This window comes from Eleutherodactylus coqui, chromosome 2 (assembly GCF_035609145.1).
Source record: "Eleutherodactylus coqui strain aEleCoq1 chromosome 2, aEleCoq1.hap1, whole genome shotgun sequence".
NCBI lineage: Eukaryota > Metazoa > Chordata > Amphibia > Anura > Eleutherodactylidae > Eleutherodactylus > Eleutherodactylus coqui.
The window spans coordinates 77,831,640-77,903,728 of record NC_089838.1 but is presented as its reverse complement, the minus strand read 5'-3'; positions in this window follow the sequence as shown (position 1 = coordinate 77,903,728).

The following is a 72,089-nucleotide window of genomic DNA, read 5'->3' as shown; positions in this document are numbered from 1 at the left end:
TTTGGTGGAAAAACAAGTGAAAACAAATCTATTTGTCCAGCCTCTGTCCGTCCTTACGGGCGGTGGACATGTGTGAGCTGCGTGAAAAACATTGCTAAATCATACGCACCCAGCTACGCTTTACTGCTGGCTTCGCCATTTGCTTTCCTTAATTGGGAAAAAAAATACCTGCTCTGCCAGAGTTATAATAACTCTGCTACCCTCACGTTCTGTGACACATTAGCAGGGACACAGCACAGTTATTAAACTTCTCATGTTCACTGAATATACGCAGTGCTGCCTTTTGGTGGAAAAACAAGTGGAAACAAATCTATTTGTCCAGCCTCTGTCCGTCCTTACGGGCGGTGGACACGTGTGAGCTGCGTGAAAAACATTGCTAAATCATACGCACCCAGCTACGCTTTACTGCTGGCTTCGCCATTTGCTTTCCTTAATTGGGAAAAAAAATACCTGCTCTGCCAGAGTTATAATAACTCTGCTACCCTCACGTTCTGTGACACATTAGCAGGGACACAGCACAGTTATTAAACTTCTCATGTTCATTGAATATACACAGTGCTGCCTTTTGGTGGAAAAACAAGTGAAAACAAATCTATTTGTCCAGCCTCTGTCCGTCCTTACGGGCGGTGGACACGTGTGAGCTGCGTGAAAAACATTGCTAAATCATACGCACCCAGCTACGCTTTACTGCTGGCTTCGCCATTTGCTTTCCTTAATTGGGAAAAAAAATACCTGCTCTGCCAGAGTTATAATAACTCTGCTACCCTCACGTTCTGTGACACATTAGCAGGGACACAGCACAGTTATTAAACTTCTCATGTTCATTGAATATACGCAGTGCTGCCTTTTGGTGGAAAAACAAGTGAAAACAAATCTATTTGTCCAGCCTCTGTCCGTCCTTACGGGCGGTGGACACGTGTGAGCTGCGTGAAAAACATTGCTAAATCATACGCACCCAGCTACGCTTTACTGCTGGCTTCGCCATTTGCTTTCCTTAATTGGGAAAAAAAATACCTGCTCTGCCAGAGTTATAATAACTCTGCTACCCTCACGTTCTGTGACACATTAGCAGGGACACAGCACAGTTATTAAACTTCTCATGTTCATTGAATATACGCAGTGCTGCCTTTTGGTGGAAAAACAAGTGGAAACAAATCTATTTGTCCAGCCTCTGTCCGTCCTTACGGGCGGTGGACACGTGTGAGCTGCGTGAAAAACATTGCTAAATCATACGCACCCAGCTACGCTTTACTGCTGGCTTCGCCATTTGCTTTCCTTAATTGGGAAAAAAAATACCTGCTCTGCCAGAGTTATAATAACTCTGCTACCCTCACGTTCTGTGACACATTAGCAGGGACACAGCACAGTTATTAAACTTCTCATGTTCATTGAATATACGCAGTGCTGCCTTTTGGTGGAAAAACAAGTGGAAACAAATCTATTTGTCCAGCCTCTGTCCGTCCTTACGGGCGGTGGACACGTGTGAGCTGCGTGAAAAACATTGCTAAATCATACGCACCCAGCTACGCTTTACTGCTGGCTTCGCCATTTGCTTTCCTTAATTGGGAAAAAAAATACCTGCTCTGCCAGAGTTATAATAACTCTGCTACCCTCACGTTCTGTGACACATTAGCAGGGACACAGCACAGTTATTAAACTTAGATTATTCATTCACTAGAGGCAGTGGGGCCTTTCGTTTTCCAAAAAGGGAAAAAATTATATTTGGCCTGCAGTCTTGCGCCAATTTATTTCCTGCCTGTGAAATCAAATCACTGGTAATACAGCATGCTGAGGGGTAGGGGTAGGCCTAGAGGACGTGGACGCGGCCGAGGACGCGGAGGGCCAAGTCAGGGTGTGGGCACAGGCCGAGCTCCTGATCCCGGTGTGTCGCAGCCGACTGCTGCGCGATTAGGAGAGAGGCACGTTTCTGGCGTCCCCACATTCATCGCCCAATTAATGGGTCCACGCGGGAGACGGTTATTAGAAAATGAGCAGTGTGAGCAGGTCCTGTCCTGGATGGCAGAAAGTGCTTTGAGCAACCTATCGTCAACACGCAGTTCTGCGCCGTCCACTGCTGCAAATCCGAATCCTCTGTCTGCTGCTCCTCCTTCCTCCCAGCCTCCTCACTCCACTACAATGACACCTGCTCAGGAGCGGGAACACTCCCAGGAACTGTTCTCGGGCCCCTGCTTAGATTGGGCAGCAGCGGTTCCTCTCCCACCAGAGGAGTTTATCGTCACTGATGCCCAACCATTCGAAAGTTCCCGGGGTCCGAGGGAAGAGGCTGGGGACTTCCGCCAACTGTCTCAACAACTTTCTGTGGGTGAGGAGGACGATGACGATCAGACACAGTTGTCTTGCAGTGAGGTAGTAGTAAGGGCAGTAAGTCCAAGGGAGCAGCGCACAGAGGATTCGGAGGAAGAGCAGCAGGACGATGAGGTGACTGACCCCACCTGGTGTGCAACGCTTACTCAGGAGGACAGGTCTTCAGAGGGGGAGTCAAGGGCATCAGCAGGGCAGGTTGCAAGAGGCAGTGCGGTGGCCAGGGCCAGGGGTAGAGGCAGGGCCAGACCGAATAATCCACCAAGTGTTTCCCAAAGCGCCCCCTCGCGCCATGCCACCCTGCAGAGGCCGAGGTGCTCTAAGGTCTGGCAGTTTTTCACAGAGACGCCTGACGACCGACGAACAGTGGTGTGCAACCTTTGTTGCGCAAAGCTCAGCCGGGGAGCCAACACCAACAGCCTCACCACCATGCGCAGACATATGATGGCCAAGCACCCCACAAGGTGGGACGAAGGCCGTTCACCGCCTCCGGTTTGCACCCCTGCCTCTCCCCCTGTGCCCCAACCTGCCACTGAGATGCAACCCCCCTCTCAGGACACAGGCACTACCGCCTCATGGCCTGCACCCACACCCTCATCTCCGCTGTCCTCGGCCCCATCCAGCAGTGTAGTTCAGCGCACCGTTCAGCCGTCGCTTGCGCAAGTGTTCGAGCGCAAGCGCAAGTACGCCGCCACGCACCCGCACGCTCAAACGTTAACCGTCCGCATAGCAAAATTCATCAGCCTTGAGATGCTGCCGTATAGGGTTGTGGAAACTGAGTCCTTCAAAAGTATCATGGAGGCGGCGGCCCCGCGCTACTCAGTTCCCAGTCGCCACTACTTTTCCCGATGTGCCGTCCCAGCCCTGCACGACCACGTCTCCCGCAACATTGTGCGCGCCCTCACCAACGCGGTTACTGCCACGGTCCACTTAACTACGGACACGTGGACAAGCACAGGCGGGCAGGGCCACTACATCTCCCTGACGGCACATTGGGTGAATTTAGTGGAGGCTGGGACAGAGTCAGAGCCTGGGACCGCTCACGTCCTACCCACCCCCAGAATTGCGGGCCCCAGCTCGGTGCTGGTATCTGCGGAGGTGTATGCTTCCTCCACTAAAGCACCCTCCTCCTCCTCCTCCTCCTCTGTCTCGCAATCAAGATGTGTTAGCAGCAGCATGTCGCCAGCAGTCGGTGTCGCGCGGTGTGGCAGCACAGCGGTGGGCAAGCGTCAGCAGGCCGTGCTGAAACTACTCAGCTTAGGCGATAAGAGGCACACGGCCCACGAACTGCTGCAGGGTCTGACAGAGCAGACCGACCGCTGGCTTGCGCCGCTGAGCCTCCAACCGGGCATGGTCGTGTGTGACAACAGGCGTAACCTGGTGGCGGCTCTGCAGCTTGGCAGCCTCACGCACGTGCCATGCCTGGCCCACGTCTTTAATTTGGTGGTTCAGCGCTTTCTGAAAAGCTACCCACGCTTGTCAGACCTGCTCGTAAAGGCGCGCCGGCTCTGCGCACATTTCCGCAAGTCCCACACGGACGCTGCCACCCTGCGCACCCTGCAACATCACTTTAAGCTGCCAGTGCACCGACTGCTGTGCGACGTGCCCACACGGTGGAACTCTACGCTCCACATGTTGGCCAGGCTCTATGAACAACGTAGAGCTATAGTCGAATACCAACTCCAACATGGGCGGCGCAGTGGGAGTCAGCCTCCTCAATTCCTTTCAGAAGAGTGGGCCTGGTTGGCAGACATCTGCCATGTCCTTGGTAATTTTGAGGAGTCTACCCAGGTGGTGAGCGGCGATGCTACAATCATTAGCGTCACCATTCCTCTGCTATGCATCTTGAGAAATTCCCTGCAAACCATAAAGGCAGCTGCTTTGCGCTCGGAAACGGGGGCGGGGGAAGACAGTATGCCGCTGGATAGTCAGGGCACCCTCCTGTCTATTTCTCAGCGCGTACAGAAGGAGGAGGAGGAGCATGAGGAGGATGAGGAGGAGGGGGAAGAGACAGCTTGGGCCGCTGCTGACGGTACACCGGCTGATTGCCTGTCATCCTTTCAGCGTGTATGGCCTGAGGAGGAGGAGGAGGAGGAGGAGGATCCTGAAAGTGATCTTCCTAGTGAAGACAGCCATGTGTTGCATACAGGTACCCTGGCACACATGGCTGACTTCATGTTAGGATGCCTTTCTCGTGACCCTCGCGTTGCACGCATTCTGGCCACTACGGATTACTGGGTGTACACACTGCTCGATCCACGGTATAAGGAGAACCTGCCCACTCTGATTCCCGAAGAGGAAAGGGGTTCGAGAGTGTTGCTATACCACAGGACCCTTGCGGACAAGCTGATGGTAAAATTCCCAGCCGACAGCGCTAGTGGCAGAAGGCGCAGTACCGAGGGCAAGGTAGCAGGGGATGTGCGTAGATTGAGCAGCATGTACATCCCAGGCAGTGCAACAGTCTTTAAGGGCCTGGCCAGCTTTATGGCTCCCCACCAAGACTGTGTCACCGCTCCCCAGTCACGGCTGAGTCGGCGGGAGCACTGTAAAAGGATGGTGAGGGAGTACGTAGCGGATCGCACGACCATCCTTGGTGACGCCTCTGCCCCCTACAACTACTGGGTGTCGAAGCTGGACATGTGGCCTGAACTAGCGCTGTATGCCCTGGAGGTGCTTGCTTGTCCTGCGGCTAGCGTGTTGTCGGAGAGGGTGTTTAGTGCGGCTGGGGGAATCATCACAGATAAGCGTAGCCGCTTGTCAACCGACAGTGCCGACAGGCTAACACTCATCAAGATGAACAAAGGCTGGATTTCCCCAGACTTCTGTTCTCCACCAGCGGACAGCAGCGATACGTAAGCAATACGTAGGCTGCACCCGCGGATGGAAGCTACGTTCTCTCTCACCATCCAAAACGGGGACATTTCTGCTTCATCAATCTGTGTCTAATATTCCTCCTCCTCCTCCTCCTGCTCCTCCTCCTGAAACCTCACGTAATCACGCTGAACGGGCAATTTTTCTTAGGGCCACAAGGCTCACTCAAATAATTTTTCAGAACAATTTTTATAAGTTTCAATGCGCTTAAAAGCATTGGAACTTTAACTTGAACCAATTTTTCGTTACACTGGGCTGCCTCCAGGCCTAGTTACCACTTAAGCCACATTAACCAAAGCGATTAATGGGTTTCACCTGCCCTCTTGGCTGGCCATGGCCAATTTTTGGGATGTACATTAGTACTGTTGATACAGCAATTTTTGTGGGCCCTCGCCTACAGTGTAATCAAATTAATTTTTAGCCCACCTGCATTACAGCTGACCTTACCTCAGCTGTGTTGGGCAATGCAATGGGATATTTTTATGTACCGCCGGTGGGTTCCAGGGAGCCACCCATGCTGTAGGTGCACACTGAGTTTTTAATACATCTGTACACTTCTAAAGAACCCGTCTGACTGGGGCATGCAGTGTGGGCCGAAGCCCACCTGTATTACGCACGACATTACTACCTCAGCTGTGTTGGGCAATGCAATGGGATATTTCTATGTACCGCCGGTGGCTTCCTGGCACCCACCCAGGCAGTGGGTCCACAGGGAGTTTAACCTACATGTGTCCACTTGTAAAGAACCCCAGTCTGACTGGGGCATGCAGTGTGGGCCGAAGCCCACCTGCATTAAGCACGACATTACTACCTCAGCTGTGTTGGGCAATGCAATGGGATATTTTTGTGTACCGCCGGTGGGTTCCAGGGAGCCACCCATGCTGTAGGTGCACACTGAGTTTTTAATACATCTGTACACTTCTAAAGAACCCGTCTGACTGGGGCATGCAGTGTGGGCCGAAGCCCACCTGTATTACGCACGACATTACTACCTCAGCTGTGTTGGGCAATGCAATGGGATATTTCTATGTACCGCCGGTGGCTTCCTGGCACCCACCCAGGCAGTGGGTCCACAGGGAGTTTAACCTACATGTGTCCACTTGTAAAGAACCCCAGTCTGACTGGGGCATGCAGTGTGGGCCGAAGCCCACCTGCATTAAGCACGACATTACTACCTCAGCTGTGTTGGGCAATGCAATGGGATATTTTTGTGTACCGCCGGTGGGTTCCAGGGAGCCACCCATGCTGTAGGTGCACACTGAGTTTTTAATACATCTGTACACTTCTAAAGAACCCGTCTGACTGGGGCATGCAGTGTGGGCCGAAGCCCACCTGTATTACGCACGACATTACTACCTCAGCTGTGTTGGGCAATGCAATGGGATATTTCTATGTACCGCCGGTGGCTTCCTGGCACCCACCCAGGCAGTGGGTCCACAGGGAGTTTAACCTACATGTGTCCACTTGTAAAGAACCCCAGTCTGACTGGGGCATGCAGTGTGGGCCGAAACCCACCTGCATTAACCCTTTCCAGTCCACTGTGTGACCTGTGAAGACATTAGGGTTTAAGGCTGTACAGCTCCGTTGTTGGTAGACGTCCGTCGGGGTTCTCTTACTGTATATTGCCAGCCTCTCTGCTGTCGGAGCCTATCCTACGTGTCAGCTCATGCAGTACTGGCTTTAGCCAGCATATAGCGCCGTTGTATAACAGCAGAAAAAGAGTAAGCCCCCTAGGAAAACCATATACAAATTGGATTGGAAAGGGTTAAGCACAACATTACTACCTCAGCTGTGTTGGGCAATGCAATGGGATATTTCTATGTACCGCCGGTGGCTTCCTGGCACCCACCCATGCTGTAGGTGCACACGGAGTTTTTACTACATCTGTACACTTATAAAGAACCCCAGTCAGACTGGGGCATGCAGTGTGGGCCGAAGCCCACCTGCATTAAGCACGACATTACTACCTCAGCTGTGTTGGGCAATGCAATGGGATATTTCTGTGTACCGCCGGTGGGTTCCAGGGAGCCACCCATGCTGTGGGTCGACAGGGACTTCACAATAGGGAGTTGTACCTGCCTGTGTCTATGAATTAAAAAGCCCGGTCTGACTGGGGCATGCAGACACCTTGACAGAATGAATAGTGTGTGGCACATAGGTTCCCCATTGCTATGCCCACGTGTGCAGCTCCTGATGGCGGTGGCACAGGATTCTATTTCTCATTGCTTCTGTACAGCATTGTGGGCTATCGCTCCGCCACTTTTAAAGAGGGTCGCTGCCTAGCCGTGCCAACCTCTGCAGTGTGTGCCTGCGGTCCCTCGTCATGGCAGACGCAATTCTAAATAGACATGAGCGTGGTGTGGCATGAGGGCAGCTGAAGGCTGCCCAGGGACACTTTGGTGTGCGCTGTGGGGGGGGAGGGGGGGCGGTTGGGCAGCATGTAACCCAGGAGAAGTGTCAGTGGAGTGTCATGCAGGCAGTGATTGTGCTTTGTTGGAGGTAGTGTGGTGCTTAGCAAAGGTATGCCATGCTAATGAGGGCTTTTCAAAAGTAAAAGTTGTTGGGAGGGGGGGGGGCCCACTCTTGCCGGTATTGTGGCTTAATAGTGGGACCTGTGAACTTGAGATGCAGCCCAACACGTAGCCCCTCGCCTGCCCTATCCGTCACTGTGTCATTCCCATCACTTTCCTGAATTGCCCAGATTTTCACACATGAAAACCTTAGCGAGCATCGGCGAAATACAAAAATGTTCTGGTCGCCCATTGACTTCAATGGGGTTCGTTGTTCGAAACGAACCCTCGAGCATCACGGGAAGTTCGTTCCGAATAACGAACACCCGAACATTTTGGTGTTCGCTCATCTCTAGTCATAATGTAACATTCCATTATGATGTCATAATGCAAAATTCCATTATGATGTCATAATGTAAAATTTCATTATGATGTCATAATGTAACATTCCATTATGATGTCATAATGCAAAATTCCATTATGATGTCATAATGTAACATTCCATTATGATGTCATAATGTAACATTCCATTATGATGTCATAATGTAAAATTCCATTATGATGTCATAATGCAAAATTCCATTATTATGTCATAATGTAACATTCCATTATGATGTCATAATGTAAAATTCCATTATGATGTCATAATGTAAAACTCCATTATGATGTCATAATGTAAAATTCCATTATGATGTCATAATGCAAAATTCCATTATGATGTCATAATGCAAAATTCCATAATGATATCATAATGCAAAACTCCATTATGATGTCATAATGCAAAGTTCCATTATGATGTCATAATGCAAAATTCCATTATGATGTCATAATGCAACATTCCATTATGATGTCATAATGTAAAATTCCATTATGATGTCATAGTGTTAAATTCCATTATGATGTCATAATGCAAAATTCCATTATGATGTCATAATGTAAAACTCCATAATGATGTCATAATGCAAAATTCTATTATGATGTCATAATGTAAAACTCCATTATGATGTCATAATATAAAATTCCATTATGATGTCATAATGTAACATTCCATTATGATGTCATAATGCAAAATTGCATTATGATATCATAATGCAAAATTCCATTATGATGTCATAATGTAACATTCCATTATGATGTCATAATGCAAAATTCCATTATGATGTCATAATGTAAAATTCCATTATGATGTCATAATGTAACGTTCCATTATAATGTCATAATGCAAAATTCCATTATGATGTCATAATGTAAAATTCCATTATGATGTCATAATGTAAAATGCCATTATGATGTCATAATGTAAAATTCCATTATGATGTCATAATGTAACATTCCATTATGATGTCATAATGTAAAACTCCATTATGATGTCATAATGTAAAATTCCATTATGATGTCATAATGCAAAATTCCATTATGATGTCATAATGCAAAATTCCATTATGATGTCATAATGCAAAATTCCATAATGATATCATAATGCAAAACTCCATTATGATGTCATAATGTAAAATTCCATTATGATGTCATAATGTAAAATTCCATTATGATGTCATAATGCAACATTCCATTATGATGTCATAATGCAAAATTCCATTATGATGTCATAATGTAAAATTCCATTATGATGTCATAATGCAAAATTCCACTATGATGTCATAATGTAAAATTCCATTATGATGTCATAATGCAAAATTCCATTATGATGTCATAATGCAAAATTCCATAATGATGTCATAATGTAAAATTCCATTATGATGTCATAATGCAAAATTCCATAATGATGTCATAATGTTAAACTCCATTATGATGTCATAATGCAAAATTCCATTATGATGTCATAATGTTAAACTCCATTATGATGTCATAATGTAAAATTCCATTATGATGTCATAATTTAAAACTCCATTTTGATGTCGTAATGTACAATTCCATTATGATGTTATAATGCAAAATTCTGTTATGATGTCATAATGCAAAATTCCATTATGATGTCATAATGTAACATTCCATTATGATGTCATAATGTAAAATTCCATTATGATGTCATAATGTAAAATTCCATTATGATGTCATAATGCAAAATTCCATTATGATGTCATAATGTAAAATTCCATTATGATGTCATAATGGAAAATTCCATTATGATGTCATAATGTAAAATTCCATTATGATGTCATAATGTAAAACTCCATTATGATGTCATAATGTAAAATTCCATTATGATGTCATAATTTAAAACTCCATTATGATGTCATAATGTAAAATTCCATTATGATGTTATAATGCAAAATTCCATTATGATGTCATAATGTAACATTGCATTATGATGTCATAATGCAACATTCCATTATGATGTCATAATGCAAAATTCCATTATGATGTCATAATGTAAAATTCCATTATGATGTCATAATGTAACATTCCATTATAATGTCATAATGCAACATTCCATTATGATGTCATAATGTGAAATTCCATTATGATGTCATAATGTAAAATTCCATTATAATGTCATAATGCAACATTCCATTATGATGTCATAATGCAAAATTCCATTATGATGTCATAATGTAACATTCCATTATGATGTCATAATGTAACATTCCATTATGATGTCATAATGCAAAATTCCATTATGATGTCATAATGTAACATTCCATTATGATGTCATAATGCAAAATTCCATTATGATGTCATAATGCAAAATTCCATTATGATGTAATAATGTAACATTCCATTATGATGTCATAATGCAAAATTCCATTATGATGTCATAATGCAAAATTCCATTATGATGTCATAATGTAACATTCCATTATGATGTCATAATGCAAAATTCCATTATGATGTCATAATGTAACATTCCATTATGATGTCATAATGTAACATTCCATTATGATGTCATAATGTAACATTCCATTATGATGTCATATTGTAAAATTCCATTATGATGTCATAATGCAAAATTCCATTATGATGTCATAATGTAAAATTCCATTATGATGTCATAATGCAAAATTCCTTTATGATGTCATAATGCAAAATTCCATTATGATGTCATAATGTAAAATTCCATTATGATGTCATAATGTAAAACTCCATTATGATGTCATAATGTAAAATGCCATTATGATGTCATAATGTAACATTCCATTATGATGTCATAATGTAAAATTCCATTATGATGTCATAATGTAAAATTCCATTTTGATGTCATAATGTAACATTCCATTATGATGTCATAATGTAACATCCCATTATGATGTCATAATGCAAAATTTCATTATGATGTCATAATGTAACATTCCATTATGATGTCATAATGCAAAATTCCATTATGAAGTCATAATGTATCATTCCATTATGATGTCATAATGTAAAATTCCATTATGATGTCATAATGTAACATTCCATTATGATGTCATAATGCAAAATTCCATTATGATGTCATAATGCAAAATTCCATTATGATGTCATAATGTAAAATTCCATTATGATGTCATAATGTAAAACTCCATTATGATGTCATAATGTAAAATTCCATTATGATGTCATAATGCAAAATTCCATTATGATGTCATAATGCAAAATTCCATTATGATGTCATAATGTAAAACTCTATTATGATGTCATAATGTAAAATTCCATTATGATGTCATAATGTAAAATTCCATTATGATGTCATAATGCAAAATTCCATTATGATGTCATAATGCAAAATTCCACTATGATGTCATAATGTAACATTCCATTATGATGTCATAATGCAAAATTCCATTATGATGTCATAATGTTAAACTCCATTATGATGTCATAATGTAAAATTCCATTATGATGTCATAATGTAAAACTCCATTATGATGTCATAATGTAAAATTCCATTATGATGTCATAATTTAAAGCTCCATTATGATGTCATAATGTAACATTCCATTATGATGTTATAATGCAAAATTCTGTTATGATGTCAAAATGCAAAACTCCATTATGATGTCATAATGTAACATTCCATTATGATGTCATAATGTTAAATTCCATTATGATGTCATAATGTAAAATTCCATTATAATGTCATAATGCAACATTCCATTATGATGTCATAATGCAAAATTCCATTATGATGTCATAATGTAAAATTCCATTATGATGTCATAATGTAACATTCCATTATGATGTCATAATGCAAAATTCCATTATGATGTCATAATGTAACATTCCATTATGATGTCATAATGCAAAATTCCATTATGATGTCATAATGCAAAATTCCATTATGATGTCATAATGTAAAATTCCATTATGATGTCATAATGTAACATTCCATTATGATGTCATAATGTAAAATTCCATTATGATGTCATAATGTAACATTCCATTATGATGTCATAATGCAAAATTCCATTATGATGTCATAATGCAAAATTCCATTATGATGTCATAATGTAAAATTCCATTATGATGTCATAATGTAAAACTCCATTATGATGTCATAATGTAAAATTCCATTATGATGTCATAATGTAAAACTCTATTATGATGTCATAATGTAAAATTCCATTATGATGTCATAATGTAAAATTCCATTATGATGTCATAATGCAAAATTCCATTATGATGTCATAATGCAAAACTCCATTATGATGTCATAATGTAAAATTCCATTATGATGTCATAATGTAACATTCCATTATGATGTCATAATGCAAAATTCCATTATGATGTCATAATGTAACATTCCATTATGATTTCATAATGCAACATTCCATTATGATGTCATAATACAAAATTCCATTATGATGTCATAATGTAACATTCCATTATGATGTCATAATGCAACATTCCATTATGATGTCATAATGTAAAATTCCAGTATGATGTCATAATGTAAAATTCCATTATGATGTCATAATGCAACATTCCATTATGATGTCATAATGCAAAATTCCATTATGATGTCATAATGTTTAATTCCATTATGATGTCATAATGTAACATTCCATTATGATGTCATAATGCAAAATTCCATTATGATGTCATAATGTAACATTCCATTATGATGTCATAATGCAAAATTCCATTATGATGTCATAATGTAAAATTCCATTATGATGTCATAATGTAAAATTCCATTATGATGTCATAATGCAAAATTCCATTTTGATGTCATAATGTAAAATTTCATTATGATGTCATAATGTAACATTCCATTATGATGTCATAATGCAAAATTCCATTATGATGTCATAATGTAACATTCCATTATGATGTCATAATGTAACATTCCATTATGATGTCATAATGTAAAATTCCATTATGATGTCATAATGCAAAATTCCATTATGATGTCATAATGTAACATTCCATTATGATGTCATAATGTAAAATTCCATTATGATGTCATAATGTAAAACTCCATTATGATGTCATAATGTAAAATTCCATTATGATGTCATAATGCAAAATTCCATTATGATGTCATAATGCAAAATTCCATAATGATATCATAATGCAAAACTCCATTATGATGTCATAATGTAAAATTCCATTATGATGTCATAATGTAAAATTCCATTATGATGTCATAATGCCAAATTCCATTATGATGTCATAATGCAAAATTCCATTATGATGTCATAATGTAAAATTCCATTATGATGTCATAATGCAAAATTCCACTATGATGTCATAATGTAAAATTCCATTATGATGTCATAATGCAAAATTCCATTATGATGTCATAATGCAAAATTCCATAATGATGTCATAATGTAAAACTCCATTATGATGTCATAATGCAAAATTCCATTATGATGTCATAATGTTAAACTCCATTATGATGTCATAATGCAAAATTCCATTATGATGTCATAATGTAAAATTCCATTATGATGTCATAATGTAAAATTCCATTATGATGTCATAATTTAAAACTCCATTTTGATGTCGTAATGTAAAATTCCATTATGATGTTATAATGCAAAATTCTGTTATGATGTCATAATGCAAAATTCCATTATGATGTCATAATGTAAAATTCCATTATGATGTCATAATGCAAAATTCCATTATGATGTCATAATGGAAAATTCCATTATGATGTCATAATGGAAAATTCCATTATGATGTCATAATGTAAAATTCCATTATGATGTCATAATGTAAAACTCCATTATGATGTCATAATGTAAAATTCCATTATGATGTCATAATTTAAAACTCCATTATGATGTCATAATGTAAAATTCCATTATGATGTTATAATGCAAAATTCCATTATGATGTCATAATGTAACATTGCATTATGATGTCATAATGCAACATTCCATTATGATGTCATAATGCAAAATTCCATTATGATGTCATAATGTAAAATTCCATTATGATGTCATAATGTAACATTCCATTATGATGTCATAATGCAAAATTCCATTATGATGTCATAATGCAAAATTCCATTATGATGTCATAATGTAACATTCCATTATGATGTCATAATGTAAAATTCCATTATGATGTCATAATGCAAAATTCCATTATGATGTCATAATGTAACATTGCATTATGATGTCATAATGCAACATTCCATTATGATGTCATAATGCAAAATTCCATTATGATGTCATAATGTAACATTCCATTATGATGTCATAATGCAAAATTCCATTATGATGTCATAATGCAAAATTCCATTATGATGTCATAATGTAAAATTCCATTATGATGTCATAATGTAACATTCCATTATGATGTCATAATGTAAAATTCCATTATGATGTCATAATGTAACATTCCATTATGATGTCATAATGCAAAATTCCATTATGATGTCATAATGCAAAATTCCATTATGATGTCATAATGTAAAATTCCATTATGATGTCATAATGTAAAACTCCATTATGATGTCATAATGTAAAATTCCATTATGATGTCATAATGTAAAACTCTATTATGATGTCATAATGTAAAATTCCTATATGATGTCATAATGTAAAATTCCATTATGATGTCATAATGCAAAATTCCATTATGATGTCATAATGCAAAACTCCATTATGATGTCATAATGTAAAATTCCATTATGATGTCATAATGCAAAATTCCATTATGATGTCATAATGCAAAATTCCATTAGGATGTCATAATGTAAAATTCCATTATGATGTCATAATGCAAAATTCCATTATGATGTCATAATTTAAAACTCCATTATGATGTCATAATGTAAAATTCCATTATGATGTTATAATGTAAAATTCCATTATGATGTCATAATGTAACATTGCATTATGATGTCATAATGCAAAATTCCATTATGATGTCATAATGCAAAATTCCATTATGATGTCATAATGTAACATTCCATTATGATGTCATAATGCAAAATTCCATTATGATGTCATAATGTAACATTCCATTATGATTTCATAATGCAACATTCCATTATGATGTCATAATACAAAATTCCATTATGATGTCATAATGTAACATTCCATTATGATGTCATAATGCAACATTCCATTATGATGTCATAATGTAAAATTCCAGTATGATGTCATAATGTAAAATTCCATTATGATGTCATAATGCAACATTCCATTATGATGTCATAATGCAAAATTCCATTATGATGTCATAATGTTTAATTCCATTATGATGTCATAATGTAACATTCCATTATGATGTCATAATGCAAAATTCCATTATGATGTCATAATGTAACATTCCATTATGATGTCATAATGCAAAATTCCATTATGATGTCATAATGTAAAATTCCATTATGATGTCATAATGTAAAATTCCATTATGATGTCATAATGCAAAATTCCATTTTGATGTCATAATGTAAAATTTCATTATGATGTCATAATGTAACATTCCATTATGATGTCATAATGCAAAATTCCATTATGATGTCATAATGTAACATTCCATTATGATGTCATAATGTAACATTCCATTATGATGTCATAATGTAAAATTCCATTATGATGTCATAATGCAAAATTCCATTATGATGTCATAATGTAACATTCCATTATGATGTCATAATGTAAAATTCCATTATGATGTCATAATGTAAAACTCCATTATGATGTCCTAATGTAAAATTCCATTATGATGTCATAATGCAAAATTCCATTATGATGTCATAATGCAAAATTCCATAATGATATCATAATGCAAAACTCCATTATGATGTCATAATGTAAAATTCCATTATGATGTCATAATGTAAAATTCCATTATGATGTCATAATGCCAAATTCCATTATGATGTCATAATGCAAAATTCCATTATGATGTCATAATGTAAAATTCCATTATGATGTCATAATGCAAAATTCCACTATGATGTCATAATGTAAAATTCCATTATGATGTCATAATGCAAAATTCCATTATGATGTCATAATGCAAAATTCCATAATGATGTCATAATGTAAAACTCCATTATGATGTCATAATGCAAAATTCCATTATGATGTCATAATGTTAAACTCCATTATGATGTCATAATGCAAAATTCCATTATGATGTCATAATGTAAAATTCCATTATGATGTCATAATGTAAAATTCCATTATGATGTCATAATTTAAAACTCCATTTTGATGTCGTAATGTAAAATTCCATTATGATGTTATAATGCAAAATTCTGTTATGATGTCATAATGCAAAATTCCATTATGATGTCATAATGTAAAATTCCATTATGATGTCATAATGCAAAATTCCATTATGATGTCATAATGGAAAATTCCATTATGATGTCATAATGGAAAATTCCATTATGATGTCATAATGTAAAATTCCATTATGATGTCATAATGTAAAACTCCATTATGATGTCATAATGTAAAATTCCATTATGATGTCATAATTTAAAACTCCATTATGATGTCATAATGTAAAATTCCATTATGATGTTATAATGCAAAATTCCATTATGATGTCATAATGTAACATTGCATTATGATGTCATAATGCAACATTCCATTATGATGTCATAATGCAAAATTCCATTATGATGTCATAATGTAAAATTCCATTATGATGTCATAATGTAACATTCCATTATGATGTCATAATGCAACATTCCATTATGATGTCATAATGTAAAATTCCATTATGATGTCATAATGTAAAATTCCATTATAATGTCATAATGCAACATTCCATTATGATGTCATAATGCAAAATTCCATTATGATGTCATAATGTAAAATTCCATTATGATGTCATAATGTAACATTCCATTATGATGTCATAATGCAAAATTCCATTATGATGTCATAATGTAACATTCCATTATGATGTCATAATGCAAAATTCCATTATGATGTCATAATGCAAAATTCCATTATGATGTCATAATGTAACATTCCATTATGATGTCATAATGCAAAATTCCATTATGATGTCATAATGTAAAATTCCATTATGATGCCATAATGTAAAATTCCATTATGATGTCATAATGCAAAATTCCATTATGATGTCATAATGTAACATTCCATTATGATGTCATAATGTAACATTCCATTATGATGTCATAATGCAAAATTCCATTATGATGTCATAATGTAACATTCCATTATGATGTCATAATGCAAAATTCCATTATGATGTCATAATGTAACATTCCATTATGATGTCATAATGCAAAATTCCATTATTATTAACTAAACCTAACCCTAACCCCAACCCCAACCCTAAACCTAACCCTAAACACTAACCCTAAACCTAACCCTAACCCCAACCCCAACCCTAACCCTAAACACTAACCCTAAACCTAACCCTATACCTAACCCTAAACCTAACCCTAAACCCTAACCCCGTGCTGCTTAAGTGTAGTGTGTAGTGCATGTCTGTTTAACTGTAGTGTGTAGTGCACACGGCTGCTGAAGGCAATCCGCATGCACGCTGTGTAGTCACGTGGTGCCGATTCCAGCCAGCTGATTGGCTAATACGCCGCGCCGGAGAATTGCGGCTGAAAAGGGTAATATGCGAACAGGAAGCTTCTGAGTTGTTGGCTTGCTGCTGCTGTCACATGAAGGAGAAGTGGACCGGGCCCTGGGGTAACTGCATATGTGTGTGTCTGTCTGTCTCTCTCCTTTATCTATCTATCTATCTATCTCATATCTATCTATCTATCTACTATCTATCTATCTATCTGCTATCTATATACTATCTATCTATGTGCTATATATATGCTATCTATATACTATCTATCTATCCCATATCTATCTATCTATATACTATCTATCTATCCCATATCTATCTATCTATATACTATGTATCTATCTATCTATCCCATATCTATTTATCTATCTATCGATATACTATCTATCTACTATCAATCTATCTGCTATCTATATACTATCTCTCTGCTATCTATATATCTGCTATCTATATACTATCTATCGATCTGCTTTCTATCTAGCTATCTATCTATCCCATATCTAGCTATATACTATCTTTCTGCTATCTATATGCTATCTATCTCTCTGCTATCTATTTATCTATCTATCCCATATCTATCTATATACTATCTACCAATCCCATATCTATCTATATACTATCTATCTATCCCATATCTATCTATATACTATCTATCTGCTATCTATATATTATCTATCTATCTACCTATATACTATCTATCTATCCCATATCTATCTATATACCATCTATCTATCCCATATCTATCCATATACTATCTATATATTCATCCATCTATCTATATACTATCTATCTATATAATATCTATCTATATACTATCTATCTATCTCATATCTATCTGTATACTATCTATCTATCTTATATCTATCTATATACTATTTATCTATATACCATATATCTATCCCATATCTATCTATTTACTATCTATTCATCCATCTATCTATATACTATCTATTTGCTATCTATATACTATCTATCTCATATGAGATAGATAGTATATAGATAGATGAATAGATAGTGTGTATATAGATAGATAGATAGTGTATAGATAGATGGATGAATAGATAGATGGTATATAGATAAATATGAGATAGATAGATAGATAGTGTATAGATAGATATGAGATAGATAATGTATAGCTAGATAGTGTAAAGATATAGTATATAGATAGATAGTGGATAGATAGTATATAGATAGATATGAGATAGATAGTATATAGATAGATGGATGATTAGATAGATAGTCTATAGATAGCAGATAGTATATAGATAGATATGGGATACATAGATAGTATATAGATAGATATGGGATACATAGATAGTATATAGATAGCAGATAGATAGATAGTATATAGATAGCAGATAGATAGTATATAGATAGATATGGGATAGATAGATAGATAGTATATGGATAGATATGGGATACATAGATAGTAGATAGATAGATAGATAGTGTATAGATAGTTAGTGTATAGATAGATATGAGATAGATAGATAGTGTATAGATAGATATGAGATAGATAGATAGTGTATAGATAGATGGATGAATATATAGATAGTATACAAATAGCAGACAGATAGTATATAGATAGATATGGGATAGATAGATAGATAGATAGTATATAGATAGATATGGGATACATAGATAGTATATAGATAGCAGATAGATAGATAGTATATAGATAGCAGATAGCTAGTATATAGATAGATATGGGATAGGTATATAGATAGATAGATAGATAGATAGATAGATAGATAGATAGATAGTGTATAGATATATAGTGTATAGATAGATATGAGATAGATAGTGTATAGATAGATATGAGATAGATAGTGTATAGATAGATAGTATAGAGATAGATAGTATATAGATAGATAGTATAGAGATAGATAGTATATAGATAGATATAAGATAGTGTATAGATAGATAATGTATAGATAGATATGAGATAGATAGATAGTGTATAGATGGATGGATGAATAGATAGTATACAGATAGCAGATAGATAGTATATAGATAGATATGGGATAGATAGGTAGTATATAAATAGATATGGGATAGATAGATAGTATATAGATAGATATGAGATAGATAGTATATAGATAGATATGGGATAGATAGTATATAGATAGATATGGGATAGATAAATAGTATATAGATAGATATGAGATAGATAGATAGTATATAGATAGATAGATAGATAGATAGACATGTGTTCAGAAAACGCAGCTTGAAATCGTGGCATTTTTACCAGGATTTTGAGCAGCGTTTTTGAACACAGGTTACAGCGTCTGACGGTGCTTTTTAATGCACCCCATCGTTGTGAGGAGGTGTGTTAAAAACCACGACAACGCAAAAATAGAACAGACAGCTCTCGAAAATCACAGTGTTAGAAACACTGTGTTCGAGCGCAGGTTTAAGTAAGCTCATTAAAATCTCTGGGAGTGTTGTACAGCGGTTAGTACGGCGCTCGGGACACCGTGCTAATAGCAGTAAAAAGTGGTGCGTGAGAGTGGCCTGCGGGGCTGCAAACAAATCATCATGTTCAGGAAATGCGTTATGTTTGGAAAAATTACGCCAAGGGGGAGATCATGTATGCAGCACGATCTAAGTATGGGTACGGGGGAGTGTGGGGTGGAGGCCCAAGGGGGGCCCCCGAGCGGAACTTTTGCACCCGGGCCCCTGAGCCCTTGGGGATGCCCTGAGTTTAAGTACTCGGCGGTCACCTGATCCCGCCAGCCACTCACTGCTGTTGCCGGGCAGAGGGCTGGCACGTCACAGCAGGATGTGGTAATGCCTTCCCCGCATGTCTATTGGCTAGAAAATGGCGCTAAACATGCAGGGAAGGAAAATGCAATTGATTCGAGTACCGCGTGGTGTTCATCTCGAGTACTAATACTCGAACGAGCATCAAGCTCGGACGAGTGTGCTCGCTCATCTCTAGTAGCATCCCCTCCTTTTTACAACACTTTGTAAACATCTGGGAAGTGGGTAGACCAGATGCTGGAGTTTTGGGAGAGGAATTTTGTGCCACTCTTGTTTAATGTATGAATCTAGCTGCTCGACAGTCTTTGTCAGATGTTTTGTTTTTTAATGCATCAAATTTTTTCTACTGGTGAAGGGTATCTACTGTAGGTGGCTGCTTCAGCAGCCGGACTCTTCTTGCTCAAATATGCAAGGCCTTCCCTGAAAGAGACATTGTCTGGATGGGAGTATGTTGTTCTAAAACCTCGGATGCCTCAGCATTGATAGTGCCTTTCAGGATGTGTAAGCTCCCCATGCCATAGGCACTAATGCAACCTCATACCTTCAGAGATGCAGGCTTTTGAACTACGCGCTGATAACAAGCTGGATGGTCCTTCTCCTCTTGAGTCCGCATGACATGGCATACGTGGTTTCCAAAGACAATTTCACATTTTGAGTCATCTGACCAGCAAACAGTTTTCCATTTTGCCTCGGTTAATTTTAAATGAGCTTTCGCCCATAGAAAATGCTGGTGTTTCTGGATTGTGTTGATACATGACTTCTTTGCATGATATAGATTTAACTTGCATTTGTGGATTGTATGGCAATCTGTGTTCAGACAATGATTTCTGGAAGTATTCCTGAGACCATGAAGTGTTTTGCATTACAAAATCATGCCTGTTTTTAATGCAGGAACACCTGAGGGCCCATAGATCTCGAGCATCCAATATTGACTATCGACCTTGTGCCTATGAATTTCTCGAGATTCTCTGAATCTTTTGATATTATGTAGTGTAGATGGTGGGATATTTATTATCATTATACCACCCCTCCCCTTTAAAATCGGTATTACCATTATACTGCCCCTCGCTCTCTCTATTATATATTACTATCATTATGCCATTCCTTCCCTCTATTGTATAGTATTACCATTATACTGCCTCTCGCCTTCTCTATTAAATAATGTTATCATTATACCACCAGAAGGCCACAAAGTATAGCTTGGATTTTTTCTGAGCTCATCTCTGTTTGGCACAGCGTAATTAAATTCCCCCCATTCTACTGCTGGCTGTGTAAGGTCTGCAATTAATTCATAGTGGCAGGACTGGTGACTTTGAACAACATTGCAGGACAAAAACTGAAAACTGCAATATTCCCCACTGTAAAGCATAGTATGTCTGCATGCTTTGCTGTTATATACAGTGACAGCAGCAGAAATATACCCTCTCCCAATATACGTTTCATATTGGCATATAAACATGATGCAGCTTCTTTCTCTGTTCCCTCCAAAAGAAGCCATCATTAATAGAGATGAGCGAGCACCAAAATGCGCGGGTGCTCGTTATTCGGGACGAAATTATTGCGATGCTCGAGGGTTCGTTTCGAATAACGAACCCCATTGAAGTCAATGGGCGACCCGAGCATTTTTGTATTTCGCCGATGCTCGCTAAGGTTTTCATGTGTGAAAATCTGGGCAATTCAAGAAAGTGATGGGAACGACACAGCAACGGATAGGGCAGGCGAGGGGCTACGTGTTGGGCTGCATCTCAAGTTCACAGGTCCCACTATTAAGCCACAATACCGGCAAGAGTGGGCCTCCCGCCCTCCCAACAACTTTTACTTCTGAAAAGCCCTCATTAGCATGGCATACCTTAGCTAAGCACCACACTACCTACAACAAAGCACAATCACTGCCTGGATGACACTCCGCTGCCACTTCTCCTGGGTTACATGCTGCCCAACCCCCTCCCCCCCCCCCCCGCACGACGCAGTGTCCACAGCGCACAACAAACTGTCCCTGCGCAGCCTTCAGCTGCCCTCATGCCACACCACCCTCATGTCTATTTATAAGTGCGTCTGCCATGAGGAGGAACCGCAGGCACACACTGCAGAGGGGTTGGCACGGCTAGGCAGCGACCCTCTTTAAAAGTGGTGGGGCGATAGCCCACAATGCTGTACAGAAGCAATGAGAAATAGAATCCTGTGCCACTGCCATCAGGAGCTGCACACGTGGGCATAGCAATGGGGAACCTATGTGCCACACACTATTCATTCTGTAAAGGTGTCTGCATACCCCAGTCAGACTGGTAATATGTACCTTAACAGTAACCGCGTTGGTGGTAATGTGGTGGTGACTGCGGACCTAGTAGCGCGGTTTTATTTTGTTGGTTTTCGGAATGTGGCCCGGATTAAGTGGGCCGTGGTGGGGGGATGTTTTTGAGGCACTACGTGTCCTCTCCACGTGTCCGTGGTTATATGCACCTTAACAGTAACCGCGTTGGTGGTAATGTGGTGGTGACTGCGGACCTAGTAGCGCGGTTTTATTTTGTTGGTTTTCGGAATGTGTCCAGGATTAAGTGGGCCGTGGCGGGGGGATGGTGGGGGGGCTCTCTTGTAGTGTCGGTAAAGGTGAAATTCTTGGACTGCCACCAGACGAACCAATGCAAAGGCATTTGCCAAGAATGTTTTCCCTGTTGGAGGAGGAGGGGGATGTTTTTGAGGCACTACGTGTCCTCTCCACGTGTCCGTGGTTATATGCACCTTAACAGTAACCGCGTTGGTGGGAAATGGCCTCGCCGCCATCATGTCTTTGGGAAGCCTCTGTTTCCACACCCCAGAGACATACCATTAGCAGCGGTATAGGCAGAGCCCATAATTCGTAACATTTCAGCCGTAGCATTAGGACAGGCCCCACTAACATATCACTAGCAGCATTATAGGAGGAGCGCAGTCTTCGTTCCATGTCAGCAATAGTAGCACTCAAGACAGGCCCCAGTAACAATTCCGAAGCAGCAGTATAGCGGGAGCGCAGTCTTCGTTCCATGTCAGCAATAGTAGCACTCAAGACAGGCCCCAGTAACAATTCCGAAGCAGCAGTATAGCGGGAGCGCAGTCTTCGTTCCATGTCAGCAATAGTAGCACTCAAGACAGGCCCCAGTAACAATTCCAAAGCAGCAGTATAGCGGGAGCGCAGTCTTCGTTCCATGTCAGCAATAGTAGCACTCAAGACAGGCCCCAGTAACAATTCCGAAGCAGCAGTATAGCGGGAGCGCAGTCTTCGTTCCATGTCAGCAATAGTAGCACTCAAGACAGGCCCCAGTAACAATTCCGAAGCAGCAGTATAGCGGGAGCGCAGTCTTCGTTCCATGTCAGCAATAGTAGCACTCAAGACAGGCCCCAGTAACAATTCCAAAGCAGCAGTATAGCGGGAGCGCAGTCTTCGTTCCATGTCAGCAATAGTAGCACTCAAGACAGGCCCCAGTAACAATTCCGAAGCAGCAGTATAGTGGGAGCGCAGTCTTAGTTCCATTTCAGTAGCTGCAGTATAGCCAAGGCCCAAGTTACATTTATGTAGCTAAAGTGTAGGCCAACCCCACACACACTTCTGTACCATGAGTGCAGGCGAAGAACAAACAAATTGCTATGATAACACTGTAGGTGAGGGCCCCAAAAAATTGGTGTACCAACAGTACTAATGTACCTCAGTAAAAATTGGCCATGCCCAACCAAGATGGCAGGTGAAACCCATTAATCGCTTTGGTTAATGTGGCTTAAGTGGTAACTAGGCCTGGAGGCAGCCCAGTTTAACGAAAAATTGGTTCAAGTTAAAGTTTCACCGCTTTTAAGAGCATTGAAACATATAAAAATTGTTTAGAAAAATTAGATGAGTGAGCCTTGTGGCCCTAAGAAAAATTGCCCGTTCAGCGTGATTACGTGAGGTTTCAGGAGGAGGAGCAGGAGGAGGAGGAGGAATATTAGACACAGATTGATGAAGCAGAAATGTCCCCGTTTTGGATGGTGAGAGAGAACGTAGCTTCCACCCGCGGGTGCAGCCTACGTATTGCTTACGTATCGCTGCTGTCCGCTGGTGGAGAAGAGAAGTCTGGGGAAATCCAGGCTTTGTTCATCTTGATGAGTGTTAGCCTGTCGGCACTGTCGGTTGACAGGCGGGTACGCTTATCTGTGATGATTCCCCCAGCCGCACTAAACACCCTCTCCGACAAGACGCTAGCCGCAGGACAAACAAGCACCTCCAGGGCATACAGCGCTAGTTCAGGCCACGTGTCCAGCTTCGACACCCAGTAGTTGTAGGTGGCAGAGGCGTCACAGAGGACGGTCGTGCGATCCACTACGTACTCCCTCACCATCCTTTTACAGTGCTCCCGCCGACTCAGCCTTGACTGGGGAGCGGTGACACAGTCTTGGTGGGGAGCCATAAAGCTGTCCAGGCCCTTAAAGACTGTTGCACTGCCTGGGCTGTACATGCTGCTCGATCTCCGCACCTCCCCTGCTACCTGGCCCTCGGAACTGCGCCTTCTGCCACTAGCGCTGTCGGATGGGAATTTTACCATCAGCTTGTCCGCCAGGGTCCTGTGGTATAGCAACACTCTCGAACCCCTTTCCTCTTCGGGAATGAGACTGGGAAGGTTCTCCTTATAGCGTGGGTCGAGCAGTGTGTACACCCAGTAATCCGTAGGGGCCAGAATGCGTGCAACGCGAGGGTCACGAGAAAGGCATCCTAACATGAAGTCAGCCATGTGTGCCAGGGTACCCGTACGCAACACATGGCTGTCTTCACTAGGAAGATCACTTTCAGGATCCTCCTCCTCCTCCTCCTCCTCATCCTCCTCAGGCCATACACGCTGAAAGGATGACAGGCAAGTAGCAGGGGCACCGTCAGCAGTGGGCCAAGCTGTCTCTTCCCCCTCCTCCTCATCCTCCTCATGCTCCTCCTCCTCCTCCTCCTGAATGCGCTGAGATATAGACAGGAGGGTGCTCTGACTATCCAGCGACATACTGTCTTCCCCCGCCTCCGTTTCCGAGCGCAAAGCGGCTGCCTTTATGGTTTGCAGGGAACTTCTCAAGATGCATAGCAGAGGAATGGTGACGCTAATGATTGCAGCATCGCCGCTTACCACCTGGGTAGACTGCTCAAAGTTTCCAAGGACCTGGCAGATGTCTGCCAACCATGCCCACTCTTCTGAAAAGAATTGAGGAGGCTGACTCCCACTGCGCCGCCCATGTATTCCACGATAGCTCTACGCTGCTCATAGAGTCTGGCCAACATGTGGAGCGTAGAGTTCCACCGTGTGGGCACGTCGCACAGCAGTCGGTGCACTGGCAGATTAAAGCGATGTTGCAGGGTGCGCAGGGTGGCAGCGTCCGTGTGGGACTTGCGGAAATGTGTGCAGAGCCGGCGCACCTCTACGAGCAGGTCTGACAAGCGTGGGTAGCTTTTCAGAAAGCGCTGAACCACCAAATTAAAGACGTGGGCCAGGCATGGGACGTGCGTGAGGCTGCCGAGCTGCAGAGCCGCCACCAGGTTACGGCCGTTGTCACACACGACCATGCCCGGTCGGAGGTTCAGCGGCGCAAGCCAGCGGTCGGTCTGCTCTGTCAGACCCTGCAGCAGTTCGTGGGCCGTGTGCCTCCTATCTCCTAAGCTGAGTAGTTTCAGCACGGCCTGCTGACGCTTGCCCACCGCTGTGCTGCCACGCTGCGCGACACCGACTGCTGGCGACGTCCTGCTGCTGCTGACACATCTAGATTGCGAGACAGAGGTTGAGGAGGAGGAGGAGGAGGGTGCTTTAGTGGAGGAAGCATACACTGCCGAACATACCACCACCGAGCTGTGGCCCGCAATTCTGGGGGTGGGTAGGACGTGAGCGGTCCCAGGCTCTGACTCTGTCCCAGCCTCCACTAAATTCACCCAATGTGCCGTCAGGGAGATGTAGTGGCCCTGCCCGCCTGTGCTTGTCCACGTGTCCGTAGTTAAGTGGACCTTGTCACTAACTGCATTGGTGAGGGCGCGTACAATGTTGCGGGAGACGTGGTCGTGCAGGGCTGGGACGGCACATCGGGAAAAGTAGTGGCGACTGGGAACTGAGTAGCGCGGGGCCGCCGCCACCATCATAGCTTTGAAAGCCTCCGTTTCCACAACCCTATACGGCAGCATCTCAAGGCTGATAAATTTGGCTATGTGGACGGTTAACGATTGAGCGTGCGGGTGCGTGGCGGCGTACTTGCGCTTGCGCTCCAACACTTGCGCTAGCGACGGCTGGACTGTGCGGTGCGAGACATTGGTGGATGGGGCCGAGGACAGCGGAGGTGAGGGTGTGGGTGCAGGCCATGAGACGGTAGTGCCTGTGTCCTGAGAGGGGGGTTGGATCTCAGTGGCAGGTTGGGGCACAGGGGGAGAGGCAGCGGTGCAAACCGGAGGCGGTGAACGGCCTTCGTCCCACCTTGTGGGGTGCTTGGCCATCATATGTCTGCGCATGCTGGTGGTGGTGAGGCTGTTGGTGGTGGCTCCCCGGCTGATCTTGGCGCGACAAAGGTTGCACACCACTGTTCGTCGGTCGTCAGGCGTCTCTGTGAAAAACTGCCAGACCTTAGAGCACCTCGGCCTCTGCAGGGTGGCATGGCGCGAGGGTGCGCTTTGGGAAACAGTTGGTGGATTATTCGGTCTGGCCCTGCCTCTACCCCTGGCCACCGCACTGCCTCTTGCAACCTGCCCTGCTGCTGCCCGTGCCTCCCCCTCTGAAGACCTGTCCTGTGTAGGCGTTGCACACCAGGTGGGGTCAGTCACCTCATCGGCCTGCTGCTCTTCCTCCGAATCCTCTGTGCGCTCCTCCCTCGGACTTACTGCCCTTACTACTACCTCACTGCAAGACAACTGTGTCTCATCGTCATCGTCCTCCTCACCCACAGAAAGTTCTTGAGACAGTTGGCGGAAGTCCCCAGCCTCATCCCCCGGACCCCGAGAACTTTCCAATGGTTGGGCATCAGTGACGATAAACTCCTCTGGTGGGAGAGGAACCACTGCTGCCCAATCTGAGCAGGGGCCCGAGAACAGTTCCTGGGAGTCTTCCCGCTCCTGAGCATGTGTCATTGTAGTGGAGTGAGGAGGCTGGGAGGAAGGAGGAGCAGCAGACAGAGGATTCGGATTTGCAGCAGTGAACGGCGCAGAACTGTGGCTGGACGATAGGTTGCTCGAAGCACTTTCTGCCATCCAGGACAGGACCTGCTCACACTGCTCATTTTCTAATAAAGGTCTCCCGCGTGGACCCATTAATTGGGCGATGAATGTGGGGACGCCAGAAATGTGCCTCTCTCCTAATCGCGCAGCAGTCGGCTGCGACACACCTGGATCAGGAGCTCGGCCTGTGCCCACACCATCACTTGGCCCTCCGCGTCCTCGGCCGCGTCCACGTCCTCTAGGCCTACCCCTACCCCTCAGCATGCTGTATTACCAGTGATTTGATTTCACAGGCAGGAAATAAATTGGCGCAAGCCTGCAGGTCAAATATAATTGTTTCCCTTTTTTGCAAAGGGAAGGCCCCACTGCGTATATTCAATGAACAATACGTTTAATAACTGTGGTGTGGCCCTGAAAAAGTGTCACACAACTTTAGTGTAGCAGAGTTATTAACTCTGGCAGAGCAGGTATTTGCCAGTCAGGAAAGAAAATGGCGCAAGCCTGCAGTAAACCGTAGCTGGTTGCGTCTGATTTTTGTACGTTCTCCACGCAGCACACACGTACACGGAGACCTTAGGACTGACACAGGCAGGCCAAATATAATGTTTTCCCTTTTTTGCAAAGGAAAGGCCCCACTGCGTATATTCAATGAACAATAACTGTGTTGTGGCCCTGCCTACACAATTCTGTCCCTGTAGTATCAATGGAGGGTGCAATGCTCTGCACAGACGATTTTTAGAAAAAAAAAATATGCAACACTGCTAACAGCAGCCAGCACAGTACTGCACACGGTTAAATTTGGCCCTAGAAAGGACCGTTGAGGTTCTTGAAGGCTACACTCACTCCTAACACTCTCCCTGCCTAAGCACCACTTCTGTCCCTAATGCCGGGTGCAATGCTCTGCACTGCCGATTTTGAGGAAAAAAAAAAAAAACCACTGCTAGCAGCAGCCTGCACACAGGTAGATGTGGCCCTAAGAAGGACCTTTGGGGTTCTTGAAGCCTACACTAACTCCTAACGCTCTCCCTACAGCAGCTCAGGCACCAGCAGCACTGTCCCTCAGCTAACTCACAAGGCATCTGAGGCGAGCCGCGGGAGGGGCCGACTTTTATACTCGGGTGACATCTGATCTCCCTAGCCACTCATAGCAGGGGGGTGGTATAGGGCTGGAACAACACTGGAGGAAGTTGTAATGCCTTCCCTGTCTTTCAATTGGCCAGAAAAGCGCGCAAATTTCTCAGGGAAGAAAGTGAAAGTAACCGGAACACCGCGTGGTACTCGTTACGAGTAACGAGCATCCCGAACACCCTAATATTCGCCCGAGCATCGAGCTCGGACGAGTACGTTCGCTCATCTCTAATGGCGTCATAATAGTTCGACAGGTTGCCCTGCACCTCAATAAGTGAACCTCATTGGTACTGCCACCCTGGGCTCCCCCAGGCAATTAAAAGCCGCACTGCATGTGAATAATATATAATTAAGGCCACCTGCAGACGAGCAGGTCGGATCTGGCGGCGATGATTCTCGCCGCGGGACCCGACCCGAGCGCCTGCATGGACAAGCGCGTACTCACCCACTCCTGGTGGCCCTGGCTCTTTCGTGTGAGAAATAGGACATGCTGCGGTTTGTTTGCCGCGTGAGATTTTGCGTGGCCAAACCGCGGCCGTCTGCATAGGATTGCGATTGTTAACGCAATCCTATGCAAGCTTTCAGTGGCGGAAATCCCACGGGAAATCCCGCCGCGGGATTTCCGCCCGTGTGCAGGCGCCCTAATGCATGGTATTAGTTAGATTTTGGTCAAAATACATGAGCTCACACAACGCGTCAAGGCTCCTTGAGTGTTGTGAGTCCCTACACTAACATAAATATGTCACAGAAGGGAAAATATAAAAACATTGTTTGTTGGGATGCAGGGCCACCCGCCGAACTATTATGGCATCATTAATAGGTTGCTGGTCTGCATGGTGCACCACATGTATCAGAATGGTCTGACACTTTGTATCTATTCTGTGTGGGAGTATGCACCAAGCAGCCACCCCCTCTATATCTATATCTACAGGGCAGACAGTGTTGCCAGCCTGAGAGGAAGCAGAGAAGAGCACAGAAGAGCAGGGGAGAGGAGGAGGGAGGCAGCCACATGGGCCGTCAGGGACTGATGATGTCATTGTGCTGCCCCTGCCTCCTGCTAGACGGAGGCTGCTGCGTCTGTCTATTCTGCTGTTATCACATGGAGAAGTGGTCCTGGCCCTAGGATATGTATATATATATATATATATATATATATATATATATATATATATATATATATATATATGTGTGTGTGTGTGTGTGTCTGTATATGTGTATATAGTGTGTATATATAATGTTTGTGTATATCTGTATATAGTGTGTGTGTATATACTGTGTATATTATAGTGTGTGTGTATATAGTGTGTGTGTATATATATCTGAATATAGTGTGTGTATATACTCTGTATGTAGTCTGTGTATGTATATATTTATATATATATATATAGATATAGTGTTTGTCTTTATATGTTTCTCATATCTATCTATCTATCTCATATCTATCTATCTATCTCATTTCTATCTATCTATCTATCTATCTCATATCTATCTATCTCATTTCTATCTATCTATCTATCTATCTATCTATCTATCTCATATCTGTCTATCTATCTATCTATCTCATATCTCTCTCATATCTATCTATCTATCTATCTATCTATCTCACTATCTCTCTCTCTGGTATAAGGTATATACCGTATTTTTCGCTTTATAAGATGCACTTTTTCCGCCTCCAAAGCGGGGGGGGGGGGGGGGAGAGTTCCTGCGTCTTATGGAGCTAATGTGCCGAAAATGTGTTCCAAACGCCATTTTTAGCGTGATCGCGAATTTAACACGCGAACGCGATTTAGTTCGCGTGATTGCGCGTTAAACTCGCGATCGCACGAACAAATGTGCGATCAGTTAGAAGATTTCTCTCCTCCCAACTGCCGCCCATACATACCTCTGATTGGTGGTGAGCGCCGCCGGGTACTACTGCTGCTCTCCGCCTCCCCCAAACGGCTTCCTTCTTCCTCCTGCTGCACACACGCGCCGCTGTGACATGGAGCGCCGGTTTTTCAGACCTCTGCTGCTTCTTCTGCTCCGTCGCCCGGCACTAACCCTGCGCTGTCCCTGGGTGAGTTTAAATTTCTTTTCCCCTATCTTCCTGCTCTAAAACGGGGGTGCGTCCTATAGACTGGTGCGTCTTATAGAACGAAAAATACGGTATCTCTGTATTTACTGTATATATTTTCACTCCTTACACGCAATTAGAAAACGCATCAGAAACACGTGCGGTTATTATAAGTGTTTGCAGCTTCTTAATAACATTGGTGGTCTTTTAATACCGCATGCAGTGTTTTTAATGTGATTTTCTTAATTGTGGCTCTAAAGTACAACAAAAACATGAACACACCCTAAGGCCGCGGTCACACAGGACCAAAATCACGTGGAAATATCGCAGAATGATTGCAAGGGAATACTGTGAGATTTCTACGGCAGAAATACAGCTTCATAAATCGCGTCGTTTGGCATGGGTTTTGAAGCAGCTTCATCACCTGTATTCTGCTGCGGCCATCTCTCCGCATAGAGAGGAGAGAGGCCACCGCAGAAACGATGATACAATTGACATGCCATGGCTTTGATTTCCATGCTGCATGTCAATTTCAGCACAGCTCGGCCTAATGGACTGGCTGCAGTGTGTGAGCGAGATTTTTGCAAATCTTGTCCACTTTGCTGCTTTGACCCAGGATAAAAATTGCAGGTGGAATTTCCGTACAGAAAGTCTGCTCTGAAATTCTATGGCAATTCCGCCCCGTGTGAACCCAGCCTAAGGCCACTCTCACATGTGTGTTCAGAAAACGCAGCTTAAAATCGCAGCCTTTTAACCAGAATTTCGAGCAGCGTTTTTGAACACATGGTACAGCGTTTGACAGTGCTTTTTAATGCACCCCATCATTGTGATGGGTGAGAAGGTAAAAAAAACATGATACTGCAGAAAGAGAGCAGACAGCTCTCAACAATCGTTAGTAGCACCATGTTCAAGTGCAGGTTTGAGTTACCCCATTAAAATCAATGGGAGTGTTGTACGGGGGTTAGTATGGCGGTTGGGATGCTGCGCTAATAGCAGTAAAAAGCAGTGTGTGTGAGTGGCCTGAGGGGCTACAAACAAATTTTCATGTGCAGGAAATGTGTTGTGTTTGGAAAGATTAGGCTAAGGAGTTAGATCATGTATGGAAATTTGTTTTGCAGCTGTATGCAGCACAATCTAGGTATAGGTACGGGATAGGAGGGGGGCCATGAGCTGAACTTTTGCACCCGGGCCCCTGAGCCTTTAGGTACACCCCTGCTCACAGGTGTAATTAGCTCTCTCATTTGGCATTTGCTACCTGCATGCTGGGGTTGGTGCACATGTTTGCCCTCCTGGGTCATTAAGTATATGGCCGTTTTCAGTCATTGTTTAGCTCTATGCCTGCAACAAAATCTACAACTGAACACGTGAAGGAAATTATTCATGAACTGAAGAATCTAAGTTCTGCTTCCGAGGTATGTAGAATACATGTATGTTAGCGTATAGAGATGAGCGAACGTACTCGTCCGAGCTTGATACTCGGGTGAATATTAGCGTGTTCGGGATATTCGTTACTCGAAACGAATACCACGCGGTGTTCTGGTTACTTTCAGTTTCCTGTCTGAGACGTTAGCGCGCTTTTCTGGCCAATTGAAAGACAGGGAAGGCATTACAACTTCCCCCTGTGACGTTCAAGCCCTATACCACCCCCCTGCTGTGAGTGGCTGGAAAGATCAGATGTCACCCGAGTATAAAAATCGGCCCCTCCCGCGGCTCGGCTCAGATGCCTTGTGTGACTTAGCTGAGGGACAGTGCTGCTGCTGGCGCTGCTATAGGGAGAGCGTTAGGAGTTAGTGTAGGCTTCAAGAACCCCAACGGTCCTTTCTAGGGCCACTTCTATCCGTGTGCAGTACTGTCCAGGCTGCTGTTAGCAGTGTTGCATTTTTTTTTTTTCTCAAAACCGGCTGTGCAGAGCATTGCACCCGTCATTAATACTACAGGGATAGAATTGTGTAGGCAGGGCCAGAAGACATACATTATTCATTGAATACACGCAGTGTGGGTGTTCCTTGTAAAAAGCAGGGAAAAAATTCTATTTGGCCTGCCTCTGACAGTACTCAGGGCTCTGTGTACGTGTGTGCTGTGCGCTGAACGTTCAAAAAAAATCAGACGCAGTCAGCTACGTTTTACCGCAGGCGTGCGGCAATTTTTTTCCTGCATGGGAAATCCCTGATCTGCTGTAGGTAGCGAATTACTTTGCATCACTGCAGTTCTGGGACAAATTGGCAGGGCCACAACACAGTTATTAAACTTAGTATTCATTGAATACACGCAGTGTGGGTGTTCCTTGTAAAAAGCAGGGAAAAAATTCTATTTGGCCTGCCTCTGACAGTACTCAGGGCTCTGTGTACGTGTGTGCTGTGCGCTGAACGTTCAAAAAAAATCAGACGCAGTCAGCTACGTTTTACCGCAGGCGTGCGGCAATTTTTTTCCTGCATGGGAAATCCCTGATCTGCTGTAGGTAGCGAATTACTTTGCATCACTGCAGTTCTGGGACAAATTGGCAGGGCCACAACACAGTTATTAAACTTAGTATTCATTGAATACACGCAGTGTGGGTGTTCCTTGTAAAAAGCAGGGAAAAAATTCTATTTGGCCTGCCTCTGACAGTACTCAGGGCTCTGTGTACGTGTGTGCTGTGCGCTGAACGTTCAAAAAAAATCAGACGCAGTCAGCTACGTTTTACCGCAGGCGTGCGGCAATTTTTTTCCTGCATGGGAAATCCCTGATCTGCTGTAGGTAGCGAATTACTTTGCATCACTGCAGTTCTGGGACAAATTGGCAGGGCCACAACACAGTTATTAAACTTAGTATTCATTGAATACACGCAGTGTGGGTGTTCCTTGTAAAAAGCAGGGAAAAAATTCTATTTGGCCTGCCTCTGACAGTACTCAGGGCTCTGTGTACGTGTGTGCTGTGCGCTGAACGTTCAAAAAAAATCAGACGCAGTCAGCTACGTTTTACCGCAGGCGTGCGGCAATTTTTTTCCTGCATGGGAAATCCCTGATCTGCTGTAGGTAGCGAATTACTTTGCATCACTGCAGTTCTGGGACAAATTGGCAGGGCCACAACACAGTTATTAAACTTAGTATTCATTGAATACACGCAGTGTGGGTGTTCCATGTAAAAAGCAGGGAAAAAATTCTATTTGGCCTGCAGGCTTGCGCCAATTTATTTCCTGGCTGTGAAATCACTGGTAATACAGCATGCTGAGGGGTAGGGGTAGGGGTAGGGCTAGAGGACGTGGACGCGGCCGAGGACGCGTAGGCCCAAGTGAGGGTGTGGGCACAGGTCGAGCTCCTGATCCAGGTGTGTCGCAGCCGACTGCTGCGCGATTAGGAGAGAGGCACGTTTCTGGCGTCCCCACATTCATCGCACAATTAATGGGTCCACGCGGGAGACCTTTATTAGAAAATGAGCAGTGTGAGCAGGTCCTGTCGTGGATGGCAGAAAGTGCTTCGAGCAAGCTATCATCCACCCAGAGTTCTGCGCCGTCCAGTGCTGCAAATCCGAATCCTCTGTCTGCTGCTCCTCCTTCCTCCCAGCCTCCTCACTCCACTACAATGACACATGCTCAGGAGCGGGAAGACTCTCAGGAACTGTTCTCGGGCCCCTGCTCAGATTGGGCAGCAGTGGTTCCTCTCCCACCAGAGGAGTTTATCGTCACTGATGCCCAACCATTGGAAAGTTCCCGGGGTCCGGGGGATGAGGCTGGGGACTTCTGCCAACTGTCTCAAGACCTTTCAGTGGGTGAGGAGGACGATGACGATGAGACACAGTTGTCTTGCAGTGAGGTAGTAGTAAGGGCAGTAAGTGCGAGGGAGGAGCGCACAGAGGATTCGGAGGAAGAGCAGCTGGACGATGAGGTGACTGACCCCACCTGGTGTGCAACGCCTACACAGGACAGGTCTTCAGAGGGGGAGGCACGAGCAGCAGCAGGGCAGGTTGCAAGAGGCAGTGCGGTGGCCAGGGGTAGAGGCAGGGCCAGACCGAATAATCCACCAACTGTTTCCCAAAGCGCACCCTCGCGCCATGCCACCCTGCAGAGGCCGAGGTGCTCTAAGGTCTGGCAGTTTTTCACAGAGACGCCTGACGACCGACGAACAGTGGTGTGCAACCTTTGTCGCGCCAAGATCAGCCGGGGAGCCACCACCAACAGCCTCACCACCACCAGCATGCGCAGACATATGATGGCCAAGCACCCCACAAGGTGGGACGAAGGCCGTTCACCGCCTCCGGTTTGCACCGCTGCCTCTCCCCCTGTGCCCCAACCTGCCACTGAGATCCAACCCCCCTCTCAGGACACAGGCACTACCGTCTCATGGCCTGCACCCACACCCTCACCTCCGCTGTCCTCGGCCCCATCCACCAATGTCTCGCACCGCACAGTCCAGCCGTCGCTAGCGCAAGTGTTGGAGCGCAAGCGCAAGTACGCCGCCACGCACCCGCACGCTCAATCGTTAACCGTCCACATCGCCAAATTTATCAGCCTTGAGATGCTGCCGTATAGGGTTGTGGAAACGGAGGCTTTCAAAGCTATGATGGTGGCGGCGGCCCCGCGCTACTCAGTTCCCAGTCGCCACTACTTTTCCCGATGTGCCGTCCCAGCCCTGCAGGACCACATCTCCCGCAACATTGTACGCGCCCTCACCAATGCGGTTAGTGGCAAGGTTCACTTAACTATGGACACGTGGACAAGCACAGGCGGGCAGGGCCACTACATCTCCCTGACGGCACATTGGGTGAATTTAGTGGAGGCTGGGACCGAGTCAGAGCCTGGGACCGCTCACGTCCTACCCACCCCAAGAATTGCGGGCCCCAGCTCGGTGGTGGTATCTGCGGCGGTGTATGCTTCCTCCACTAAAGCACCCTCCTCCTCCTCCTCCTCCTCCTCCTCAACCTCTGTCTCGCAATCTAGATGTGTCAGCAGCAGCAGGACGTCGCCAGCAGTCGGTGTCGCGCGGCGTGGCAGCACAGCGGTGGGCAAGCGTCAGCAGGCCGTGCTGAAACTACTCAGCTTAGGAGATAGGAGGCACACGGCCCACAAACTGCTGCAGGGTCTGACACAGCAGACCGACCGTTGGCTTGCGCCGCTGAGCCTCCAACCGGGCATGGTCGTGTGTGACAACGGCCGTAACCTGGTGGCGGCTCTGCAGCTCGGCAGCCTCACGCACGTGCCATGCCTGGCCCACGTCTTTAATTTGGTGGTTCAGCGCTTTCTGAAAAGCTACCCACGCTTGTCAGACCTGCTCGTAGAGGTGCGCCGCCTCTGCGCACATTTCCGCAAGTCCCACACGGACGCTGCCACCCTGCGCACCCTGCAACATCGCTTTAATCTGCCAGTGCACCGACTGCTGTGCGACGTGCCCACACGGTGGAACTCTACGCTCCACATGTTGGCTAGGCTCTATGAGCAGCGTAGAGCTATAGTGGAATACCAACTCCAACATGGGCGGCGCAGTGGGAGTCAGCCTCCTCAATTCTTTTCAGAAGAGTGGGCCTGGTTGGCAGACATCTGCCAGGTCCTAGGAAACTTTGAGCAGTCTACCCAGGTGGTGAGCGGCGATGCTGCAATCATTAGCGTCACCATTCCTCTGCTATGCATCTTGAGAACTTCCCTGCAAACCATAAAGGCAGCCGCTTTGCGCTCGGAAACAGAGCCGGGGGAAGACAGTATATCGCTGGATAGTCAGAGCACCCTCCTGTCTATATCTCAGCGCATTGAGGAGGAGGAGGAGCATGAGGAGGATGAGGAGGAGGGGGAAGAGACAGCTTGGGCCACTGCTGACAGTACCCATGCTGTCTGTCATCATTTCAGCGTGTATGGCCTGAGGAGGAGGAGGAGGAGGAGGATCCTGAAAGTGATCTTCCTAGTGCGGACAGCCATGTGTTGCGTACAGGTACCCTGGCACACATGGCTGACTTCATGTTAGGATGCCTTTCTCGTGACCCTCGCGTTACACGCATTCTGGCCACTACGGATTACTGGGTATACACACTGCTCGACCCACGCTATAAGGAGAACCTTCCCACTCTCATTCCCGAAGAGGAAAGGGGTTCGAGAGTGTTGCTATACCACAGGACCCTGGCGGACAAGCTGATGGTAAAATTCCCATCCGACAGCGCTAGTGGCAGAAGGCGCAGTTCCGAGGGCAAGGTAGCAGGGGAGGTGCGGAGATCGAGCAGCATGTACAGCCCAGACAGTGCAACAGTCTTTAAGGGCCTGGACAGCTTTATGGCTCCCCACCAAGACTGTGTCACCGCTCCCCAGTCAAGGCTGAGTCGGCGGGAGCACTGTAAAAGGATGGTGAGGGAGTACGTAGCGGATCGCACAACCGTCCTCCGTGACGCCTCTGCCACCTACAACTACTGGGTGTCGAAGCTGGACACGTGGCCTGAACTAGCGCTGTATGCCCTGGAGGTGCTTGCTTGTCCTGCGGCTAGCGTCTTGTCGGAGAGGGTGTTTAGTGCGGCTGGGGGAATCATCACAGATAAGCGTACCCGCCTGTCAACTGACAGTGCCGACAGGCTAACACTCATCAAGATGAACAAAGCCTGGATTTCCCCAGACTTCTCTTCTCCACCAGCGGACAGCAGCGATACGTAAGCAATACGTAGGCTGCACCCGCGGATGGAAGCTACGTTCTCTCTCACCATCCAAAACGGGGACATTTCTGCTTCATCAATCTGTGTCTAATATTCCTCCTCCTCCTCCTGCTCCTCCTCCTGAAACCTCACGTAATCACGCTGAACGGGCAATTTTTCTTAGGGCCACAAGGCTCACTCATCTAATTTTTCTAAACAATTTTTATATGTTTCAATGCTCTTAAAAGCGGTGAAACTTTAATTTGAACCAATTTTTCGTTAAACTGGGCTGCCTCCAGGCCTAGTTACCACTTAAGCCACATTAACCAAAGCGATTAATGGGTTTCACCTGCCCTCTTGGTTGGCCAGGGCCAATTTTTCTGATGTACATTAGTACAGTTGATACAGCAATTTTTGTGGGCCCTCGCCTACAGTGTAATCAAATTAATTTTTAGCCCACCTGCATTACAGCTGACGTTACATCCACTGTGTTGGGCAATGCAATGGGATATTTTTGTGTTTCGCCGGTGGGTTCCAGGGAGCCACCCATGCTGTGGGTCCACAGGGAATTATAAATGCATCTGTTTCCACTTGTAAAGAACCCCAGTCTGACTGGGGCATGCAGTGTGGGCCAAAGCCCACCTGCATTAAGCACGACATTACTACCTCAGCTGTGTTGGGCAATGCAATGGGATATTTCTATGTACCGCCGGTGGGTTCCAGGGAGCCACCCATGCTGTGGGTCCACAGGGAATTATAAATGCATCTGTTTCCACTTGTAAAGAACCCCAGTCAGACAGGGGCATGCAGTGTGGGCCGAAGCCCACCTGCATTAAGCACGACATTACTACCTCAGCTGTGTTGGGCAATGCAATGGGATATTTCTATGTACCGCCAGTGGCTTCCTGGCACCCACCCATGCTGTGGGTCCACAGGGAATTATAAATGTATCTGTTTCCACTTCTAAAGAACCCCAGTCAGACTGGGGCATGCAGTGTGGGCCGAAGCCCACCTGCATTAAGCACGACATTACTACCTCAGCTGTGTTGGGCAATGCAATGGGATATTTTTGTGTATCGCCGGTGGGTTCCAGGGAGCCACCCATGCTGTCGGTCGACAGGGACTTCACAATAGGGAGTTGTACCTGCCTGTGTCTATGAATTAAAAAGCCCGGTCTGACTGGGGCATGCAGAGACACCTTGACAGAATGAATAGTGTGTGGCACATAGGTTCCCCATTGCTATGCCCACGTGTGCAGCTCCTGATGGCGGTGGCACAGGATTCTATTTCTCATTGCTTTTGTACAGCATTGTGGGCTATCGCCCCGCCCCTTTTAAAGAGGGTCGCTGCCTAGCCGTGCCAACCCTCTGCAGTGTGTGCCTGCAGTTCCTACTCATGGCAGACACACTTCTAAGTAGACATGAGGGTGATGTGGCATGAGGGCAGCTGAAGGCTGCGCAGGGACACTTTGGTGTGCGCTGTGGGGGGGAGGGGGGGCGGTTGGGCAGCATCTAACCCAGGAGAAGTGGCAGTGGAGTGTCATGCAGGCAGTGATTGTGCTTTGTTGGAGGTAGTGTGGTGCTTAGCAAAGGTATGCCATGCTAATGAGGGCTTTTCAGAAGTAAAAGTTTTTGGGAGGGGGGGGGCCCACTCTTGCCGCTATTGTGGCTTAATAGTGGGACCTGTGAACTTGAGATGCAGCCCAACATGTAGCCCCTCGCCTGCCCTATCCGTTTCTGTGTCGTTCCCATCACTTTCTTGAATTGCCTAGATTTTCACACATGAAAACCTTAGCGAGCATCGGCGAAATACAAAAATGCTCAGGTCGCCCATTGACTTCAATGGGGTTCGTTATTCGAAACGAACCCTCGAGCATCGCGATAATTTCGTCCCGAATAACGAGCACCCGAGCATTTTGGTGCTCGCTCATCTCTATTAGCGTACTCTTGCATGTGTACAAATCATTTTAGATATTTATATACTCTATATTGTGCTTTCTTACAGAGTACTGTATATATACGATCCGATGCACAAAACAAGGTAGGAAAACTTTGAAGTTGGCCAATTGAAAAACATTGTTTTTTTGAGCTTGTGAAAAATATGTGAATTTCATGCAAAATGATTTTTTTTCAAACGGTCTCATAAAGAATTCCCTATTTCACTTACAGCTAACATTTAAATGCATTATTTTTTGCTGCAAGGAAAGTGGAAAACATGCCAGCAAAAGGCCACAAAAATCTGTAAAACCAGTCTAAGTACAAGACTTTTAGAAGATTTACATTTTTTTCCTTTGGCTTTTCTCCTCTTGGTGGAAGGAGCATGTCCACAACTATACAAGTACTGTATAATGTACTACAATAGTGCATGTATAGCGGGATTCACTAGTGTAGTGCCTTATCATGTATCTTTTTTTTCTTAACCTGCATCCTCAGTGATCACCTACAAGCTCCAATGTTGTTAGGAGTATGGAAGCCCTATAATATCCATATTACTACGGAAGCATTCAGACGGCCATATGCCAGATTCGCCTGAGGTTCTCGGGCACAACTAGCATTGGATAGCACACAAACACCCACCTGTGTGCTGTCGGAGCCGCTTGGACCAGGCACATTGCATGGGCTGTTCTTGCCTATGAAAATTGGTGAGAATAAGCCATACTGCGATTTCTCTCATACAGACCATCGGTCCATGTGAAAGATTGCTAGTCTGAATAGCCTGATAAGCTATATTGGATACATGTGAACTATAACAGCACACGGACCCATTACACGCCCCGTCTGAATAAACTGATGTAATGTATGGTTATATAACATTCTTACTGTAATGTAAATGATCATAAATGTGTTATGCTTGCAGACTATGCCTGTAAAGGAGCTATCCTGCAGAGCACATGGATCCTTCCAAGCACTAGATAACCAAGACAAGCTGAAAAAACTGAAACGTTCCCTCGATGTCTTTACTGTAGGTATCAATTAATTCAATCAACATTTTAGGTATTGTATAGGGCATATTGTATAGGGCATTGCACTGTATAGTTAGTATTTTTTCACTACCATACAAACCTACCTTGTTTAGTAGTAAAGCTTTAAAGGGGTTTTCCTAGACTCCAAAAAACTTCTGGATAGGGAATAGGGTAAGATTGAAAAAAACAAGCACTACTATACCTTCTAAATGTCCAGGGGACTTACTGCTTATTTTTTTATGTTAACCCGTCGTTTAAAAGTCATTTGAGCGACTTTTGAGCAATCATCTGTCAGTGTAAATGGGGTCAGATTCATCACCAGAATATATTTTAAAAAGTCATACTTCCTTCTGATATCTCAAAGAAAAATATATAGTGCATAGACAGATCAATGTAAAAGTATAAAACTATGGTTTTATATCTTAAGTGAATGCTTTTTTTCTTTGTGTTTTTAAGGGTAATTGCACGAAGGTTACATATGGGAAACATGAAAGCGAGGAAGACATCAACTCCTTTATTGACTACTTTTATTGATTCTTTTTATTGACTACTAAACATTACTTTTTTACTCTTACTGGAAATGTAATTGACTGAAATGCATGTATTTATTTTCAGAAGCGTTACATATTCTATCGATATAACTCAAAATGATCCAACTTTTCTATTTTAATTTTTATTTTTTTTATTTATGGCTATTAATATTTAATACTTTATTATTTCTGTGTAAAAAATGTAGTTAACTAACTTAAAAATGAATAAAAATATATTTGCTGTAACCTTTGAGTTGATTTAAGCTGATTTCTTTAATCTGCATGAAATTACTCATACCTCATCCATTAACCTCTTATTAGTAATGTAGTAATTGATTTCAAAATGGAACAAAAGGCATATTTTTGTATTTAAAGAGTCTTTCTGGTGTGGAAAAGGCTGTCTTTTCTTTTGTCGTATTAGCCATAGGGATCTGCCAGTTACGATTTGTCAAATCTAGTGTCCTAATATAATGGGCCGTACCAAGTCTCTCGATAAGTTCGACTGCCCTGGGCATAGGATATGTGAGAAATTTAGATACTGCAATTTCCTAAAGTCATTATTAAACCTGATGGTACCGTCCACTTTTGGGACTAATACTATCTGGCTTGACCACTCACTGTGTGATTCCTCAATCACCCCTAATTCTAACATGGTTTATATTTCTTTGGAGACCACTTCATGCCAAGCTTCTGGAATTCTATAGTGTTTTACATTGACCTTTACACCTGGTTCTGCAATAATATATTTAATCATCATAGTTTAGCCTGGCTTCTCTGAAAGGACGCTTCTGTTCTGGACGACTGTCTTGTCTCCTTCTTTTGGATATCACTTTGATCCTTGGTATTGGCTGGACAGTCGTAGTCGGAGGAAGTTCTGCAGGCAAAGATGAATGGTCTTTCCAAGGTTGGCTCAGATTTACATGGCAAACCTGTTCAAGCTTTATATTACCTGGTTGATAGACTTTACAAATTACATCAGTAAGTTTTTCTTTGATTTCAAACAGTCCCCGCCATTTGGCTAAGAACTAAGGACCAACAATCGACCTCTAGGCTTAAAAGTACGTACTTTGGCGGCTCTATCATAACTCATCTCTTGGGCTTGTTGAGCCTGTTCCATGTGTTTAATAATTCACATAACAACTGCAATACAACCGTGTATTTCGGAGACCTGTTCCACAACAGTTTTAAAAGAAGTGGGTTTTCCCCTGCCAGACCTCTTTAGCTATATCTAAGAGACTCCAGTGCCTTCTTCCATACAGTAATTCAAAGCGTAAAAACCCCATGGATGACTGTGGCATCTCACTTATAGCAAACAGGTATGGCAAAAGGAAATACCAGTCTTTTCCATTCCTGTTAACTACCTTTTTTGGCGTTTTTTTTAAAGTTTTATTAACTTTTTCCACCAGCCCATCCATCTGAGGATGGTAAACAGATGTGCAAAACTGCGCTATTTTTAATAACTGGCAGAGTTCTTTCATCACTCTCGACAGAAAGGGGTCCCCAAGTCAGTTAGTATCTCATTAGGAATACCCACCCAATAAAACACCTGGATTAATTCCTTTGCAATCACTTTGGGAGATGCAATACGCAAAGTAATAGCCTCATGGCAGCGGATAGTATATTCTACTACCACCAAAATTTGTTGGTGCTACCAGGAGGACTTTACCAATGGGTCAACTAGATCTATACCTACGTGTTAAAAAGGTACCTCAATAATAGGCATAGGTACTAGGGGACTATGATAGTGAGGCCATGGGCCTGAAATTCGACACTCTGGGCATGACTCACATTATTTCCCGACATCCCCATGTACAGCCAGCCAAAAAAATCCCTGTAATATCCTCTTGGGGGTTTTCTGGACTCTCAAATGGCCACTTAAAATATGACCATGAGCCAGATCCAGAACAGTTTTACAATAACGGTTGCAGTATATGGTCCCATTTTTTTTACTATCTGGAACAGTAAATCATTTTTCAGCATTATATACAGGAAAGTCAAACTAACATTAGGTTCTGCAGGTACACCATTAATTACTCTTATATTTTCTCTTGCTGTTGCAAGGGTAGGGTCCCTCAGTTGCTCTGACTGGAAATCATCCTTTCTCGCGCATAGATCTCTGTTTTGGCTCCCCGGACTGCCTCCCCATGGTTCGTGATATATCCTATCTACCCAGAGGCATTTCAGATCACTCCCCGCTCCAATTAGTTCTTGACCTTGGAGTTGGGGGCAGTCGCCCTATGTGGAGACTGAGTCCGCTGTGGCTGGAACAGAGAGAAGTGCATGAGTATGTAGAACAAGAGGCTGAAATGTACTGGGAAGTCAATGAGGGGACGGCCTCGAAACTAGTGGTATGGGACGCATTTAAAGCCTTCACCAGGGGATCCTTTACCTCGGCTATTGCTGAGCATAGAAGATCCCTGGGAGCCCGCCACTTGGACCTGGAACGGCGCCTTGATTTAGCAGAGACAAGGCACATAGCAGACCCCTCCCCGGAAACTACTACAATTCTGGGTGCCCTGCGACGGGAATACAAACTACTGCTTATCGAATACACCAAGAAGAAACTCCTGTATTCCCGCCACCGGATTTTTGATCAGGGAGACAAGAACGGCCACTTACTGGCCTACCTGGCTAGAGAGGATCAGACACTGCCACCAATTACGGCGGTGCGGGACGGCACGGGTACTCTATTAAATGATCCCAAACTAATTAATCAAACGTTTGCCCAATTCTATGGAGATTTGTACACCTCCAGACTGAGCTATACTGAAGCGCAGCTCCTGGCGTACCTGGATGGCATTCCCTTCCCCACACTGAGTGGAGACAGCGCGGCCCACCTGGATGGGGATCTAAGTGTAGAAGAAATAACGGAGGCTATTAAGGCACTCCCCAATAGGAAATCACCGGGCGTGGATGGGCTCCCCGGGGAATGGTATAAAAAAAATGTGGAAATCCTGGCCCCGCGACTCCTCACACTATATAATTCTATTCTGCGGGAAGGGGCGCTACCGGACACAATGCGTAAAGCTCTCATAATAATGATCCCTAAAACCGGAAAAGATCCCACGGACTGCGGCTCTTACCGTTCCATTTCCCTTCTCAACAACGATGTAAAAATAATCACAAAAATACTGGCGACGCGTATAAACTCGGTACTAAAAGAGATCATACACGCGGACCAGTCCGGCTTCATGCCTGGCAAAAGCACGGACATGAACCTGAGGAGGCTCTTTAACCACTTGTCGTACAAGCACACTAATTGCGGGAAGCGCACCCTGGTATTTATAGATCAAGCAAAGGCCTTCGACTCAGTAGAGTGGAAGTACCTATGGGCGGTGATGCGGCGGTTCGGATTCGGGCCAACTTTTATTAAATGGATCGAGATCCTATACGACTCCCCGGTGGCCAACATTAAAACTAATACACATGTCTCTGCCCAATTCTCCCTGAGCAGAGGCACAAGACAGGGCTGCCCTCTGTCCCCCTCCTTGTTTGCCCTCGCCATAGAGCCTCTTGCGATCCAAATCCGAATGTCACCAACAGTGAAGGGATTTAAACTGAACAACTACGAAGAGCGCATAGCGCTCTATGCAGATGACACCCTACTCTTCCTCCAAGACCCAGAAGCGTCTCTAGACGCAGCCCTGATTATATTTGGCGCATTCGGCGCACACTCTGGCGTTAAGGTCAACTGGGACAAGACTCATTTACTGGCGGTGGACCCTGCGGCCGCCAAGCTCCCTTTGCCCGCCCCGCTGAGCTGGACAACACAGACCACCTACTTGGGCCTAAAGGTCTCAGCGGAACTATCCGCCTTTTACAACTCCAACCTGGTCCCCCTCCTGGCCTGGGCCGGGGAGGCGGCGACACGCTGGGCCTCTCTCCCACTCACGCTGGTGGGCAGAATAAACCTGCTAAAAATGAAACTGCTACCAAAATTCCTGTATATACTGCACAATTCTCCTATAGTAGTCCCAAAAAAATTCTTCACTAAGCTCCGTGGGATTGTACTGCGCATACTGTGGAGGGGCACTACACCCAGGATTAAATTGGAGACTCTGTGCCTTCCATCAAACAGAGGGGGACTGGCCCTACCACATTTCTATTATTACTACCTGGCCAGCCAACTGGTATACGCGGGATGGTGGATATGCTCGTCAAATTACAACCCGGCAGTGGGCCTGGAACGTAGAATGGTGGACCCTGCTCAGAACCTACGGGGGCTGCTACTGAGCGGCCCCTCATCCTCGGTCGCTCCTCTGCCTACTCCCATGCTGGTGACACTGGAGACCTGGCAACGGGTAACGAGACTGTCCACTACAGAGGAGACTGCGCGATCTCCACACACTCCCCTCTGGAATAACCCCAAACTGCCACACTTCCAGCGCTTCCCAGAGTCCGCCTTCTGGAGACGCCAGGGCGTTAATGTCCTATCTGACATAGTCAGCGAGGGCAAGTTTTGCACCTTTATGCAGCTACGGGTTGCCCACGGCCTGCCCGAAAACTCCTACTTTAGGTACTATCAATTGCGGGATGTAGCCAGGGCTCAGTTTGGAGGTTTATCTATCCCACTATCCATGACACGGCTGGAGAGCCTGGCGCAGATGTGCAATCTTGTCAAACCGCTGTCGAGTTTTTATGCCCACACAGCGCAATACTTGGCCCCGCTGGGCGAAAGGGCCGTACAGAGATGGGAGGGGGACATCCCTGACCTGACCTCAGGGGAGGATGAAGATATACTGAGTGGCTCTGGTCCCCCCCTGGTTAGCGCTAGAGACAAGCTCATTCAAGTTAAATTTCTGCACCGCATATATTATACCCCCTCCAGGTTGTGCACTATGGGCCTGCTCCCTACTGCAACGTGCCCACGATGTTTGGTGGCGGATGGGACGGTCATGCATGTGTTCTGGAAGTGCGCGGTCCTACAGGAATATTGGAGAGACGTGCTTGTCTTCATGGAAATGCATCTAGGGGCACCGAGGATCATGCATCCTGGAACGTGCCTCTTTGGGCTTGTGGGAGACCTGCCGGTGGCCGCAGCAACACGTACATTATACAAGCTGCTACTCTTCTATGCAAAAAAAGTGATCCTACTTAATTGGAAACACCCTGGGAGGCTGACTAGGAGCGCATAGATCCGGGTCGTTAATGCTGAAATCCCAATGTACAAATTGACATACATGGCCAGGGGGTGCCCTGAAAAATTCGACAAGATTTGGGATAGCTGGGTGAGCTGCCCCGCGACCGCGTCGGGAGAGCCAAGCCAGGCGGTAGGGGGGGAATTAGGGAGAGAGAAGAATAAAAAGAGAGACACCTGCTAAATCTGCTTTCTACGATAAAACCCTATGCTCAGAAAACTATTTTTTTTCTCCTCTACTCCCACAGTTCTTCTTAAGAGATTCGCGCCAAGGGGTTGGGGAGGGGGGGGGGGGCTAAGTTTAAGTTTTTGCTTTTTTTTTTCCCTGATTGATCGCAGCTGATCTATTTAAGGTTAAACTACTGTTTAGCAATAACTGATAAAGTTAAGAGTTTAAAGGGGAGGGGGGAGCGAAAGAAATAAAAACTACTAGCCAGGTATAGCATGCCAAGAAGAAATATGTATATGTACGCAGGCAAAGGTTATCTCTACCCTGTTTCTCATGCAATGTACTATCTGCTGAATCTGACACCTGCGGTGCCAGTTATCCGTGTTTACATGCTTGTTAATTTCTGGCTAAATAAAATTCCTTTAAAAAAAAAAAAAAATAGGAAAATCATCCTTTCTGACCTCCTGATCCATTACAGACATAGGCTCGATCTCCCCAGGATCAGCCCCTAGCACCGGGTCATTAGTTTAAACGGACATAACAGATAGAGGAAAAGGATCGATTTCTTCTTTGACATGTCTCTCTTACTTGTCAAAGTAGACATTTCAGTATTACTCAGAACGTCATAGCAGCCTCATACTAAGTTCCATTATTGTTCATCCACAAGTTCCAAAAATGTGAAAGTCTCTTCCAGGAATACATGGGGACTGGTAACGCTCCTATCCATCCTGAATGCGGCAGCCAGGCTCATCTTCCTGTCCAGCCGCTACTCGGACGCCTCTGCCCTGTGCCGGTCACTGCACTGGCTGCCCGTTAAATACAGAATTCAATTTAAACTCGCCACCTTCATCCACAAAGCCCTCCACAGTGCAGCGCCCCCCTATATCGCCTCCCTCATCTCAATCCATCAACCAGCCCAGACTCTCCGCTCTGCTAACGAAACCAGATTGAGCTCCCCTTTAATTCGAACTTCTCATTCCCGCCTCCAAGATTTCTCTAGAGCAGCACCGGTCCTCTGGAACGCACTACCAAAGGCTACCCGAGCAATCCAGGACTCGCAGAACTTCAGGCGTGCTCTAAAAACGCACCTCTTCAGGGAGGCATACCGAATTCCCTAAACAAACCCCTCTGTACTCCGCCAGATAACATGCTCCCTGACCTACTGACTGCAATCCCTGCTAGCCATTATAAACCGCTCCTGCAGTCATACTGTTTCTGCCGTCACACGGCTAAATGTCTGACCATTGTCTATGTGTATATCACCCCTCACTCTCCACCTCGCCATACAGTGCACATCTCCAGCCCCTTTACCTTCTGTATCACCCCATTACTTGTAGTATGTAAGCTCGTTGGAGCAGGACCCTCACCCCTATTGTTTCCATCAATTGATTACTATGTAACTGTGGTTCTGTAATGTTTGTACTTTTGTCTTTCTGTATCCCCTGTCTATGTAAGCGCTGCGGAATGTGTTGGCGCTATACAAATAAAGTTTATTATTATTATTTTATGATGCCCCACACCCTGGGAAGGTTGAAAACACAGAATAGCAAACATCACCATGTACACATCACCTTACATAGATCGGATGTTCTCTCTAAATCTCCAACCAGGCTTGTTTTTACCATATTAACCACACTCCCGGAATCCTTTAGTGCAACCACCTTTTCGGTGTCAATCAACAATTCACCTAATTGTCTCTCAGAGGCATTGGTACAAGCTGAAGTATAAATCACCTGTGCAAACATAGCCATGTGCTTCTTCACACCAGTAAGGTCACACTGCATAGGTTCTGACATTACAGGATAATTGGCCACCATATGGCCGAAGTCCCATCAATGGTAACATCTTATCATTGCAGTATAACGCTCGCATTGATTTCAATGGGTCCATGCAGCCCTGCGATCGAATACAGCATTTCTAACATGCAATTTGAGTGCCATTTGTTGTATTTTTCTCAGTTTTCAAGTTTAACGCGCCTCATCACCCATCCAATGATGTGGTGCGTTACAAAGCGCTGTAAAAACGCTGTGGTGCGTTCAAAATGCCGCTCGAAATCGCCGTACAAAAGCCACGATTCTGAGTAGTGTTTTCTGAACATATGTGAGAGAGGCCTGAAGTTTAACGCGTATCTGAGTTGTCAACATACACCGGGTTCTGCTTACCCACTGATTTGCTGCAGTTTGTACTTGGTTTTATGTCTGTTATTCAGGTGGCCAACAGGGAGGCAGTACATGAATGCCTCCATCCCTCTGCTTTCCCAGGCCAATCAGGCATTTAGAGACATTTTGACCAAACTGTTATTAAGCCCACTATAATATGTGTACACACACAGGCACAAAACCACATTCTACAAGGGTCCTTTTCAACAGCACGGTTGTTGTCTCAGTGATTATCACTCCTGTTACTGTCACACATGAGCAATCATCGCTCAGTGAATGGAGGGGGAGCCGGTCAGAGATTGCTCCAGTTGCCCACCTCCATTCACAGTAAACAGGCAGTCATCCATAAATTCATAGATAAATGCCTGCCAGTTTACATGGGGCAATTGTTGTTTGTTTGTCATACCTGCATGATCTAAAAGACAAACAATAAACAAATTATCATTTGATGGTCTGTCACTGCAAGCATTTACACTAAATGGTTATTTTTCATATTTCACCAATCCAGCGAAAATCTAAATGACAATTGTGCAGTGTAAAAGGGCAGAACAGGCAGAGACTGTGGAGATCATTATCACAGTGTCTGCAGATCTGTAAGCCTGCGGCTTGTGAACAAAGCCCTCCCCCTGTTGATATGGAAACGTCCATATGTCCTTGTTACTACAGAAGTTCTTTACCTAAAGCCAGAGAGTGGAGTGCAGAGAAGCTGGAAGGGAGACCTCTAGTGGCAACCACTTCAAAAGTGACTTACAGTGCTAAAGCAACAACCTTTTTATAGGAAGTATATTACAGAAACGATAAGACTAACACGAGCTAGTAGATGAGCATAAGTTGTCTGAAATGGTTAGTGCCCCTTAACTTATGGGACTCAAAGGAGCTGACAGATTTCCTATAAGATGAATTTACAAGGATCAATTCTCTAGCATGAACATGGGCTTCCACGGTAAGCGGTTCATCTGAATGTGCAAACAGTCAGTTAATGAACTAGCAAATGTTTTTCGGCTGATCTGTTTGTTTATGTAAACATAAAACATGCTTACTGGTTGGCTGCACTTCTCCCCATGTAAACAGGCAGATGTGTAGCCGACCAATGACAGATGTGGCAGAATGACCGTATTAATGATGAAGTGTCCCCATAAATCCAGTCATCTGCTATATATGAACGGCAGCGAAGGAATGCTTTGTCAATCAGCGCTTGTTAAAGTGGACCAATTCTCAACCCAAGTAAATGGGTCCCTAGGGCGTATGTGTCCCGCGTATTAAGAGCATTTTTTTCATGTGTGTAAATACGCAGTACACAGCAAATACACATTTACATGTTAGAACCCAATAGCCTACATTGGGGTGTATTACGAAAGTAATATGTAACCAAGGGGCTTCTTCACAGGAACATGTGGTTACAGTGTAGTACGCTCCCAGGATTCCTATAGAACTAATAGGACCGTCTCCCCAATATATCGGAATAACGAACCATCCCAATAATCCCCCGCGCACAAGTTTCAAATACAAGTAGAATTTATTTCAACGCAAGTGAGACTCACACAGAGAGAAGAAAGTGATAAAGTAGGTAAACCAATTAAAATGTACAGTATAACAACGTGAAATGTAACAATGATGTGGAGCAAATGGTTTGATGGCAGATGAAACAAAACATCTATGGAAACAGTAATCTGATCAAAATACAAGATCTCAGCAGTCACATTAGCCTGTACCGCCATACAATGATGGGTAGCTGTATATTCACACACTTCGCTTGTCCTCCACCTCTCTGGTCTAACTCGTTCATACCTGGAGCTGCGGAGTCGTAAGCCAAACGTCCGACTCCTTCATAAGGAGCTCATGTAGAAGAATTAGAATACATTTACTGTAGTAAGATGGTGACATCGGGCTTTATGGAATATTTTCATTTTACACCGGAGTTGGAATCTGTACAACAGGACACAAAGTATCCACACAATATACATTAAAGAGGACTTATGCTGCCAAGTCAGCGGGGTTGGCTGCATAGTGCTGGGAGACGGAACGAAGAAGAGCCCGTATGGCTGAATGGGGGTAAGTATAAAAGAAAAACGGCAACAGAGTCAGCGGGACAGCGGCGACGGCGGAGCAGTACAGACACTTCCGCTGACTTCACAACATGACAGATCCTCTGTAAATAAATATGACGTACAAGATAATGAAGCTCTGCGAATACCATAGTATGAGTGATACCCTATAGACTGGGACGTGGGCACATTGTGGCTGTACATAGGATGACATTACCACGGTAAGAGGTTTCTCTGAATGATAGAACAACTTACCACTTTTTAGGGTCGTGCTACCATGCGGTGCATCACTGCAAGGAGTAACATGCTGGGCTAGCTAAACGCAAACCTGTAAGAATATTTTGCATTAAGTTCTTTTAAGCTTATTTCTCAGAAGAGGAGAACTGTTAAATGGAAGATCCAGCACCTTGTAGGGAATGTAGACATAATTAAAATCACAGTGAAATATTTTCCAAAGTTTTTACTTCTGGTGTGACTTTTTCATTCTATTGTCTGTACATAATCGGCCATCATCAGTTAGCAGCATTTAGAGATGCTTTACAGCAGCCTCACAGGCAATAGCCACAATGGACAAGTCTTAACCCATTGACATTTATGGGAGGCTGCTCTAGGCATTCTCTGTGACATGTGCAGGGAGAGGGAAGAGGTGAGCTGTGATTATGGGTTAATTCACACTTGTACGGTTTTGATTCTGTTGTTTAGCTCTGTCCTCAAATCTGAGCAATGGTAAAACAGAAGTGCTGTATGTGATTCATACTGGACCCCACTGACATTCATGTGGTCTGTCCGGATTCGGTTATGTCCTCCTCTACATTTCAGGACACAATAGCGCTGCATGCAATGCTCTTTAGTCCTGGATTTTAATGGAATTCTTAGACAGAACCTCAAACACAGATACCTATTGTGAATAGTGAATCCTGTGTTCTCTATATATGTGTTGTTTTTTATTGTTAGGGTATTTTATCACGGGGCAGCTGTTGGCTGCTTAAGCACTCGCCCGCTGCCCCAATGATTTTCTATTCTGCGTTTTTACACAGCAGCGATGACCGCTCACAGAATGGAGGCAGAGAGCGCCGAAGATCTCTTTCGGCCACCTGCCGGCATTCAGAATAAATGAATGACTGCCTGTTTAAACAGGCCAACAGTTTCTCAGTTTTCAGATGAGCTACATACTAAGCGACTCAGATTTATGATTGTCACTCACTTGCCCTGTCGGTTTACATGTAACCACAGTCTCCCTACCGCTGGAAGAAGATAATGATCCCTCATTAAGAATTAGCTCCATTTATAATATTCCTCTTCAGGAGACGCTCAGCGAGGAAACCAGACTTACTGCAGGCACAAAAACTTCTTGTAAACTTGTAAGGATTGAGGCAAAGTGAATGTGTATTTCATGTGTTTTCTAGATGCAGTGGGACTACAAACCTCAGCATATTTTGCCCATGTCCATTTTGAATATTGCAAACAAAACTGAAATGAAATAAACATAGGGGTAGACCGGTCTTGGCGTATCCTGTCCATACATGTACGCTTCCACGGATAACTCAAGGCCAAATCTAGAACATTCTAACTCTGCAGAATGCTATATGTCCTGGAAGTATAAGGGAGTGTCTTACATTGTGCCCATTACCCAAGATGAAATGTTAAAGGGTTAATCCCATGTGTAAATATGCCATAAAAGTCTGAAAGGATCAATTCCCAGAGGTGGGAGCCCATTAATCAGACATTTATGGCATATACTGTGGATTTAAGCTGGGAATACCCCTTTAATGAAATGTCAGCAAATGAAACTTATAATGCCATGAATCTATGATAATGAGGCCTGTCACAATATGAGGAGACGCAGGTTTACAGGGATAATCATACAAAGCCTACACACGGTATCTATTATAATCCGCCTCCTGCAGTTTACATCACACGGAGGTCAACAACCATCTCAGACCGCCGTTCTGCCGGCGCACGGCGCCCCTCGCAGTCCAATGCAGCTATTGTAGCAATGAGTCAATCACTGCTTCTGGCTTTGCTGAACGCTTCCTACAGGGAAGGAATGGGGAGATACTGCAATTAATACCGCTGAAATCTGATACAAGCAATATAATTAGATTGATATTACATCATGTGATGTACTTGTCATTATGCTCTAGTATCATTTTAGGAGCACTCAATGGTGTAGCCTCTGGTTTGGGGCTCATAGCGGCAGGAAATCAGATCACCGCAGAATAGATAATACAGCACTTACCAATCGGTAACAGCCAGACCAAGAGCTCATCTTTACGGATGTAAATATGTACTGCTATGCACTTATTCTTTACACACGTAATATGGAGTGACTAGAACCCACTGACTTTAATCGATTCAATTGCATTTTTCACACAATTTTCGGTCATATGGAAAACCACAGCGTGGCCCATTTTGGTCAGTATTATGGACCATAATAGGCCATAGAAGCGAGTGGGACTGCACAAATACGCAGTGAATGCGCATGGCACATATGTATTCACTGCATAGTCACACCAAAAAATCATTGGTCCCTTCTTGCATTTTTTGACCGTATGAACACACAGTGCTTCTGTGTGCAAATACACTCATAAGGAGGGCTGAACTATGCCCTGAATAGGCAAGTTTTGGTCTGTGACTACGCTTGTATAAAGGAGGACTGCTGGAGATATCCATGCACTTGTACTTGACCATCTCCGGTAGTTCCATAAAGGGGAATGGAGCGGCAGTGCGTATGCTTGAATGTTGCTATATTCAAACTCCCCCTCACTACAGAGTGTACAGTGAGGAGGACAGGGGGACACAAGACCCCTGTTCTTGCGGTCTGTTGGATAGATGATTAAGTCAATTCTGCCGCATCACATTTAAGGTGGACCTGTCAGATGGAATAAGGGTACATGGGCACTGCCACTGCAGTATAGCACTGTGGTATAGGATAAGGACCCACTACTGTAAAACTCATTATAATCTCAGTAATCAAGATATCACATGCCTCGATGGGAGATTGGAGTGCTCTGCTTGGATAAATCTGTCATCAGGTGTGATCTACTGTATATTAATATCCCTGTGTCTCCTCTGTACTTGGATAACTGGGATCGAAACCAATGGTATAAATCAGTGCTTCTGAAACTGGGGGGCAGGCATCACTGGGGACCACCGACTGTTGGCAAGGTGCAGCTATGTAGTCAGTTTTGACAGAAATGATCATATGCTAAACAGGTCTTTGTCTTGCTGAAAAAAATCTCCAATTTAGTAATATTTATTCCGCCTGTGCTTATTTTAAAAGTCATACAGGCGACCAAAGACAAATTTCCATTTTCGCATAGTCTGTGGCCATTAGTGAGGCCCAGGCATTATCACCATGTTCCAGCTATGAGGCTTCAGGGAGATAAAAAAAAAAAGATTGAAATCTCCTGGTTTAAACGAACCGATCTAATATCATCGGCTCTGTGCCTTAAGCATGATAAGGAAGCGAACACATACCTCCGACCTGTTTTGGGTCTTGTTTTTCCTTTTGATGTTCTAGGCCTTTCTAGCTTCATTAAGGACTGACGAAGGCTCTCCTCAGTGTAAGCCAAATATACATGGGACAAATCCACTTCAAAAGGCTGAGGGAACATTAAGCAAACTAACTTCAGTCACCTCTAAGGAGGAGGTCTATGTAAGATATACACAGACAGACACAATTAATCCACTAGCAACTGGTCCTCAATAAACAGTTTTCAGAAGTTTGGTATTTTGTTTTCTTTCTTTGCTCTACGGGAATGCATCATCCTTTCTTAGGTTTCCTTTACATGATTGTGGAGTTTCTATAGGAAAGTGTCTGCCTTCAGAAAATGTATAGGCATGGACATAGAATACTATTTGTTTTTATTTCAAAACTCAGGTTTGTGTATGTCCTGGCCGCAAAACAAATAAAGTAGATAATCTGCCACAATGTTTATTGGCTGAACTAATGGTAAGTTAAAAAGGAATTAAAACAATGTATTTCTGCCCAACATCATAGTGTAAGAGATGGAAATATACTGGTTCCAGTTTGGTAAGACAGCCATAATGAAAACCAGTGCAGAGCTGTACATAGACATGCTGTGTGCTGGAAGACTTCGGTCATACCGTGGATCCTTCACCTAATGACGGTTTTATCTCCTGATCATGAGCCCCATAATACACCGCTGGCACGGTTTTATTTCTCCTGTTTTGTCTAGAGCCTTCTGCCCCTACACTACCATAGAGCAGCCTCTACGCTCACCCACTGTCATGTTCCCTTGTAGATTGTAAGCCCCCAGTAACAGCGCACCGATGTACTCATGTGTATTCTTGTATTTATTGTTATGTACTGAAAATGTTTTTAAATGTCTATCAAAATGTTCCCAGCAAGAGAAACCAAGTGATCGTGTAGATGTGATACCTTTTTATGTCTACAAGATTACTTGGTTTCTCTTACAGAGAACAATCACATTTTGCTTTACTGGGTAACAGGGTACCAAACCTTTTTCATTGTACAGTGGTACCTTGGGTTGCGAGTGCCTCAGCTTGCGAGCTTCTTGACTTGCGAGCAGGCTCTCTCCCGAATTTTTGCTCTGATTTAAGAGCAAAAACTTGGGTTACGAGTCTGCTTCGCATTCCATGCAGGAAGTTCCGTCATCACTGAACACTGTCACAGTGCTCAGTGACAAGGGGACTCCCTGCGGGGGGTAAGGAATTCCCTGACACAGCTGTGACAGAGGATTGCAAAGCTCTCCCATTGATTTCAATGGGGCTGCGGCTGCTGGCAGCCCTATTGATAGCAATAGGATGCCGGCACCCCGGCAGTGATTTTAATATAAACCCTTTCCTGAAAAGCACCCTTAGCTGTAGTAAAAAATAAAAAATATATATGTACTCACCTCTCTGCCGCTGTCGGAATTCAATGAATGGCCGAGCGCTGCCTGTGATTGGCTGAGCGCTGTGACCAATCACAGGCAGCACTCAGCTGTCATCCATTAAATGGCTGAGCGAAGCCTGTGATAGAACTTCTGATAAAAGAACTTCAGAACAGTGCAGGGAGAAGACGTGGCTACATGCGGCTGAGCCCCGGCAGTGGCGGAGAGGCGAGGAAATATATTTTTAATTTTTTACACATGTTACTACTATTTAAAGCCCTTCTCCGAAAATCACTGCGGGATTGCCGGCAGCCCATTACATTCAATGGGGCCACCGGCAACCCCATTTAAAGGAATGGCAGAATGGATTAATGCAGTTTCCATTCATTTCAATGGGGAAACTAGTTTTGACAAACGAGTGTTTTGAGTTAAGAGTTTCGCCACGGAACAAATTAAACTGTTAACCCAAGGCACCACTATACCTAAATGTCTAGTGTCCTGGAATAAGTGGCACTTCTAGAAATAATGTTTTATTTAACTATTTTATGATGAATTGCTCATGGATTTAACTTCATTTTATTTAATGAGATTCATTTTGTTGTTGCAGGCATTAGTATTTTAACCCATATACGATAAAGACCCCCCGTGTATAGTGTATTTGGGGCCGTGTGCTGCTCATGTACTGTGCGCGGCCTCATTATACCTTATAAGACTACTAGCGTACCCGTCGCGCGTTGCTGCGAAGACAGACAGACATACATACATTCGTTTTTATATATCTAGATGACGGCAGCAGCGACCACTGAGGTTTTGTAGGCCGCTGCTTCCCCCTTGCAGGCTGAATAAAATAGCCGTTGGGTGGAACATCCAATTTATCCGGCTGCTGTGGCTTCTTGGGAAGATAGCCTAGTACATGTTTGCCCACTTCCAACTCCAATGGAGACTGACTGTAAATGGCTGGCGTGCTCTAGTATTTATGGTTTCAAGCTGTACGTGTCATTGCATACAGTCTATCTATCTATCTATCTATCTATCTATCTATCTATCTATCTAGGTTATTGCATACAGTCTATCTATCTATCTATCTATCTATCTATCTATCTATGACATCCGGAAATGAGAGAATTAGATTCCGTACATAAAATTTGAACGCTAATTCTTTGGCGCTTTGAATTGAATAATCGAGTTGGGACCCATTAACTTTTCCTATTTATGACATAATCAATGCTCGTGCCAAATTTCAAGTTTCTATGACATTGGGAAGTGAGAGAATTAAATTCCGTACATAAAATTTGGACGCTAATTCTTTTGCGCTTAGAATTGAATAATCGAGTTGGGATGAGACATAAGGCCTTGCCCATAAGCATTCCCCAACCTCCAAGAACTGAACCTACCTACCTGAATGAGATTTTGTAGGCCGCTGCTTCCCCCTTGCGGGCTGAATAAAATAGCCGTTGGGTGGAACATACAATTTATCCGGCTGCTGTGGCTTCTTAGGAAGATATCCTAGTACTTGTTTACCCACTTCCAACTCCAATGGTAATTGGCTGGCGTGCTCTAGTGGTTCCAAGCTGTACGTGTCATAATACAGCCTTAATGACATCACAATGCAGCTTTATAGAACATGTTGGGGCATGTTCAAGGGCGTCCGATGTTGATGACATCAGTGATGACATCACAATAGCAGGTGGCTTACTTATTCGATCTACGTGGGGGGGGGGCGTAACTTTCGACGACGCTCGCGCGCCATTTATCGTAGGATATTTGTACTATGCCTATAATCTTCCCAGGAGTGTACTTAACAACTTCCCAAAGTTTCATGGCGATCGGATGAATGGTGTAGTAGCGCATAAAGGACAAACAGACACGCACGCACGCACGCACGCACGCAGACACGCACGCAGACAGACATACATTCAATTTTATATATATAGATTATAGATAATAAGACATGTCAATTAATGTTTTTTCACACAGAACAATGGTCCGTGTGAAAAACTTGTCCTGCATCCTATTCCTGTCCGCTTCATGGATAAGAAATAGGACATGCCAATGCGTGCCAATGTGCTGCATCCATGTAAATAGGACAGCATGTGGACTAGTGCCTGTGTGTTGTCCGATGCGAGTTGTGCACAAACCTCTCGGTCACAACTCCCATTCATAGCTCGTGTTCACCTAGCCATAGTTACATTTTTGATTTAAGTGTGATTTTCTGTCATAGTGTATATGTATCTCCCTCAACTTTAGATTCAGCCTCTATACATGGGCGATAATCAGCAAGGTGCAGAAATGTTTAATGAACGCACAAAAGCAGATAAGAGCTGGGGTAAAACAATCAAAAATTAGTGGCTATGGTTAAATAAACTATAAAGTTATGGACTTGCAGGAATTGGGACGCTGAGACCAGGAGTGTCACTGTCATCTTACTCATCATTCTCCCACTGTCCACCGTAGGTCCTCTGTTCATTGTATCCCGCAGACTATTTATGTGTGCATTATGGGTACACGTGGAAGTATTCTGTGACGGCTTTGCGGATGGACAGAGGGGGTACAGCAAGATAGATAAGTATGTGAGTGCCACCTTCAGACTCAGCGCCCAAGATCCTATGAGCCCATAACTTTAGCTTATGGCGCTTATAAGAGCTGATAAACATCTGAGGACCTGACACCCGTGCAAAACGCTTATTGTTTAAGTTCATTATATTTACTTCTTACTACAGGACACAGGTTAGCATGGAACGTATGGTGTGTTCCCTTCTCATTTACACATCACTGGTACCACTGGAACACTGTTCTCAGCGATCTGTATACACATACATGCAGAAGACGCAGGTCACATCATTGTATACCCCAAGACTCCTCCGCACAGGGAACACGCCATGTCATAAAATACATAGGACACGTTACTCTACTATGGTAGGATGCATCATACGTCTTTTTCTTTCTTGTCCGGTACCGCAGTCTGCTTCCTCATATTGTTTCCAGTGTATGCAACGCATTTCTTACAAAGATACAAATATACATGTTAGATGTTCTTGGAGGATCAGAAGACACATTACTGTAAACTAAGGAGTCTGCTTACCAGCTACCACTCTCCAATATCTTCATTCCAGTGGACGTAGTTTTCAATCATGTCCTGAACACAAAGAGCATTATAGATATATTTAGCACTAGCGTACCCGTCGCGCGTTGCTGCGAAGACAGACAGACATACATACATTCGTTTTTATATATCTAGATGACGGCAGCAGCGACCACTGAGGTTTTGTAGGCCGCTGCTTCCCCCTTGCAGGCTGAATAAAATAGCCGTTGGGTGGAACATCCAATTTATCCGGCTGCTGTGGCTTCTTGGGAAGATAGCCTAGTACATGTTTGCCCACTTCCAACTCCAATGGAGACTGACTGTAAATGGCTGGCGTGCTCTAGTATTTATGGTTTCAAGCTGTACGTGTCATTGCATACAGTCTATCTATCTATCTATCTATCTATCTATCTATCTAGGTTATTGCATACAGTCTATCTATCTATCTATCTATCTATCTATCTATCTATGACATCCGGAAATGAGAGAATTAGATTCCGTACATAAAATTTGAACGCTAATTCTTTGGCGCTTTGAATTGAATAATCGAGTTGGGACCCATTAACTTTTCCTATTTATGACATAATCAATGCTCGTGCCAAATTTCAAGTTTCTATGACATTGGGAAGTGAGAGAATTAAATTCCGTACATAAAATTTGGACGCTAATTCTTTTGCGCTTAGAATTGAATAATCGAGTTGGGATGAGACATAAGGCCTTGCCCATAAGCATTCCCCAACCTCCAAGAACTGAACCTACCTACCTGAATGAGATTTTGTAGGCCGCTGCTTCCCCCTTGCGGGCTGAATAAAATAGCCGTTGGGTGGAACATACAATTTATCCGGCTGCTGTGGCTTCTTAGGAAGATATCCTAGTACTTGTTTACCCACTTCCAACTCCAATGGTAATTGGCTGGCGTGCTCTAGTGGTTCCAAGCTGTACGTGTCATAATACAGCCTTAATGACATCACAATGCAGCTTTATAGAACATGTTGGGGCATGTTCAAGGGCGTCCGATGTTGATGACATCAGTGATGACATCACAATAGCAGGTGGCTTACTTATTCGATCTACGTGGGGGGGGGGCGTAACTTTCGACGACGCTCGCGCGCCATTTATCGTAGGATATTTGTACTATGCCTATAATCTTCCCAGGAGTGTACTTAACAACTTCCCAAAGTTTCATGGCGATCGGATGAATGGTGTAGTAGCGCATAAAGGACAAACAGACACGCACGCACGCACGCACGCACGCAGACACGCACGCAGACAGACATACATTCAATTTTATATATATAGATGAATACGTTTTGAAGGTTTTGATGGCTTTTCGTACATAAGTGGACCGATACATATTAGATCCTCATTATAACAGTATACAAACATAGAGGTGGTGTAAGAATGGGTCTGCAATAGCTTCCTAAGGAAAACCCTCTTAATAAATTGTTTGAAAAGTCGATTCATCAATGTTATTTCCTCCGATCCCAGAGCAGAGATGTAGATGTATACAGTTTAATAATAATAATCATTTACATCCTTCCTCACTATTTCATGCAACGGCGGGTCTCCAGCAAAGCATTCCTGCGCTGTCTCATGGCCCTTTTAGATGGAACGATTATCGCTCCGTTTCTCGCCGGATCGCAGGAATCTGAATGACAATCGTTCGGTGTAAAGACTGCCAGCAACTGAACAAGGAACGATAATTCGTCCAATTATCGCTGATTGTTCAATTTCTGCAGGCATAACAATCAAACGATGATCAACCTGAGTAAACAGGCAGTCATTCATCTGTGAATGACTGCCTGTTTACTGTGAATGGAGGCGGGCGGCCAGAACGATCTCCTGCCCGCTCCACCTCCATTCACTGAGTGACCATCACTGGGACAGCTAGAGCCCGACAATCGTCAAGTGTAAAAGAACGCTTAGCCCTACCAATTTTTCAACTCCACACAATATGACACATAAGAATAGTCGTCTTAGAACATTCCCAAATACATGTGTATATACAAAAGTACCACTGAAATTAATATCAGTGCAGTGTGAGAACCGTGCCGGAGATTGCCAGTGATGTCAATAGCCAACTAGTTTATAAACTACTTGCAGGAATGTAGGGAACACATGGGAATTTTACATTACATAAACACCCCCACCCAATTATGGAAGCCCATGTGCTTATATATGAAACAAACCGGATCTGATTTTTTAGTATAAGAAGCGGCTTTGACAAAAGGGAAGGTGCAATTTATAGACAGACACATCGCACTGAACTACATCTGCGGACCAGGATGTTAAAGAGGTTGTCTGAGCTGTATGTTCTCTGTAAACCCTCGTTCCCCATGCACTAGAATAACAAATGGGCATATACTCCCCACTGTATCCGGTGCCACGGCTCTGTCATTGGTTGCAGCAGCCTGTGACATCCCGTAAACAGGCAGAACTGCAGGCTGTTCCGTGGCCCTTGACTTACTATCGTGCCAGGCTGCGGACACGGGTTAATATACGAGGGCTGCTGTGAAGAGTGTAAACCAGAAATGTATGCCAAGTCATCGGGCATCAGCGCTGCGGGGATACTGACAGCTCATCGCAGGGGTACCAGTGTTTGAAGGAGGGCATTACATGGCACTGTCAGCTGATCCTCACCCTTTTAATGCCACCCCATGATGAGGTGGGCTAAGGGCTCTGTAACACGGCGTATGCACGATTGTGCGCAACGTATTTGCACTACGACTAAAGCTTTTTTGCGCACGTATCGGCGTATTTTCCTGTACATTTTGCACACAACCACGCCCTGATTTAAATGGCGGTGTAGCCTGGTGACTTACTGACGGGTTGTTCTTCTCGCACAGTTCTGTAATGTTTTGCGCACACATTTGCGCTCCCCCACATAACGCTGCATTTTTCTCCGCGTGCACAAAAAAAAGAAACCGTAAAGGAACCGATTGAAATTAATATGTTCTATACTGTGCAGATGCAGAACCGCGCACAAATGTGTCCGTGCGAAGGAGCCCTCAGGGTTTGTTCCCAGGGGTTGGAAAAACGATGGAATATTGCAGAGAGGATTCTTTCCCTTCTCTCGTGCCGCTCCTCCACGCAAACGACTTGTTTGTTGTAGCGACCAATCACAGCGCAGCTCTCTGCTCTTGAAAATTGAGTACTTTTTTATGTTTGGTTGCTACGGGCAACAGGAGTTTCTTTTAGGCAGTTTTATAAGTCCTCTTTTACCCACAACTAAACGGCCGCCATAACAGCTTCCCCGCTACTAAAGTCACGCCCAATAAGGTTTCATTAAAGGGGTTGTCCAGTTGTGAAATATTGATGGGCGTACCTCCAGGAAGGAGATAAGCGCAGAATACTACAGATGAATTGTTTTTTTTTCTTTCTTAGACCCTCTTAAAAATGTTCATGAAAGTCAATCAGCGTGTCCCAAAAATGGTGTCAGTGAGAAACACAAAGCGTCCCGCCTCACGCTACACGGGCGGACAAGGAAAATCCTGACAATTAAAGCCCAAACAGTACTGGCCACTGAGGGGTTAAGGGTCACTGTCCCTTTAATGTAACCCCACGAGCACCGACTGCCATGAGGGGCCCGAGGAGCCAGCAGGCTGCAGCACAGAACAGGATAAGTAATGCCGGGACGACATCTCGGCCCTCACCTTGTCTCTCTGCGTCTCAATGCCAAGCTCAGGACACACGGCGACATTCGGGTGAAGGGAAAAGCTGCAAGTAAGCGCCATCTGCTGGCAGCCTACACGCGTATACCGGTGTACAGTTTCATAAGTGCGTGGGCGCCCTCTGGTGTCGAGTATGGAGATAGCAGCAGATTGTAGTCATGACTCATTTGCACTACAGATTTGTCACATAAACCCCTGAACGTCAGCTGGGTTATTAACATGTATGAGAAGTGCTGCCCTGTGTGTTGTAGGAGGTGTCAGGAGGGATGTACAGTCCGTGATAGGAACTAGTACAAACTTGTAGAAGTTGGTTACCATAATGTCAGAGGAAAAAGAATTCAAAAATAATATATATAAATATATATATATAATATCATAGTATGTGAGGATAAAAAAGACATGTCCAACCAGTTCAGCTTATTACACCCAATGTTGATCCAGAGGAAGGCAGCCCCTTCAGCCCCCTCTCAACCTCCAATGCGGTAGAAGCCAATTTTCCTCATTTTAGGGGGAAAAAATTCCTTCCCGACCCCAATCTGGCAATCAGAATTAATGGCTTTTTAATGACTTATCAATCAGAGGTGCCATTAGGGTACTGTGGGCATGAGTTGCAGTAAGTGGGCACAGAGTACCGCTCATTTGCTGTGCGTCACTATAACCAGGGCAAGCACAGGGGAATAATGGCAAGCAGCGGTTACTGCTGCCTGGCCGCAGCTTGTATGGGCACTCTTTGAGTATATGCGCAAAAAAGCCGGCCGCAGCACAACGTTTTTGCGCCGTGAACGAGGTTGGAGGAAGTAGATTTGCGCCTGTATCAGCACATAGTACGGTACTTTTTGTGCACACAGGGCCACCTCACACAAGCGTGGCACGCCCTGTCTGTGGATTAAAAGGCGAATGAGGTCCAGATGTGTTCTTTTCCCCACAGTTTTGCGGGGTGTTTCATGCATCTCCTTGTGTATGTGCACCCCCACCCCCCCCCCCCCCCCCGTAGACTTCTATTGAGCCTTTGGTTCGCAAATACAGCATGTTGCATTCTTTTCTGTGCGTGGGAAGTGCGCGCACAAAACATGCTCATAAGACTGAACCCACTGAAAACCCAATGATTTCCATGGGAGCCATGTCTGCAGTTACCTGTGCCGGTCACTACACAGAGGTCGGCCCAGAACACCATCCTGGTCCCCTCCAGAAATGTCATACATGTCTGTCCTATGTAGATGCACTGTGCAAAGCCTGTCCTGTCATATCCAGTGTGTGTGTTGCACAGCTGCAGTGCTTAATAGGTTAACAGTAATAAAACCATTGCCTGCATGTAGATGTATCAGTTTGCCATGTCATGTGGTGTGTGAGAAGGAAAATGGGAGTGCTTGAGAGCCGGAAAAGAGTCCACCTTGTGAGAGGAGACCATATAGATGGCTGCTGTTTATGGTATAGGTAGGTGCGTTCTCAGTTTATATACATTATCATGATAGTTATCTATAGGTGCTATAAGGCCACTCCCACACAGGCGCTTGTTACAGCGTTTTAGCGGGTGTTTGAAACGCTGTACTGAGTCTCCATTGATATCAATGGGGCTTCATAGCGGTATGTTCTATTTCAGTGCGTTGCAGCGCTTTTTAGCGCACCACATCACTCATTGCAATGATGGGGTGCGGTAAAAACGCTGTCAACCGCGTTTACCAGCGCCGTTCTAAAACGCTGTGAAATGCCTGTGTGAGACTGGCCTAAGGGCAATGCTGCATTACTATATAAACTTTGTGCCCTGCAATGTATGTCACAAGGTGCTAATTACTAGTTTCCAGCACCTTATGGATGGCGACAAGGTTACAAAATGAAAGCTGAGTTCTGATTGGTGGCTATGGACAAGAAGGTCAGTTTTGGTTTTAGACTGTTTTGATCAATTGAACTGCCCCAAAATGTACATTTCTTCACATTTAGATAACGTAATGGCCTGCTCTGAGAGCGCTCTAAGTGATGAACTGTTCCTGCTCAGCTCTACTACTCTCAGGCTTCTCCCTTCAGTTGGCGGATGAATCACTGACTAACATGTTACAAGAATGACCAGCATCTTCTCACTATATGCCATGGAAGAGCTTCAAGCGGTGATCCTAAAAGGCTCTGCAGGAAAATCGCCCCCTGCGTGGCACGTAAGGATCATTTCAGTGTTGTATGCTCCTCTGTACGGCCCCATTCACATCTGCGTTGGAGGCTTCATTAGGAATCTCCGGCGCAGATCCAGCAGAAAAACCCTGATGAAATATTGAAGCTACACTGTATAAGTGCTGATCAGAATACCAGAAGCAGGATGGCCCCCATTATAGTCAATGGGCTCTGTTTGGTGCTATTTGGGGGCTATACTGTATATTTGACTTATGTTATATAAAAACGCACTGCCCCCTATGGGGTGTAACGATACTGGTCCCGCACCTTCAGCCAATAGCTACATAGCACTATACAGATGGACTAATAAAATATGATATTCTGGGAATCCCCCTTTAAATAACACATTGGGCTCTGCTTTATCTGTCTATGTAGTGCACTACAGTGGGATTTGGCTGAGCAGGGGTTAATGTTACATTATAATGAATAAATCTATAAGAGAAATATTTGGGTTGGTGAGTTATTGCGGGTTACTGTATGGCGGCAGGATGGGCGACGCTCCTGAGAATACATGGTATATACAAGCATTACATAACATGGCAGCCATGCTTGTGGCTACTTGCTCCACTGAGCTTCCTTTTCCAGGGACTGTAATTCCTGAGAAATTATTGATAATCAACAAAAATATGGTGAATATTTAAGAAACCTCAGTTATCAGAACAAAAAAAGCAGGCCTGGTCGCTCATGGCAACCAATCAGAGCGCAGCTTACATTTCTGAAGCTGCTGTGGAGAAATGCAAGCTGCTCTGTGATTGGTTGCTATGGGTGACGGGGCCTGCTGTGGGAATATGTCACCGGGCAACAACAACATGATTAGATGGGCTTTGTATTAGCCGCATGAGGGTGGCCGTATATTCCTATCCAGGCGACAGAATGTAAGTAGTTCCCAGAAGGTGAGCGTTATAGCGGGGATTTGTATTATAATGGCCAATTTGGCAGTTAAAGTCAGATTGGACAAGATGGCTGCCGGACAGAGATAGCGGTGATCAGCCTGGCTTATATATGGTTTTCTTTTAAGATAAAAGATGTTAATGTTTGCGTTGTTTTTTCTAAACTACAACCCCAGTATTTAGGGAGGGGGGAGGCAAACTGGGCAGTTGCTCAGGGCCCCCACCCCTAGATGACCCCACTATAGCACTGCTGTCCGGCAGCCCAACTGTGAAAACGAGCGGAGGACCAACCGAACAGCAGTGATGGCGGTCATGTATTTAATGACTTTCAGGTCCCGCTGAGCCACTGTCACCGCGCGGCGGTTTTTATTCACATGCTAGCTCCTCCTCCTGCTCTCCGTCCATTGCTTCAGAGCAGAAAGCGGAGTCGGGTATGGGGAAGCACATTGTCCGCTGGGACAGTCGCTCAGCGATAGAGATTTCTGTGACTCTATAGCGTTTTTGGAGCAGAGAAATGGAATTACATGTTTATATTTTTTCCCCATTCATTTCAATGGGTTTTATTAATAATGTTTTCTTTTGCTTCCGTTTTGTTTCCATTTCCTAAACAGAACAAATAGCGCCGCAGACCGCACTGTCTGTTCTGTTTAAAAAACGAAAATTGAACGTAAACGAACAGAAACATTTCCGTTAATTGAAAACCCATAAAAAGAATGAAATGTTTAATTCCATTTTAATTTAATTTCCCTGTTCCAAAACCAGAGAAAATCGCTAATGGGTGCTAACGCTGGTGTGAACGGCCATTACTTTGTACAGATACACACAAAGGGCACTATTACTTTGTGGCGCCATAGAGGGCATTACCTATGGAGGCATGCGCAGTGGGCACTAATACTTTGTGAGGACGCAGGGCACACTGAGACACTATAACTTTGTGGGAGCACAGAAGAGTACAGTGACTTTGTGGGAGCACAGGGGGCACTATTACTTTGTGGAGGCGCACACAGGGCACTTACTTTAGTGGACATAGAAGGTGTATCATTTTAAGGGTTATTATGGGACTTGAAGCATGATGGCCCCCATTATAGTCAATGGGCTCTGTTTGGTGCTATTTGGGGGCTATACTGTATATTTGACTTATGTTATATAAAAACGCACTGCCCCCTATGGGGTGTAACGATACTGGTCCCGCACCTTCAGCCAATAGCTACATAGCACGTGGTCCAGCTACTGGCGACCCCCTTGCAGTTTGTATTGTATAGGGGTCTGAAAACTTTGAGAAATTATGCCTTCAGAGACGCACTCATGAAGAAATTGCACATCTACTACATTGTTTTTCTTACTTAATCTCTTTTATCTATTTTTATTAAATTTTTTATTTATGACCAAATAATGCGCAGTTCTAGCGTTGTGTTTTTTTTTGTTTTTTTTTTAAACGGACGGCGTTCATTCTGCCGGATAAATAATGATATATTTTAATAAACTGGACTCTCACTGATGCAGCAAAAGCTATTTATTTGTATGTGATGACTGGAATTTTTTTTTTAAACTGTCATTAATTTTTAATGTACAAATAATTATAGAAAAATATTATTTATCTTAGTTTTAATTCCTTTAGTCCCCGTATGGGACTTTAACTAGTGATTATCAGATCTCCTGTACAATATACTGCAATACATCATCATTAAGGATGCATCTACACGGAGAGATGCACAGAAATCACACTGGAAACAATCCAGTGAGATGTGAGAGAAAAATTGTAGCATGTCATGTTTTTAGGTGATTCTGTTGAAGAATCGGCCATTCTTCCCTTTGGATGCAGAAAAAATAAATAATGTACCTGTGAGTTTCATGCGAGTGGGATGCATTATATTTTTTCTCCCATAGGGAATAATGGGTGATTTTCACCCGTATTTTTCACACAATGCGAGTGCCATGTCGGTGGCTGTGTGTACTCAGGCCATCTAGCACTCAGAATCACTGTTTCAAGCAATTACTTGGAAGGTAATTGCCCCGTGTAAAAGTACCTTTACACTAGGAGGTTAGTATAAAACATTTTTGGGAACTTGTCCTATTAGAACCATAACTTAGTTTATAGTGCTTACAGCTGGTGACTAGAGATGAGCGAGCCTACTCGAATAACTGCTTAGTGATCCGAGCAGGCTCAGATGGGGAAGGAAGAAAGAGCGAGAGAGACCTCTCTCTCTTCTCCCCGCTTCGTCCCCCCCACTTACTCCCACTGCCCACCTGAGCCTGCTCGGATCACTAAGCAGTTACTCGAGAAGAGTGATACTCGCTCGAGTAACTGCCTTACCGAGTAGGCTCGCTCATCTCTACTGGTGACAGATCCCCTTTAAGTAAAAATGTACCTGAATCATGTTTTTTTTTAGGCCACACCGATTTGTCAGCTCCCATGTCCCATATGAGGTATGAAGATAGAAAATGGACCGTCATGGGTATGTTACTATTTGATTGGGTTCTTGAGTGGGGCCCCAGTGGAAGTGGATACCACCTGCATCCTGGGTAGAGGGGAAAACTGCCAAAACCTGAGACTATCTAGAAGGTTGGAAGGAATGCATTCACGTTCCTGAGATCTGCAAATAAAAGCACCTTGCACACCGCCGTTTTTGGATACAGTTAAACACTACATTGTTTTCTATGGTGACAATATATGCCAAATAGCATCAGGCATACCTTGTAGACCACACATGTCAAGCACAAGGCCTGCGGGCCGAATCCAGCCCGCCAACTCATTTTATGTGGCCCACCAGCTGTGCAGCACGCTAACAAGCCTTCCACTTACCCAACCAACTCTGGTCCAGCAACAGCAGTGTATAGTCTGTGACCGCTGACCTCTCTCTCCGGTGTCTGTGTGCGCCATCCTGCATGCATCACAGATGCAGAGGAGAGAGCTCAGCGGTCACAGACACAGAAGAGGCTGATGCCGGACAGGAGTTGCAAGCAAAGTGAGTGGATGGAGTGGAGGGATGCTGCCTGGCCAGAGGCCATAAGGAGGGGTCTCTATAACTACCGGAGCCAAGGTAGGGGGCACTATTACTGCTGGGACTAATTTGGGGGTCACATATTACTACTGGGGCCAATATAGGGGACACCATTACTACTAAAGCCACTATAGGGGGCACTATTACTACCACGGACCGGTGGTTGGGGCCCCCTGCTTCAGTGGACATAGAAAGTGTATTATTTTCAGGGTTATTACGAGAGTTTTATTACCATTTGTGGGTGAAAAGGGGGATGATTATTGCAGAGAGGAGGGCACTATTACTCTTGTGGTGGGCACTATTACTCTATGAGGCACTGAGAAGGGCAGCAGAAGTAGCAGGAGGATGGGGAGTGTTCAAAGACAATTTGTGGCTAGAAGAAGTTGCCAGGGCAGTCCAATCCCAGACAGAGAGAAGAAGAGAAAGTGAAAAACCCCAATCGGAGGAGACGCCCCCTGTCGTCACTGGAGGTAACTGCATTGTAATCATTATGACTGGGTAGAGCTGGTATCTGGTATAGGCTGACTGTATTATTTAGACGTATACTAGACCTGAGCTGATGTGTTTAAGCCCACAATCTTATAAAAATGATAATCATAACCGCTTAACAGGACAAAACCAAACCACTGATTTCAATTGATTTCAGTGGTTTCGTTTTCACTATCAGGATTCTCGCCTGTTAATTGTACGGCTGGGAAGAGATAGGATCTGCCCTATCTTTCCCGCATGTACTATTAACTATGCGTGGAAAAGACTGGACAAGACCTATCTTCTCGATATTTTTTTTAACTCCTTCGCTATGGCGTGGAGTCTGAACATCCGGTGAAAAATCTTGTTCATGGGCAACTACGTGCTATGCTGGCGAGCGAAATTGTGCTTAGGGTCGTCTGAAACTGTCCTCATACTGATATGTAATAGTATCTTTACTAATACTTATGTTATAAACACTGATGTGTTTGAGAAATATTCTGTTGAGAAGAAATGCCTATATTTTTAGCTCTTGGGCTCTAAGTAACAGTAAGGCCTCATGTACACGGGTGGGTTGCATTCAGTGCGGACTTCTTTTGTGCTGGGAAGTCTATACTGCGGAGGGTCCACACGGCTCGCCGTCGGAAATGCGCAGTACAGATTTTTGCTTTAAAGCTCCTGCTTTCCCGTGGCATCCATGGCCCGTCTGCAGTGTCAGATGCAGGTGTGCTGCGGATCGGCCGGCTTCCTTTGACTTCAATGGAAGCTGTCTGTACGGGAACTGCACTGAACTAAAGCATACTGCGATTTGTTTTCCGGATTAACAGGTCCGCAAAACAAATCCGCATACTTTAATTCCAGCATGGACGCTCATGCATCCCTATGGGCGGATTAAATTGAGAAACTTCCGCGAGAATTTAATTCCACCCATACACATTGGGCCTAAGGTCAGGCTCCCATGCCATGACCCTGCGTACGGCTGTGTAGATAGAGAATTATAATTGAAGGCTTTGTCAAAAACTTTGTATAGTTGGCCAGTGGATAAAAGTTATTAGTTTACGTAATTGTAATGCGCGTTGCCATTAAGCAGCATAGTACTGGCTCACAATCTAACCCTTTTCTTTACAACAGGCTAAGGTGAGTATAGCGTTAATAGGTCTTGCACCTCGGTCTTATGTTAGTGTCAGCTGCCACACAACTGAGACTACTTTTGTGAGTAACGGCTTGGGGACTCCGCAGCGAAGGCCAAATGCCACTTTGAGGTGCAAGAGGTGAAAACCGGGGTATCCTAAGTGCTGCCTCCAGATTTAGCCCAAAGCCAAATCAGTTTGTGGCAAAGCGGGTCCACATCCGCTTGCTGACCTAACGGTGCCCAGTTCTAGGTTTAGTCCAGTTTTTAGGCACCAACCACATTGATGTGAGCCAATACATCTAAATGGTGAAGCACTCGTGGTTTTTTTTTTCAAAATGTACAATTACATTAAGGATTAGGCTAAAAGTTGTAAGCTAGGCCGGTCTGTGTATGCAATATTGAGGAGATATACTAGATGGTCCTTCTGTTTCTCCTAGATAGCCAGCAGATTGAATGAACATTTTTTTCTACCTACCTTTAATGGTAGAAAGCACACCATGTTTGGTGATGGAAAGGTGGGCTAGAGGGGTTATGGAGGAGGCCTATGCGTTTTAATTCACATTTTTTGCTAGGTGTGCTTTCATCTGTTTGCTGGTAATCTAGGAAAAATAGCTACAAAGGGTAGGGCCAAAGGTGTAACTGTAGTGGGCGGAGAGTATGCTGTCTTGCTTGGGCCTTTAGGAGAGGGTCGCTCACGCAGGTGGTGCGGCGAGTAACGAAATGCAATCTGGAGACTTCTTCCTCTGTGGTTGGTTCTAGTATTGATAGTGAGATATGGAGTCATTGCTAGAGAGACCGGGATCGGGGCTCTCCGTACAGTTTTTGGAGATTTGTTTTCAGATGTTTTTGTTTTTTGTCTATGAAATGGGCGGCTAGCTCTTCAGCAGTGGGATCCATCACGGGGGCCTGTTCTTTGGGGCTGAAGAGGGAGTGGAATGTATCGAAAAGTCGTTTGGGTTGTGGGATAGTGAGGAGACTTATGAACAGATCGGCAGTATAGATAGGGAATTATAATTGAAGGCTTTGTCAAAAACTTTGTATAGTTGGCCAGTGGATAAAAGTTATAAGTTTACGTAATTGTAATGCACGTTGCTGTTAGGCAGCATAGTACTGGCTCACAATCTAACCCTTTTCTTTACAACAGGCTAAGGTGAGTATAGCGTTAATAGGTCTTGCACCTCAGTCTTATGTTAGTGTCAGCTGCCACACAACTGAGACTACTTTTGTGAGTAACGGCTTGGGGACCCCGCAGCGAAGACCAAATGCCACTTTGAGGTGCAAGAGGTGAAAACCGGGGTATCCTAAGTGCTGCCTCCAGATTTAGCCCAAAGCCAAATCAGTTTGTGGCAAAGCGGGTCCACATCCGCTTGCTGACCTAACGGTGCCCAGTTCTAGGTTTAGTCCAGTTTTTAGGCACCAACCACATTGATGTGAGCCAATACATCTAAATGGTGAAGCACTCGTGGTTTTTTTTTTCAAAATGTACAATTACATTAAGGATTAGGCTAAAAGTTGTAAGCTAGGCCGGTCTGTGTATGCAATATTGAGGAGATATACTAGATGGTCCTTCTGTTTCTCCTAGATAGCCAGCAGATTGAATGAACATTTTTTTCTACCTACCTTTAATGGTAGAAAGCACACCATGTTTGGTGATGGAAAGGTGGGCTAGAGGGGTTATGGAGGAGGCCTATGCGTTTTAATTCACATTTTTTGCTAGGTGTGCTTTCATCTGTTTGCTGGTAATCTAGGAAAAATAGCTACAAAGGGTAGGGCCAAAGGTGTAACTGTAGTGGGCGGAGAGTATGCTGTCTTGCTTGGGCCTTTAGGAGAGGGTCGCTCACGCAGGTGGTGCGGCGAGTAACGAAATGCAATCTGGAGACTTCTTCCTCTGTGGTTGGTTCTAGTATTGATAGTGAGATATGGAGTCATTGCTAGAGAGACCGGGATCGGGGCTCTCCGTACAGTTTTTGGAGATTTGTTTTCAGATGTTTTTGTTTTTTGTCTATGAAATGGGCGGCTAGCTCTTCAGCAGTGGGATCCATCACGGGGGCCTGTTCTTTGGGGCTGAAGAGGGAGTGGAATGTATCGAAAAGTCGTTTGGGTTGTGGGATAGTGAGGAGACTTATGAACAGATCGGCAGTATAGATAGGGAATTATAATTGAAGGCTTTGTCAAAAACTTTGTATAGTTGGCCAGTGGATAAAAGTTATAAGTTTACGTAATTGTAATGCACGTTGCTGTTAGGCAGCATAGTACTGGCTCACAATCTAACCCTTTTCTTTACAACAGGCTAAGGTGAGTATAGCGTTAATAGGTCTTGCACCTCAGTCTTATGTTAGTGTCAGCTGCCACACAACTGAGACTACTTTTGTGAGTAACGGCTTGGGGACCCCGCAGCGAAGACCAAATGCCACTTTGAGGTGCAAGAGGTGAAAACCGGGGTATCCT